This window comes from Gossypium hirsutum, chromosome D04 (assembly GCF_007990345.1).
Source record: "Gossypium hirsutum isolate 1008001.06 chromosome D04, Gossypium_hirsutum_v2.1, whole genome shotgun sequence".
NCBI classification, from domain to species: Eukaryota; Viridiplantae; Streptophyta; class Magnoliopsida; order Malvales; family Malvaceae; genus Gossypium; species Gossypium hirsutum.
In genome coordinates, this window is record NC_053440.1 from 37,460,426 (window position 1) to 37,532,514 (window position 72,089).

Below are 72,089 nucleotides of genomic sequence, written 5' to 3' on the forward strand. Positions count from 1 at the left end.
ATAGGTTAATTTTACTTAATTAGTAATTTTGGGCATGAATTTGAAAAGTATGTGAAATTATTCTTAATTACATGATTTTCATGAATATTTTATATGAATTCATGTTAATTTATTAATATATGTATTTTTCACTATGCAGGAGGTCCATTGGAACATGATTTAAATAAATAAAAGAGGACCATGCACAAATTATCCATGTGGACGACAAGACCATGGAATTTTGGGCATAGGGTTGACTGCTTGACCTAGCAAAGAAGGTGATGAATGATAGACATATCTGCTAAGTTATTGGACTGAAAAAAATGTCCAACAAAGGGAATTAGAAGCCCAATTTCGGCAATAGAAGATGGCTGCCCAAAATATGTTTTGGGATATTTAATAGAAGGTCCTTGCAATTTGAAAATAATTAGAATTTATCCCAACAACTTCCTTATTGAAACTGTCCACTACATAACTACTTTTAGCTTGAAATTCAAATTCAAATTGAGAAGCCTTGGCCATCCCTTTTCCTTGAAACATGGTCGGCCACATGATAGAGGGAAGGAGGGGAATTTAAACCTATTTTTAGTAAATTCAAACCCTTACCTTCACCTATAAATACCTTTTCATCCCTCACTTCTAAATCATCCCTCATCACTCAACATTCCTCTTTCACTCACATTAGTTTTCTCTCAATTTATTTTCCCTTTTTCCCTTGCATTGCTGTCCATCGCCTCTCCCATTTTTAGCCTCAAAAGCTTTGTCAAAAGCACTCTTTAGATGGCTACCTTCTAAACCCTTAGCAAAAAAAGCTTCAATCAGAACGGAGGAGCGCTTTAGTTAGAATATATCCAAAAGGTTGCTGAGTTGAGCAGAGTTGAGCACATCAGTCAGAATAGATCCGAAAGGCTGTTGAACTATGTAAACTCTTTCCTTTTGTCATTTATTTTAAACATGTTTGCTTTGTGTTTTATGTTTTTGACATCAACTATGAAGTTTTAATTCCTATCTGCTAGGATGATTATATTAATTTAATGAGATTTATTTAATTCATGTTAACATGTTTTGTGCCTCAGGCAATTATGTTTTCAATTAATATCATGATGCATTTCATTCATATGTAATTAGGTGCACTCAGATTAGCCAAGCGATCCTAACCATACGACGGCTAGTAGACGCATAATTGAAAAGGGCAATGTTTAATTTAGGTCATTAAAACTGACTAAGTTAAGGTTCATAATATCTTTAGTTAGCTTTATTATCTTGCATGGTTTTTAGATTTATGTAATTAAACTATTACAAACGTAAATATCCATGTGACCTTGCATAAATGCTAAGAAAGTCTTAGTCTAATATGATCAGTAACAAGCATATTTAACTAAGTAAAAGATCCAAGAGGACTTAATTTGGTTTTCAAACCCATAAGAGATCGAGTTGCCATGGAAGTAATTCTGAACATGTTAGCATGATGAAAGTAAGTTGATTTGATTAATATAATTATCCTAGCCCATTTAATGTTGATTGTTTTTGTATCTAAAGCCTTCATTTATACACTTAGGTAAATTTCATTTAGATTAGAAATTGCATTAGGGATCACTCTTGCATTTAATTAATCTAATCATCACTATCTAAACTTATTGAGTTTTTTACATCAAATTATTAATTATAATTTTGCAATTAATTGCTTAAGCTTATACAGTTCCTATGTAGACAATAACTTATTTTTACTTATTTATTACTTGAATGACTACATACACTTGCATAAACACGTTACAATTCATTACAACATGCCACTTATAACTAGGCCAAAATGAACAAATAGCTACCGAAAGAGTTGACGGATAGTGTGATCTCCAGAGACGATCTAATCAGTAGCTTGAATTCAACAATCTACAAGGAAGAAAATGAAATAGGGTAAGTTTACAATAAGCTTAGCAAGTTCGTAGAACATAACATTACATATCTGCCATTTTAAGTATACAATTCATGCATAACACAAAATTAGCATTCCTTGCCATGTTTCATAATTCCTACCATATCAAATGGTTAGATATGGTCATATAATATCAACAAGATCATAAGATATAAAGTTCACATACTAATTCATAACCAACATAAGCATAACTATTCATTTCATATAATTTCAATTCTATTTCTTTTACTAACTAATTTAACTAGTGAACTATAGTAAATTAACTTTGGATACGCGGGAAAATAATGCTCATAGGAGCTGATCGTCCGGATGTTAACCATTACACAATACTGCTCATACAAGCTGACGAGAATCTATAACAAATGTTAGATTCCAGTCATCGGTATGGTTTCCACCACCAGTACATAGTACCTGGAAATATATTGCTGGCATAGAGTGCCTAGAAATTGTAACATCGGTACATAGTACCTGGAAACTGAAAACACTGGCACCTAGTGCCTGGTACACCCTAATGACATGTCATTTTTATCTTAATCATTCACTAAGCTCACATAGGCCTTAACTTGAATTCCATATTATGTACATGTTTATCACATTGTACCATAATCAACTTATTCACATGTATATCATAGTATAACATAATTCAGTTTTGACATGTACTATTGTAACATTCACAATTCAATCCTATTATTTCAACTTTCAAACTTACGTCAATTTACCATGCTCATCACACATATATATACATATAAAAAAATATGAATGAAATTCAAACCATTAATAAGCTTAACAAGTCTAATACGAACTTTCCTAAATGCAGTAGCTACCAACACCTTGATGAGAACTACTCGACAACTTTTCCTTTCCCGCGATTATCAACCAATTGATCCGTTTCATGATCTATATATAATAATTTAGCTTAATTAACCAATTCAAATACCTAAACATATTTAAATTCATATATTTGACCATTTATAAACATTTTACACTTTTACCTTGAACGTTTATCTTTTATTCAATTTAGTTCTTAAACCTGAAACATACACAATTATCACAATGCCACCAAATCTAAGCTAGCTGAATTGTTTATAGCCCTCACACAGCCTGTAATTATTAAAATTTCACAAGAATCTCATGCTAAATTTACTATTTTATCAATTTCATCCTTAAACTTAAAACTAGACAAAATTCCTTTACAAATAGTCATAATTAACAACCAAGCTTCTAAACTTATCATTTAAATTCAAGAACATAAAAATTCATCAACATCCAATTTCAAAACATTTAACAATTTTACAAATTAGTCCTTAGGTTAGCTAGATTAAGCTATAACAATCTCAAAAACATAAAAATTACAAAAAATTGATTAAAGAATTGCTTACATGCAAAGGCCAAATGTCCTTGAAGTTTCAAAGCTCTATTTTCTTTGGAAATGGTGAAAAGTTTGGTAGAAGAAGGAGAGTGAATAGGTAATGTGTTTTACTTTTTTTTATAAATTAATTAAGATTTTCATATAAAATAGTATATAAATTATTTATTATCTATTCACAACCATCCACTATAGGGTAATAAGATTTATGTGCCATTTAAATCCATCAACTTATGTTTTTGTAACCATTTTACACATAAACTAATAGCGATTAACTTTTGTAGCATTTACAATTTTTTCATTTTCCTTTAATTAACTATCTAAATTTTAAGATTAACGGGCCAAATTTTAATACGGCACTCCAACAACTTAACAAATAATAAATAAATAAAATTTATTGAGTCGCTGGTCGAAATTGTGGTCTCGAAACCATTATTTTTAACACCACTGAAAATGGGCAATTATAGAAGATATTTCTCACCTCCGCTAAGACCCTAGAGGGTTCATAGAGGGTCCCGAATGTCCTGCTCCCAGAAGCATGGGAGAGGATAATGGTAAGTAATAAAGTGGTCTTGCTCCAAGACACATGGGAGAGGCTTATGAAATGTAATAAAGTGAGCCTACTGCCAGACGCATAGGGGAAGGCTTATAGAAGGTAGTAAAGTAACCCTTCTCCTAGATGCATTGGGGGAGGCTTACGAAAAAGATGGTGGTGTTACTTCTGCATGTGGTGAAAGGCTTATTATAGATCTTGCTTCTAGACGTATTGGGGGTGACTCACGATAAGTAACCCCTATCTGTCGTCAAAATAGGGTTACGAAGCATTACCATAAAAACATAACTTTAAAACATACATTTCAAACCTCAACAGAAACATATCATATACATGCATAATATCCCTTAATCGAGCCCTCGAGGCCTTAAAAATACCTTAGAAACAATTCAAGACTAAATTGGAATCAATCAAAAAGTTCAGGAAAAAGTTAGAAAATTTGAACTGCAGGGGTCACATGGCCGTGTGACTCACACGGCTGAGACACATGCCTGTGTCTCAGGCCTTGTAACAACCGAAGTAGGGACACACTGTAGCACCCCAAACCCAGCCTAGACGTTATTGCCAAATCTGGTGTGTCACATTGAAATGTTTTTCGAAAACCATATTTTCATTGAAAACCCTTCTTGATATTTCAAACTTCTTGCCATTTAAAACTTGTACAAAACCTCAGTTTGCATTTTCTTATTTTCAATCGAGGTTTTATTAAAAAAACATTGTTACCTTCAAAACCTTATTATTGCGAAAGCTTAATTTAAAACAAATGATTTGCGAAAATGTGTTATTTAAAAATTGAGTTGCGAAAATGTAGCATTTGAAAATAGTTATTGTTTTGGAAAACCGGGTTCTCCTTCTAGCAGATAAGAATCACAATCAATAAAATCCCAAATTTAAAATCCAGAATTTTTGAGGCCTTATTACAACCCGAATCAAAATCAAAGTGCTTTAGTAAATGAGCAAAATAGAATAAAACTTGTGCGATTGTGTGGCCCTCTTCGAGTCCCTCGCAACTCCGAACCATCTATTGTTGGGGATTACCTGAAAGGTTAAAAACGGGGTGAGTTTACAAAAACTCAGTGTGTAATCCCCTAGCATTCAGTCAGTAATTTAAACAGTAACAGTCAGACCCTTTTCAGTAATAGAACAATGTGGGTTTAGCCTAAAACAGTAAAAGTGTAGTGTGGGCCTTAGCCCATTACAGTATCATAATCAAAAACATAATACATGTGGGCCTAAGCCCAATACAGTGACAGAATCAGTAATAGAAATGCAACAATGCAACCATGCAACCGATCCCAGTCCAGCCAATACACCACCCGTACCAACCAACACACCATATGGGGATAAAATCGACTCACCAAGCCAACACACCAATATCAGCACCAGTTGCGGCACTAATAGTATCGCAGCAAAGCTGCCAGTAATCAGAATGACTAAGAGCCATAAACAGGATAGCTATAAGCTATAAACAGAATGGCTACAAGCTATAAGTACAGTACTATGATTGGCACAAAGCCATCAGTAGCAGTGATATGATCGACACACAGCCATCAGTAACGGTAATATGATCGGCACCAAGCTATCAGTAACGGTAATATAATCGGTACAAAGCTATTAGTAACGGTAATATGATCAGCATAAAGCCACCAGTAACGGTAATATGACTGGCACAAAGCCATCAGTAGCATCGCAGCAAAGCAGCCAGCAACAGTATCGCAGGAAAGCTGCCCGCAATAGTATATGTGGCCAAGCCACCAGTAACAGTGATTGTGGCAGAGCCACCAATACAGTACTTCCTTCATAATAATATCCCAACCCTATGCAGTATGTCGTGTATGCAGAATCCCATGCTCAGAATCAGTCATAAAAATCACAAACAAATTAGTCATACCAATCACTGACAAATTAGTTATTTAAATCACAGACAAATCAGTCATTTACATCACAGACAAATCAATCATTTACACTTGAGGGGTAAAATAGTCATTTACCCTCTAAGGGCATTACGATCATTTACCTTACAGGGGTATTTCGATCATTTAACCCTATGAAGGTATTACGGTCATTTTACCCTACAAGGGCATTATGGTTATTTTACCTTACAGGGGCATTACGGTCATTTTACCCTATGAGGGTTTTTCGGTTATTTTACCCTACAAGGGTATTACGACCATGTTACAAATATTGGGGTCTCGAAACTTATTACGACCACTTAAAAGGTCTATCATCGCTTCGAGCGACTCAAATAACCTACACGGCCAGAACAATGTATATGGGCCCAAAACCCACTATTGGGCCCAAGTGGGGCCACACGATTTAGTTTAGATTCACATACATCATCGCGAGCCTTATAACCAACCTATCAATGATCACTTACCGAGGATTTTACCCGTGTGGGCCCACAAGCCCATTGGGCCCACGCGGCCTATTTCGACCCATCTTGGCTCATAATGGCCTCAGCTATACAAATGTCACCGTCCAACAACACTTACCACATCACTTACATTTTATCCGTGTGGCCCATAAGCCCACTGGGCCCACACATCCCATTTTGGCCCAACGAGGCCCAGAACAGCCCAAGACCATGAGAGCACTTATGGTGGCCTCTACAGACTAACACCCATGTTCGTGGGCTCAATTTACCAAATGCACGATCGCACGCTCGTGTGACATCATAGCCATATTTCTGACTTTTCGGCATTTTGCCGATCTACAGTCATAGCAGTGTAACAACACATACTTTCGGCTTTTCAGCTGATCATCTAATACTGCTTACAAATACACACCTGATTGCAACAACGAAGAGTGCGAATAATCTGGAGCATAAAACCTATAACCAACACAACACAAGATTAACGCAAACTCTTAATCCATAAACTTTATTTACTAAACCACAAACAATCAACTTGCCAGATCTAACAGATACTAGCGCCTCACTACTGATCAACGGCAAATCCCCCCTCCTAACATGATTCGACAGATCAAAAGTTGTTAGAAAACAACCATACATTCAGCCCCTAAGAGAAAGAAAAGGGAAAACCGAAGCTTGTTAATAGAGCCAAAAGAAATTTGACTAAGAACGAAATAATAAAGTTGTTGTAACGCCCCCTTACCAATAAAACAAATGTATTTCGCCAATAGTGAGTTAGGAAGATTCGACCCGAAACAAGAAGAACAAAGAGATTTGAAAGGGAAAGAGTATGAGAATTCGGCCTAACAGAGAAAGGAAAAATGGAATTGGAAAAGAAGTATAGATGAAAGCAAAAGAAAAAATGGAATTAGAAAATAAGTACAGATGAAAGTAAAAGAGAGGATCGACTATAGAAGAAAATGATTAAAGAAGAGATGCGTAGGAAGTTTCAAGCAGGGAAGAAGCAGTATTAGGTTTCTTTTAGAGAAAAGAAGCAAAACTAAAGCTGAAAAGGAAAGACCAAATGACAACATACAAAAGAGCCAGCCAAGAAAACCACTTCGGCACTTCGGATATACCTAACAAATGTCCTTAGCCGAATTTCCAAGAGCAACAAACCTATTTCGACACAACTTCTCAAGCCTTCAAACTCCTTGAAAATCTCCACCCCCTCTCCTTGATTTTCTCCCTTCACCCCTCATTGATATCCTCCACAACCAACTCACAAGACCAATTCAAACTCTCCAACAACAGAGTTCAAATCCAACACCAACTCTTGCCTCCTCATGAACAAAATATATAATCCCATTTGCATACAGTGAGACTCGAACTCTAGTCCCCTACCAGAAACATCACGCCACCTTGCCACTAGACCACAAGCTCTTTTTATGTCATAAATCAACCACAAATAATTATAAATCCTGTAAGCTAACATCCAAGTTCCCTTAAGAGCCTAAAAATTAAAATTTTGCCAAAGGCCAGACTTGAGCCCAGGCTTCTTGAGCACTTCCAAATACGCTCAAATCACTTAGCCACTCAACCAAACATGCAATTTGTGTTACTCACTGGCACAACTAAAATATCTGAGAGCAGTCTCCTATCCGCTTCCAAGCTCAAGGCCTAATACTTCTAGGCCCAAAATTTGGGGCGTTACACACATGGTCGTGTCCCAGCCCGTATCTGTGCCTTGTAACTTTTGAAATAGCCTCACACACCCGTGTGTCAGGCTGTGTGCTAGGCCATGTAAAAGCCTAACTTGCATGACTTAAAACCTACAAGGGACACACAGTCATGTTGCATGGCCGTGTGTCACACATGACTGAGCCACATGCCCGTCTCTCAGGCTGTGTAGACATGAAATTGGCCAAAATTAAGCCATTTCCATCACCAACACAAACATGCACCTAAAAACATTTTGTGCACAACTTCAAAGCACCAAAACCTTACCAAAACATGCATAAAATGACTAATTCAAATGACCAAATCCATTCAACCAATATGCCATATAAGGCTCCTCAAAAGCAAGCATACACACTCACCTAAACATATATACTTACCACATCTTCATCATATTCATATAATTCAATACTACTTCTAAAACACACCTTAATTATGATAATTATAACTTCCACACAAACATACCATTTGGTCACTCAAACATGCACCATAACTTAGCCATATTCACAAACATCAACAAGGCACCAAAAGTACCAAGATTACAACAACCAAAATGACATAAACATGCCAAAATCATTAACTAACATTCAATTAAAAATCAACCATAAGTTCACCTATACATGCCATTATAACCTTGGCTAAGACATCAAAAACTACTGATATAATCACTGGATAGTGTGATATATCTCTAACGAGCTTCCATACCAATCGAGCTTTTGATAATCTGTAAAGTAAAGGAAAATAACTACGTAAGCAATGAATGCTTATTAAGCTCATATAAGCTTTAAGCATAATATTCCATTTCAATGATAAAATTTATAAGATAACTATAAACCTATATCAATGTCATAAGATTTATAAAACTACATAACCATCAACTCACAAATGAGTAAATCCTTCAACATTAGGTTTACTTTTCATTTATAACATAATAAGATTTTATAAGTTGTATTACATAATCATCAACCTTTTCTTAAGACGATGAACCATTCCATTTACTTACTTTCCACTTCATTTACTTACTTACTTTCCATTCCATTTACTTAGCATAAGGTTAAATAACATTATCAATTCACGAATTAGTGTGTTTATTCATGACATAGGTAAATTCAACCATAGCATAAGTACATTTTTCACATATAAGTAAGTCCTTGAACTCTTTAATCCTTTTATATCATCATATTACATCTCAATTATGAACTTACCGTTTTTTTACCTTTTCTTACTTGTATCATTTGCATAATACAAGACATAAACATAAACATCAACCAATTATGCAAGCTTGGCACAAGCCTAAATATCATCATCAATACACAAGTTAGTGCAAGCTTGACACAAGACATACTTTCATTGAACATTTCTTTTTCAAACCTTTTCATAGATTCATGACATAAGTCATTTGAATACTTACCATTCCTTTCCTTTTCATACTCGTTGAACCATTTAGAATAACATCGGATACGCGGAAAGCTCACACAAAGTGTGCTAAACATATAGTCGTAACCTTTCCTTTTTCTTTACATCATTGCTCACTCGAGCTATGAAATAGGTCTGCTCACACAAGTTGACGGTCGAAATGTAAGTTACGCGATGCTGCTCACACAAGCTGACGGTCGAAATGGAGGACCTCAGCCACCGATAGGACATTCAAGACCAGCACCCAAAACATATAACCCTTATGACATGTCATTTGTATCCTACGTATTCTTAAGGTTCAATTGGGACTCTACATCCGTCAATTCATCCTACGTATTCCTAAGGTTCAATTACAACAATCTCAAAAACATAAAATTCATGAAAAATGGGTAGAAATTACCTACAATGCATGAAGAAAACACATTGGAGAAGAAAACCATTATGTTTTCTTATATTTTAGCCTTTTATTCTTTATTTTAATAATAAAATAACATATAAAACATATTTAATTAAAAGAAATTAAAGCTTTAATTGTCCACCAACTTAAGAATGGTTAATTTATCCACTAAGGCCATCCAATTATGTTTCTTTAATCAATTAATACCTTTAAACTAATAGCGATTGACTTTTTCAACTATTACGATTTAGTCCTTTTTGCTTAATTAACCATTTAAATGTTAAAATTTCTTAACAAAAATTTAATAAAACCCTAATAACACTTTATAAATATTTATAAAAATATTTATGACTCGTTTTATATAAATAAAGTCCCAATACCTCATTTTCTAAAACCACTTGACTTTAAGGTCATACCACTTGAACCTAATTGTTCTTCCATTTAACCAAAAATAAATAAATAAATTTTTTATCATTACACCATATATTATTTTTAAATATTAAATAATAATATTTACAGACTCATACATCAGATTTGTGGCCCCAAAACTACTGTTTCGACATTAAAAAGAAATGGGTTGTTACAAGATCATTTGTCAATTGCACTATGGTGGCTCTCATAACTTGAAATTATGTGGAGAGTGATGTCCTATTGCATCGAACCATAATTGTTGGCCGAGTTTACTTGGCTTGGATTTACGTGATGAGAATCACATAGAATCATTACCATTAACCAAGTCGTCCTGAGTTCAGGTGATGAAAATTGTCACACCTAAAACGTTAAGTTAAGGTTGGAATGATAATTTTTGGGATTAATTTAAAAAGCTTACAAATTGAGTGGGCTCTAGTGAAAATAAGAGCAATTGGCATATTGGTTGATTAAAGATTAGGTTCAAATGTAGTCTGGTTACTTTTGAATTGGAAATTATATTAGTGGGAGACATGAGGATGATAGTCATCTACACTTGGCTATTTAGATTTTGATCGATGGAGAAAGTACATGGGTAGTATATAAGGGAGAGACGTTATTCTTCGATGGAGTTCTTTCATTTTTCTAATTCTTTCTTCATCTTCATCATTCATCTGGTTGAAGGAAAGAAATATTTAGAGTGGTTTGCATGGATGAAAGAAGTTGAAGTTTGTGCATAAGTAATTGATAATTTATGACGCTGGTAAGCTTCTTAACCTTTATGTGTTACAGATTTAAAAAAAAGGAAAGAAAGTTAAGGATTTTAGCTATCCATCGATTCTGTTCTATTTTGGATAAAGTTGTGGTCAATCATTTAAATGGCCTGTTCATGAAGGAAAAGTAGGATTCTCTTAATGATAAATTATCTTCACTGGAATTTCTGAATTGGTTGTTATGTTTTGTAAGTTGACAGAGGTTCGGGTAGCAAGTTAAAAGCCAAGTCGATGAATGTGGCGTCAACCTCCAAGTGAGTTCCAGAATTCAGATCTTAGATGATTATTCATTTATTCTAGTATTGTGTGTTGGTTATTGTATGCTTATAAATAAGTTATCTTTTATAGTAAAATAACACACCAAAAAAAATACAAAATTATAACGGCAGTGTTCGTAAGTGCACGGGTCAAATTGTAATATTGTTTAGTTACAGCAAAACACTTGGAAGTAGCCCGAGGGTCGTACCCAATGGAGGATGTAATAAATCTATAAAAACCTTTTTACAATAATAAATCTAAGCAGTAGTGATTAAATCATATATTACAATAAATCATAAAATAGATTAATGAGAGAAATTAAATAACTAAAAAAAATCAACACGAAAAAAAATAACAAACGACTAAAATCAATAAACCAAACAAAAAGAGTAACCCACTTCAGGGTTTGTAATTAACTTCGAACTAAGGTTCTAGGGTGAATTAGCTATTGATTAACCACTTATTGCCTCTCGACCTCTAACTAATTAATCGATTGGTTGATACTCACTTATCTCCTAACCTCACTTTCTCAACCAGGATAAACTACGATTTACTCGGTTGCACTTATCTCCCGATCTTGGTTCTCCTAGGGTTGTCAAGCCTAGGGTTTAAGAACACGTATTTATAACAACTAATCCTCTCAGGAAAACCCCAAATCATCCGTTAATCACGCCCTCATCCACTCTTTAATCTCCCCTATGAGATTTAGCCACTCATGTTATTTATAATATCAATCCCAATTGAATAAATCATGTGAAGAACACAAATGAATCAGAAGAGAAATGAAATTAGAATGATCGTGGATTAATATCAAATAGAGAACGGAGTACAAAATCAGTTGATTAAAATAATGAAATATGTCAAATGCAAAGAATAAATAAACTGAAATACTTCAATAAAATAAAATAACTCTCGGATCAAAATCGATCCCAAGAGGAAAAACAAAAGAGTTTGGAAAAGCCAAAAGAAAATTACTCTAATCCTACTCCTAAACTACTAGGGTTTTTGAGTGCCTCTAGGATGACTTGGTTACATCAAACCCCTAATGTCTTTATTTATAGAAGTGTTGGCAGCCCAAATTAGGTCTTCGACATGTCCTAGGTCTTCGTATAAAGTCGGTTGTGCGGACGACAAAAACCTTCATATTCCTAGGCATCACGTCAACCTATGTCGTGCCATAGCCCTTGCATGGCACGACGCGACACCAATTTTCTGCCTTCTTGGTTCCATTTCATGCTTTGATGGCTCGAAAAACTTATGCATCACTCTCCCCTTGCTTTTACGTCAATTGGGCCCACAAATCTTCATCCTACACCCTCAACTAAACATATTAGAAGTACCTAAGGTTCGTGTCAGCCTAATGGGTCACAACACTCATAAAATGTGTTAAAGAAACACTTATTTTACTAATATTTAATTCTAAGTACTAAATACCTAAAACATAATATTAAATACTAAATTGCCTAGAAAACAATATCCTTAAGTGCAGAAATAGACCGAATTAACTACTACATTTGATGATAGGTCAAATACCCCCACACTTAAGTCTTTGCTTATTTTCAATCAAACTAAACAAAAACAATTTAAAAACTATAAATGAACTAAACTGCAAAAAAAGAAATAAACATGCAAAGAAAAGAAAATGTACTCGAGCTAGCTTGATACAAGCAATTGCATAAAAATATATTAACAAGACAGTGTAAATAAATATATAACTCTAGAGTGATATACATTTTACTCACAATTTCTAAAGTTGGACGGGTTAGTGCAATAAATTACAAGATAAACAAATAAAAGAATGTTAACTAGAGGTTTCCATCAAAGCAAATATACAAATATACACGTATGTTCAAATGAATATGTGGTAAAAAAAATCAAAACTCAACATAATTTTATCCACATAAGGCACTAGATAAGTCGCATAGGACTTTTCTACTTGTAATGTTTTGTGGCTTAGGTTGGTTTAGAATTCAAAGAATAGGCTCAGCAAAATGGTTAAGCACGAAAGTAGTTTGAGACATGATATTATGTTTTATCTTTTATGGAGTTATAATTGTTGTAATAAAATCAATTGTTATAATTAATTAGTTTAATGAGTAATCTAATTTAAGTTAATTAATAAGAAATTGTATTCTGTCACTTTGATTGATATCTCTACACACCATTAGTTTGTGTTGACGTGGCACTAATGACCAATGTTATAGTGACAAGTGTTAATCTCTTAGTATGACACGTGGTAGATACAAATTTAAAAATTAAAAATTAAAAATATTTTAAAAATATAAATTAATTTAAAAAAGTATAGTTTTTTCTACAAAATAGATTAGGTAATTTTTGGACAAATTCATGGGAAAACTAAATGTTAATCCTTAAAAAATTAATGTTAATGTGTGTGACGTATTATAAATTCAAATGCCAACTAGAGAAAAATAATTTAGGTATCAACTATGTACTTTTGGAAAAACTCGAAATAAACAATATTATGGTTTTATGAAGATAATTCGGCTTTTTTACTTATTCAATACAATAAAAAAATTAAATACTTAAATGGTATACCAATACCATTATTTACCAATCTGGTATGTTTTAAACAGTACCACAGGGTGGAGGGGGAGAGATGGGCAGTACCTATTTTATTTCTGACAAAATGACGTTTTTTTTTAAATTACTTTTTAAGGGTGGAGGGGGAGAGATGGATGACATCAATATAACAAAATTATTTTTTAAGGATGGAGGAGAGAGATGGGCAGCACTGGTATTTTCTAGTGCGAAAATATGGTCTAAATGGTGAAGGGTGAGAGAGAGGCGGCATTGGGTAAGTGGAGGGTGAGGGAGAGGCGACATTGGTGGCAGTGGAGGGTGAGAGAGAGGCAACAATGGATTTAAAACCTTTTAAATACAGTGTTTTCTTAATATTTTTGAAGGATAGTAGTACAAGGGAAACAAATTTGGTTGTAGAAGAAGAGAAAGCAAAGAAGAATTCAAGGTTAGTATATGTATTAATTTTTTTCAGTATTTTTTCTTGAAAATAAAATATTTAGAAATTTAATTATTTTTCCAGATTTATTATTAAATATGGATAATCAATTTTTCGTATGTGTTTATTTCGATGGAGAAATTTTAACAACAATAGTTGGATGTATATTTGAATGTCGCCAACAAATAGCAATGAGATTTAATAGAAATGTGTAACACCCCTAACCCCTCTCCGTCGTCGGATTAGGGTCACGGGCATAACTAACAAATCAAAAAATTAATTCAATCATAATCAACATATAAACTAACTAATAACATTATAATATGCAGGGGTAAGTCATGACAATCTAATACTTTCAAGCTAGATTCTTATACATTCGAATAATAAATAATGCTATGCATTTCTAGACTTGGTCTTCCATTATCTACACTCTTATCACTATTTATCCCTTCTAGAATGTCAGAATTCGGATACATATAAGACAATTCCAATTATTAGCATCAGAGTATTAGTTAATATTCCGTCTATGATTATCTTTTTAATTTATCTTCGATGATGTTAGTGGAATGCACATAATTTAGGTTTGCTAATCCACCCCATTTCAGAGTAAAAGTTACTCTTACAGCCCCTATTACGAGTCTACGGGACCTTAAAAATAGTTTAAAAATAGGCAGGGACTAATTTGAAACAATTCTGGAAGTTTAGGAAATAATTAAAAAAATTTTAATTGCAGGGGTCACATGGCCAAGTCACACGCCCGTGTGTCTAGCCGGTGGGCATTCAAAGTAGGGACACACGGTCGTGTGCTAGCCTGTGTCTGTGCCCGTGTAACTAACTGACTCAGGTCACACAGCCAATGCACACGCCCGTGTGCCAAGCCGTGTACCCTTCGAAATGGCCTTGGAAACCCGTGTGCTAGCCATGTGTCTCACACGGCCAAGTCACACGCTCGTGTGTCTGGCTGTGTGGACCAAAATTGTGCCTTAAACGACAAGTTTACCATTCCTACATGCTTGGGTATTAAGAAACTCAAAAACCATTTGTTTAACCTATTCAAAACATGATCAAACACACTCAAAATATGCCAAAACAATCATCCTAAGTGCCTAACCAATGTACCCTTATTGGTACCACATCTATATCAGCAAAACATATCGTTAACACATCATTCAAATCCAAATTATAAACATACCAAAATCATTCCATTTAGCCTAGTTCATAACTACCTAAGCATGAACTAAAATTCACAAACACCTAACCTATCTTGGTTCAATTCAATATACCATATTATGGCATCAAACACAAACACATGATTACATATACACCAACCAACATTACACCTATAGCTTTATTTATAATTCATCCACAAAATAACTATCTACTAAACATCCTAGGTACATGCCAACACAAAAGATCAACAACACCACATTTGAGATCGGGATAGTTAATGGATGCTGAATCGGCGATCAAAAGTGAAGTACCTAACCTGCGCATGAAAAAAACCGTATACTAAATAAAACTCAGTGATAATTCTATAATCCGAACAATTAAGAATATAATGATGCAAAAATGCATAATTTGAATTATATGAACATAATATTGTCCATGATTATATTTGCCATATACCATTATTTCAATTTCAAATGCTATCATATTTGTTTTGTTTGACAAATATCTCAATACACATTTCTAGCTATAAAAAAAGCTTTTCACATATCAATGCACATTTCATTTAAACAATAGCATTATCCATTCCATATTCAATTCATGACTATATAACTCATATATTCCATGTATTTACAACATATTTCACATTCTATTTTCAACTCACCATATCAATTCCATTTTTCATACTATGCTATTTCAATATAAATTATATAACTTTATTATTTATTTACCCTTATTAACACGACTCGAACTCGGATGGATACACGGATCCAACCAACACACCAGTTTGGCATCCACTGCCTCATCGGATAAATCCAAAGTAGTAACTGCGCCTAGCGCTATATAAATTGACACCTAATGTCTCATCGATTAAACTGAAGCAAATTGGCACCTAGTGCCTCATCGACTCGAAGTTAAAGAAATCCCTGAACTCTTCCTATCCTATGGCATGCCATCTATATCTGACTCAGCCCGATACAATTAATAGGGTTTCATTTCACATTTCAAATACAACCAATATCCAATTCTCATATTTGTACATATATTCATTCCAATTCAAATAATCAATACATTCATAATGTATGTACCAATTCAATCCATTTCAATCAACTATCAAAATACCGAATACTCACCTCACACACTTACCAAATGCATTAAATCGAATTACAATAATTGACAACTAGGTTTAGATTTATAGAAATACAAACTGTGGATTACGAGCTATTCAACGTCGATTTTATCCTTCCCCTTTTTAGTCGAGGATCCTGGTATGACGTTAGCTGCGGAATTAAAACAATTAAAATACATCAATACAACACAATTCAATTTCACATTGACTATTTTAATTTTTACTCAATATTTGCTTAAATTTCAATTTAGTCCCTAAACCGAGACTAATTTTTATTTTTCATATTTAATCTTATATTTTTATACTAATTTCACTTGAAACGAAATTTAGCTCTATTTGCAATTAAACCCCTAAATTTAAAATTTTTTACAATTTAGTCCCTATTACTTAAAATTTACAATTTGTTTTAGAAGTTAATTTTTTTCCATTTCTAGCTTAAAAATCTATCAATTTAATCCCTAATACTAAAAATATTTAATAATAACAACATTTAATATCTTAGTCAATGCCAAAATTACAACATGGGTCAGGTAGCCCTAGGTACCGGGATTCCAAAAATATAAAGATTATAAGAAAATGGACTAAATTGACTAACCAATTGAAGTTTGGAAACTTAGAAGTCCGTAGCCGTGCGTTCTCTCCTTTCTCCCTTTCTTTCTTTTTTCTTTCTTTTTCTATCTTAGTTTGCATGTCTTTCTAATTCTTTTCTTTATTCTTTCTTTTATTATTATTATTTTTATTATTATTATTATTATAATCTTCATACATATTAATTTCATTTTATAGATCATAATATATAACATATATATATTAACTATTATATTTATAAATACCCCATTAATGCCGTCCACTACCCAATATAAAGGTATAATTACCACTTTAATCCCTCAATTGATTTTTAATCAATAATTCAACTTTCACCCTATACACGATTTAGTCCTTATATTGAATAACTTTTAATTCATGCAAATTCACTTAATTGAAACCGAATTAACTACACAACTAACTTCGTAAATATTTTTAATAAATATTTACGAGTCCGATTTACGGGAACAGAGTTCTAGGAAAGCACTTTACGAGACCCCTAACTATAAAGCCGTTACAATTCTCCCCCTCTAATGAAATTTTGTCCCCAAAATTTACCTGAAAAGAGATGGGGGTATTGAGATCTCATCGTCTCTTCCGGTTCCCAAGTCGCTTCCTCGACACTATGACTACACCATAGCACTTTCACTAACGGAACTCGCTTATTACGCAACTCTTTCACCTCGCGAGTCAAAATCTCAATTGCTTGTTCTTCATACGTCAAATCGGGTTGAATCTCAATGTCTTCCGTCAAAATAATGTGAGACGGATCCGATCGTTATATTCTAAGCATTAAAACGTGAAAAAACGTCAAGCATTTTCTATAATTTCGCAGGTAGAGCTAAACAATATGCAACTGGTCCTACTCTTTCTGTGATCTTATACGGTCTGATAAAACGAGGACTCAGCTTCCCTTTTCGACCGAATCTCAAAATTTTCTTCCAAGGTAAAACTTTAAGAAATACTTTATCACCAACAAAATATTCAAAATCTCAATGTTTCAAATATGCATACAATTTCTATCTATTGAAAGCTGTCTTCAATCTATCTCGAATTTTCTTAACAATATATTTCGTTTCTTAAATTAATTTCAGCCCCATCATTCCCCTTTCACCTAATTCTATCCAGCAAACATGTGTTCGACACCTATGATCATATAAGGCATCATACGGAGCCATCAGAATACTCGATTCAAAGCTATTGTTGTATACAAGTTCGGCCAAAGGTAAGTAACGCTCCCAACCTGATTCAAAATCAATAACACAAGTGCAAAGCTTGTCTTCCAAAATCTGAATAACACGTTCAGATTTTCCGTCTGTCTGTAGGTGAAAAACTACGCTAAAATTAAGTCGCGTACCGAGAGATTCATGCAACTGCTTCCAAAATCTCAAAGTGAATTGTGGGTCTCGATTAGAGATTATCGACATAGGGACATCATGCAGTCTTAAAATTTCTTGAATATAAACTTCAGCAAGTTTTTGAAGTGACCAATCTATCTTGACCGTAATAAAATGAGCCGATTTCGTAAGTCTACCAACAATTACCCAAATAACATTTTTCTTGCTCGGAGATAATGGTAATCCCGTTACAAAATCTATCGTGATGCGTTCCCATTTCCACTCAGAAATAGAAATAGGCTGAAGTAATCTGGTGGGAACCTGATTTTCTGCCTTAACTCGCTGACAAGTTAAACATTTAGCCACATACTCGATCACATCTCTTTTCATTCTTGGCCACCAATAAGATACATTTTTGTTCCTCCAGGATGCAAATTAAAATGACTATCATGAGCTTCGCGAAGTATCAACTCTTTTAATTCAAAAACATCCGGATCGCAGATTCGGTTATAAAATCTCAAGCAACCAGAATTATCAATGCTAAAATTTTCTAATATGCCATTCTGAACCATTTCTCTTTTCTTCGCCAACTTATCATCATCTAACTGCGTTGACTTGATCCGATCAAACATGACTGGTTTGATCTTTAGTCTCAGCTAACAAGCTTCCATCCTCATTGATACTGAACCGAGCAAACATTGTTTGCAATTCAACCACTACTTTTCTACTCAAAGCATAAACGACGACATTAACTTTACCAGGGTGGTAATCAATAACAAAATTAAAATCTTTCAGAAGCTAAACCCAACGATGCTATCTCAAATTTAAATCCTTTTGAGATAGGAGGTATTTGAGACTCTTATGATCGGTATAGATATGACACTTTTCACTGTACAGGTAGTGTCAGCAGATCTTTAGAGCAAAAATCATAGCAGCTAGCTCTGAATCGTGCGTCAGATAATTGTGTTCATATGTCTTTAACAGATGAGATGCATAAACGATCACTTTCCCGTCTTGCATCAAAACACAATCGAGACCGCTCAAAGAAGAATTACTATAGACTACAAAATCCTTTCCTAATTCTGGTGAAGTCAAAACCGATGCTTCAGTCAACATCTGCTTCAATTTCTTAAAACTTTCTTCACATTGATCATCCCAGACAAATTGAACATTCTTCTGCCACAACTTTTTCATCGGCAAAGCTATCTTCGAAAATCCATTTACAAATCTTCGGTAATAACTAGCTAGTCTAAGAAAACTACGAACCTCTGATACATTCCTTGGTGCTTTCCACTGAACAATTTCCTCGATCTTTTTTGAATCAACTCTAATCCTATCTGCCGAGATAACATGACCCAAAAATACAACTTTTGATAACCAGAATTCACACTTACTAAGCTTTTCATATAACCGTTTCTCTCGTAACACTTGTAAAACAATTCTGAGGTGTTGCTCATGCGTGGATTCAGATTTCGAACCATAATATTCTCAATAAAAACTACAACAAATTGATCCAAATATGGTTGAAAAATATGGTTCATTAGATCCATGAATGCTGCCGAGTGTTCGTAAACCCAAAAGGCATCACTAAGAATTCATAATGGACATAATGCGTACAAAATGCTTTCTTCGGTACGTCACTATCTTCCACTTCAACTAATAGTAACCCGATCTCAAATCGATCTTTGAAAAGACAGAAGCTCCTTTTAGTTGATCAAATATGTCATCAATACGAGGTAGTGGGTATCAATTCTTAATCGTCAACTTATTCAATTGCCGATAGTCAATACAAAGCCACATTGAGCTATCTTGCTTTTTGACGAAAAGTACTAGAGCTCTCCAAGGCGATATACTAGGGCGTATAAAGCCGCGATCCAACAAGTCTTGCAATTGTACTTTTAATTCTTTCAACTCTGTGGGTGCCATATGATAGGGGGACGTTGACACAAAGTCTTACCAAGAAACACTTAAATTGCAAACTCAACCTCTTGATCTGGCAGTAATCCCAATAATTCCTCATGAATCACATCAGGGAATTTGCAAACAGTTCAAATTTTTCTGCACTGACTATCACCAACATTCGAATTGATAACATAAGCTAGAAAAGCTTCACAGCCTTGATTGAGAAGTTTAATAGCTCGAGTTGCTGAAATGATACGAGTTGAACCACTCGTTCAAACACCATTCACCTTAATCATACCACCGCCTTCACTCTGAACAAAAAACTTCTTTTTATGACAATCCAGAATCACTCCGTGTTCCGTAAGCCAATCCATGCCCAAAATCATATCGAAATCGCCAAACGGCATTATCAACAAATCAACAGGAAATGTTATATTCTGTATCACTAACGGACATCTCCTACACACCTGATCAACTAACATAGATTATCCCAAAGGACTAGACACCACTATCGATACTCTAGATGTCACAGATTTTAAACTTCTCAACTTAACTAACTCAGTATTAACATATGAATGTAAAGATCCTGAATCTATCAAAGTATAAATAGGTTTTGAATGTAATAAAAAGATACCTATCACAACATCATTAGCATCACCATCCTCACGTGTTCGCACACTATAAGCTTAGGCTAGTGCTCTAAACTCCGACTGATGAGTAACAACATAATTTCCCTTTCTGGCACCACCTTTCAAAAATGAACCACCTCGACTTGACCCGCGACCCCTACGTGTAGGCACAAATATTTGAGAAGTAATAGGTGTAGCATTCTCATTCTTTAGACACTCTCTAGCAAAATATTCTGTGGATCCACAACCTAAACAACCTCGAGTTAACTTCTAGCATTCACCACGGTGCTTTTTCCCGTAGTGCTAACAAATCAAAATATCAGTATCCCTGATTGAACCTCGCACACTACCCGTGGACACAGTCGGTTGTCGATCATGGTTTTTATCAGCTCTATCTGACATAAAGTTTGACCTCCAGCTACCACGAAATTATTTTGATCTTTTCAGTTGTAGATTTGAACTCATAGCTCTAGAACACTTTCCAATAGTACAAGTATTCTCAATCTTTTTATCAAAACCCAGAAGTTATTCTACCATTCTCGCTCATTCAACTAAATCTGCAAACTCAGTAATTTTGTGTGATACTAACTGTACCTGTAACTCATCCCGTAAATCACGCAGAAATCGCTTGCAACTATCAATTTCAGTCGGCACAAACTCAACGACGTACCTACTAAGTTGTGAAAACTCTCGTTCATAATCAACCACAAACATTCTACCTTGTTTCAACATCAAAAACTCTTGTCTTCTATCTTCGATATACAATTCACCCACATATTTCTTTTGGAATTCCTTTTAGAAGAATTCTTAATTAGCTTGATATGTGGATACATGGTGTGTTACTGACTGCCACTAGGTATATACTTCTCCTTCAGTAGAGAAACAACATGTATTACACTTTCATGTGGGTTGCATTCAAGTTGTTGCAAGATGTGCTTAATGAATTCAATCAAAACTTCAGCTGCAGAAAGATTAACTCTTTTCAATCCTAAAAATTCAGTCACACCGTATCTATGCAACTCTTTGATTGGAGCTCAACGAACAGAAGGTGCAGATGCTGTAGCAGATATAGTTCCCACAACACACTGAAGAACATCAACGATAGCACGAAGTAACTGTGAGTTACCTTGTGCCTTAATATTACATCGCTCAATGTTAGGTTGTTGAGTACTAACTGGATTAACACTCGGTGTTACCAATTCAGTTCCATCTAACTCATTGGAAACATCATCTCCGGTATATATCTCTTGATCAACATTGTTATTATAACCATCCGACATTTTCAACTATAAAACAAAAACAAATGTATCAGCATCCAAATCCCGACTCAATTCGACTCAATTATGGCATGTACCTCTAAATTCAATTTAAAGCTCGATTTAGTTCGAGAGTCGGCTAAACTTGCAACCTCTGATACCACTAAATGTAACACCCCTACCCCTCACTATTGTCGAATTAGGGTCACGAGCATTCCTAAAGAATCAAGAAATTAATTCAATCATAATCAACATATAAACTAACTAATAACATTATAATATGCAAGGGTAAGTCACGGCAATATAATACTTTCAAGCTAGATTCTTATGCATTCAAATAATAAATTATGCTATGCATTTCTATACTTGGTCTTCCATTGTCTACACTCTTATCACTATTTATCCCTTCTAGAATGTCAGAATTCAGATACATATAAGACTATTCCAATTATTAGCATCAGAGTATTAGTCCATACTCTATCTACAATTATCTTTTCAATTTATCTTTGATAATGTTACTGGAATGCACTTAATTTAGGTTTGCTAATCTACCCTAATTCAGAGTAAAAGTTACTCTTACAGCCCCTATTACGAGTCTACTAGACCCTAAAAATAGTTTAAAAATAGGCAAAAACTAATATGAAACAATTATGGAAGTTTAGGAAATAATTACAAAAGTTTTAACTGTAGGGGTCACATGGCCGTGCGGCTAGGCCGTGTGAGTCACACAACCAAGTCACAAGCCCGTGTGTCTGGTCGTGTGGGCATTCGAAGTAGGGACACACAACCGTGTCTCAGCCCGTGTAACTTACGAACTTGGGTCACACAGCCAAGCCACCCGCTCATGTGCTAGGCCGTGTAATCTTCGAAATGGCCTTGAATGCCTGTGCAATAGCTGTTTGTCTCACATGGCCAAGTCACACGCCCGTGTGTTTGTCGTTTGGACCTAAATTGCACCTCAAACCACAAGATTATCATTCCTACTTGCTTGGATATTAAGCAACTCAAAAACCATTCGTTTCACCTATTCAAAACACGACCAAACACACTCAAAACATGCTGAAACAATCATCATAACTGCCTAACCAATGTACCCTCATTGGTACCACATTTATATTATCAAAACATATCGTTAATGCATCATTCAAATCCAAATTATAAACATACCAAAACACTCCATTTAGTCTAGTTCATAATCACCTAAGCATCAACTAAAATTCACAAACACCTAACCTATCTTGGTTCAATTCAACATTACATATTATGGCATCAAACACAAACACATGATTACATATATACCAACCAACATTACACCTACAACTTTATTTACAATCCATCTACAAAATAACTACCAATTAAACATCCTAGGTACATGCCAACACAAAAGATCAACATCACCACATTTGAGATCGAGATCATTGTTGGATGCTGAATTGACGATCAAAAGTGAAGTATCTAACCTGCGTACGAAAAACAAAACCGTACGCTGAGTAAAACTCAGTGATATTACTATAATCCGAACAATTAAGAATATAATAATACAAAAATGCATAATTTGAATTATATGAACATAATATTGTCCAAGCTTATATTTGTCATATACCATTATTTCAATTTCACATGCTATCATATTTTTTCGTTTAACAAATATCTCAATACACATTTCTAGCTATATAAAAAGCTTTTCACATATCAATCCACATTTCATTTAAACAATAGCATTATCCATTCCATATTCAATTCATGAGTATATAACTCATATATTCCATGTATTTACAACATATTTCACATTCTATTTTCAATTCACTATATCACTTCCATTTCTCATACTATGTCATTTCAATATCAAATATATAACTTTATTATTTATTTACCCCTTTTAATACGACTTGGACATGGATGGATACACGGATCCAATAAACACACCAGTTTGGCACCCATCATCTCATCGGATAAATTTGAAGAAGTAACTACGCCCAGTGCTATATAAATTGACACCTAGTGTCTCATCTATTAAATCGAAGTAAATTGGCACCCAGTGACTCATTGACTTGAAGTTGAAGAAATCCCTGAACTCTTCCTATCCTATGGCTTGCCATCTATATCCGACTCAGCCCGATACAATTAATAGGGTTTCATTTCACATTTCAAATACAACCAATATCCAATTCTCATATTTGTTCATATATTCATTTCAATTCAAATAATCAATACATTCATAATGTATGTACCAATTCAATCCATTTCAATAAATTATCAAAATGTTAAATACTCACCTCACACACTTACCAAATGCATTAAATCGAATTAAAATAATTGACAACTAGGTTCGGATTTATAGAAACACAAACTGTGGATTCTGAGCTATTCAACGTTGATTTTATTCTTCCCCTTTTTAGTCGAGGATTTCGATACGACGTTAGCTACGGAATTAAAACAATTAAAATACATCAATACAACACAATTTAATTTCACATTGACTATTTCAATTTAGTCCCTAAATCGAGATTAATTTTTATGCTGATTTCACTTTAAGCTAAATTTAGCTCCCTATTTTTAATTAAACCTCAAAATTTTGAATATTTCACAATTTAGTCCCTATTACTCAAAATTTATAATTTATTCTACAATTTAATCCTTTTCTATTTCTAGCCTAAAAAAATATCAATTTAATCTCTAATACTAAAACTATTTAACAATAACAACATCTAAAATCTTAATCAATGCCAAAATTACAACATGGTTCGGGTAGCCCTAGGTACCGAGATTCAAAAAATATAAAGATTACAAGAAAATGGACTAAATTGACTATCCAATTGAAGTTTGGAAACTTAGAAGTCCCTAGTCGTGTGTTCTCTCCTTTCTCCCTTTCTTTCTTTTTCTTTCTCCTTCTATCTTAGTTTGCATGTCTTTCTAATTCTTTTTCTTTATTCTTTCTTTATTCATTCCAATTGATAAAATTGGTCATCATATATGACCATCTTACAGGGGATCCCAGAGTTTCACTCGGAAAGGCTGCTATACCATAGGTGACTTACCAATTGTAGAAGTAGGATCTTTGGCAAGCAATAAGCACTTAAATAATACAATTCGAGTGTACCATCTTCTTTCTCATTTCGAGGAAAAGGTGCGGGAGGAAAAGAAAACAACGGAGGGATCCGAATCGGACCTAAATGGAAATGAAAGACAACATTGTCCTAGAACGGTCAAATAGAATTTGAATCTTCTTCCATTTTATAATTCATAATATATAACATATATATTAACTGTTATATATATAAATACCCCATTAATGTCGTCCACTAGCCAATATAAAGGTATAATTACCACTTTAATCCCTTAATTGATTTTTAATCAATAATTTAACTTTCACCCTATACGCGACTTAATCTTTATACTGAATAACTTTTAATCATGCAAATTCACTTAATTGAAACCTAATTAAGTACACAACTAACCTAATTTAGTCCTTATACGCGATTTAGTTTGATTTACGAGAACAGAGTCTCGAGAATGCACTTTTTAACACCCCTAACTATAGGTTCATTACAAAATGTCTCGGTTGATGATATGAAAGAGAGGATCAGTGCAAAAAATTGTTGAATGTTGTGGGAGGAGGACCTTGAGTCTATTCTACAAATTTCTAGTTTCGATAGAGCCCATAAAATTCACCGAGATGGCATTTTTAGGTGATGATGAAGTGGACACAATGGTCACACTTTATTTTCGAGATCAAAGTCGGTAAATAAATCTGAATAATTTGTTTTCTGAATTAGTTGATGTAGAGACAACTGACGATTCCACTCCATTAAGTGAAAAACATGGAGCTTAAGATCCATGTACGATGAATCCAATAGCGTACGTTGGCAGGCGATCGACTGTACACAGTATCGAAAACTATCTTAATGCTCTACCTACATATGAGGACCTTAAATCAGGTCTCCGTTTACAAATACATATGGTGGTGATTGAGACTGATGCGGATGGTGATGATGTATATGATAATTTTGGTTCTTCTGATCACGAGGTTGAAGGTTATAGTGATCCCGATCAAGGTGAGGTTCCGAATGATATCAATGAAGAACTGAATATGAAAATGTTAAGAAGTCATTAGTTGGGAATCTGAATTGAGTTATTGTGATACGTAATGATCCTGGGGCACACATGTCGATCATAGATCCCGATGTGGTGCATACGTTAGAGTTTCCGGGGTACTCTGATATACTACATGCTCACCAGTTGGCTACAGATTCTGAACGTGAGTTGTTCGTGGGCAAAAAATTCACAACCAAGGAAGATTCTGTATTCTCCATTAACTGGTATATCATGAATATGCCGGTTAACTACAAAGTTGTGTCTAAACTGACATTATATATTGGGAAGTGTTTGAGGTCGACAGAAGGCTGCAATTGGCGGGTACGAGCCACATTTATCCAAAGGTCACAAATGTGGAAGATGAAAATATTTTTTTGGGCCTGACATATGCAGTTTAACACATATAACGCAAGATCACCTCAAACTTGATTCCAAGACTATCTGCACATGCATCATGCCAATGGTGAAGGACATGCTAACCATTCTAATTTCTGTATTGATTGTCAAAATACAAGAATGATTTCAGTACCAAGTGTCATATCAGAAAACATGGATAGCTAAACAAATGGCCATTGAGCAGTTGTATGAAGATTGGGATGTGTCGTACAATAAGCTACAGGGGTGGATAGCCACTATGCATGGATACGTGTAATAGTCTACTTTTATTGAAATTAGAATAGTGGTTTTGAGACCACAAATCTGAAAAATAAATTATTATTTTATTATTATTTGAATGTATATGAGATGTTAGTAAGGTCGTATTAAAATTTCGTTAAGAAATTTTGATGTTTGTATGATTAATTAAGTGAAAATGACTAAATTGTAAAAGTACAAAAGTAGAGTTTTATTAGCAAAATGGATCAAATGTCTATGAAACATTAAAATGAATGGATTTAGAGGTAATTAGACCATTTGAATAGTTAGTGGATATTCATGGCAAGGTTTTATTGTAAATTTGATAGTTTTTAAAAGGAAAAATGGTAATTTTGTAATTAAAGTTAAAATTAAACTAAGAAAAGATATCATCTTCCTTATTTTTTTCTTGTTTCAACTGAAATTTCCATGGGAGAGGAAGCTTTGAATTTGGCTAGGGTTAATTCACTTGCATGGTATGATTTTAAGTCATATTTTTAATGATTTTTATGTTTTTAGAATTTTTGTAGCTTAATCTAGTTAGCCCAGGGATCAATTTGTAAAAATTTTAAAGATTGAGGGTTATTCCATGAATGATTTTGTATGATTCTTGATTTTTAATGATAGATTATGAGTCCTTGTTGATAAATAAACAAGTTTTCTAAAGTGATTTTTGATGGAAATTGTATTTAGGGACTTGATTGTAAAAATAGTAAAATTTCATGTTAAATTTATGAAATGATGGTTTGTATGGATTGGTTTAAGTTCCTAGAGAATTCTACTAGCTTGAGAAGAGGATTAAAATGTTTAAATTTCAATTTATGAACTTAACAACTAAAATGTGAAAAGTTAAAATGTTAGGGGCAGATAGTAATTTTTGCAAAAATATGAAATGTGGACTTAATTGAATGCTAGAGATATTAAATGGATTAAATCTGTCTATTTAGATCAAGATAGATCACGTGCAGATTTAGATCGAGAAAAAGCTAAAGACTTAGATTAGTAATTACGTTCCTATGCCCTAGTCGTCGAGTTAAGTTCGTAGCGTTTTTATATGTAACTGAATTTTTATCTATGTAATTATATTATAATGTTTTAATTATAATTTTTTAGAAGATTACTTCTGAATTGCACATACGTGCCCTTATTTGTACTTCGGTACCCCTGAATTGCACATAAGTGCCTCTGTTTGTACTTCGGTACCCCTAAATTGCACATACGTGCCCCTGTTTGTACTTTGGTACCCTTGAATTGCACATATGTGCCCCTATTTATAATTCGGTACCCTTGAATGTATTTCTGTGCCCTGATTAGACTTTGGTAACTCTGAATCGAATAATATATGAATCATATTCAATTATTGTTAGATTAAATGATATACTATGTTCTTACTAAGCTCTATAAGCTTATTCATTTTTGTGGATTCTTTTATAGATCATCGTTGCTGACATTTTGGACAGATGAAACCTTCGGCTCACGCTATCCATCGATATTGGTAGCTTTTGTATCTCCTAGTTTTGTGGCATGTATAAACTTATGTAGTTGAAATTGTGGTATTGATGATTATGTAAATAATAACAACATGTGTTTATGTTTTGGTGTCATGTATGCATAATAGGTATAATGCTTACTTTAGAAAGTACTTTTGGTCAGTTTTGATCATGGATGAGAATGGTTTATTAGTATCATTTGATGGTTTGTGTTATTGAGCTACCTTATGTTGTATGTTTAGTAAGTTCTTGGAACTAGTAGTTGATGAATGGTAAGTGGTAACATAGGCATATTTAGGTAAGTTTTGGATGTTTGCATTTGAGATGCTTTGTATGGCATATTGGTTTATTGATTTCGAACTATTGAATTGGTCCTTTCATGTAAGTTTTATTCATGTTTTGATGTCTTGATTAGGTGCACAAAAGGCCTATAGGTCTGTGCATGGTTTGGTGTTGAAAATGGCTTGATTTTGGGCAAATTCATGTCCACGCGGCCTGAGACACGAGCGTGTGACTCAGCCGTGTGTGACACACGGCCTGGTGACACGGCCGTGTGTCCCTTGTAGGTTCTATTGCATGCAATTCAGTTAGTTAGACACCCTAGCACACGGCCTGGTACACGGGGGTATGACACGATTATGTGACACTACTCAAAGAGTTACACGGATGAGGACACGGGCTGGGACACGGTCGAATGTCCTTAGTTTGAAGGTTACACGGCTTGAGACACGGTGAGTGTCTCAGCCGTGTGAGGCACACGGCTTAGCCACACCGCATGTGACCCTTGTAGTCAAAATTTTCTAACTTTTTCTTAAACTTTCCAAATGTTTCCAATTAGGTCTCAAATTGTTTTTAAGGTGTTTCTAGGGCCTCGAAGGTTCAATTAAGGGACGATATGTATATGAATCTAGGTATTATCATATGTTTTCAATGATGTATGAAATGCATTTTTGATGTTCCATTTGTATGGTAATGCTCTATAACCTTAATCCGGTGATGGATATGGGTTAGGGGTGTTACAGTATGTGCCAAGGACTGTCATTGAGTTGCAGACATGACCTTGTTATGGCCTGAATGACCAACTACAACTGGGGAAGAAGATTTTTCCAACAGATGTTCGAACCATGCATGTAGGCGTTTCCCCAATGTAGATACTACTTATTGCGGTTGTTCAATACGAGAATTGAAACTTCAATACGAGAATTGAAACTTACTCTCGATAGCGTTTGCCATCATGGACAAGGAGAACCTAGAATCATGGGATTTCTTCTTGATGAACTTGCAGACATATGTTGTTAGGGAGGACAATATTTGTGTTATATCTAATAGAGAGAAGGGAATAATTGCCGTAATTAGGCATATCGGTGTTCCATAGAGATTCGTTTAGTGCATCCTGCAAATCGCGACTAATTTCCACCTAGACGATAAAAATGTAGACTGGCGGAGACAAATTATGAAAATTGGTAAAATTTAGTTTCAACATATGTTTTAAATGGTTTTAATACTTTCAAAAATTAGTTTTGCATACTGTAACTTGTCTTTTCTTAATACATGCACGGTGTACGAGCTAGAGCCACACCTTTCTAGGCAAAGAATGAACATACTTGAGGGTGACATGCAATGTGAAATGAATATTGCTTTAAGAGACTGGTTGGGCACCATAGAGTCGTGGTAATGGGCTCAAAGTTTCGATGATGGAGCTCGATATGGTCAAATAACAACCATCCTGAAAAAGGTAGTTAACTCCATACTGAGGAAAACACGATAATTTCCAATTTCATCTGTGTTCTCGGCTATGTTCTACAGGTTGGCTACCTTGATGCCAAGAATGGGGTTGAAACAAGTAAATCAGATGGAGATGGGACACGTGTTTGTCGAAGGTATCTGACCTAGGTCCTACGGAGTTGATATCTGAAATAGAAGATAGGATTGGAGGAGGTTGCAGTCACTCCATTACCCCTGTGCACACATCGTTGTAGCTTGTGATCATGTCATAGGTTGCGTATGGGAGCTCGCAACAATGGTGCACTTGTGTGATCCATCATGTTTAAAGGAGGTCATTTGGCCCAATCGGATTGACCTGTTGCTTGGATATATTGAAAGCCCATCTATAAAGCTTGGAAAATATGGAACTTGATCTTCAAAGATATTTAATCTTAGATATGATGTGTAATCTTTAGAAGATAAAATTCTATAATCTTAGAGATTTGATTTGTAGATAGCTTTTAATCTTAGTCATTGATGTACTTTGATTTGTACTGTTGATTTTGGGGAGGCTCAACTATAAATAGAGGCTTCTCCCTCTCACTGTAAATCATTCATTGAGTGATAGAATTCTTGAGAGCATTCACTCAAAATTTTCTCTCTAGTGTTCTTGCTTTTCTGTGGCTTTGTTCATCTTTCGAGTTCTTTCAATTTTTGTTCTTCCACATGTTCTCCATGGGTGCCTTAAAGGAATTCTATTGAATCCTCAATAGTTGGTAGTTAGGCTGCCTTAGGCGTTGTTGGAGCGAAGAAATTGCCTAAGGCTGCATAGATTAAGTGGGAAAAATCTAAGTCCGTGACAGTTGGTGTCCGAGATAGAGTTCGAAGGCACCATTGAAAGATGTCGAAAGAAGTTGTCGAACATGGTCAGCCAATGAAGAACCGTGGGAGGGCCAAGAAAGCTAGTTGTTCGAGGGACAATCAGCTTCGGAGGGAAGGGTCGTTATTCTAAAGGAGTCCATGTGTAACGTCAAGGAGAGGAACAATGATGTCGATGATAGGATCATCGATGGTTTGCAATCCATGAAGGAGTATCTTAGAGAGTATGTGTTGGATTCTGTCGAAAAGTTGACCAGTAGGGAATATGCACTCTAGGCTTTGGTGATGGCCTTAAAAGAGGAGATTGTAGAGCTCAAGGGTAAACTTACAATCTACAAGGCTACTTTGGGCAATGGAAGGTTATTGTTGTTGCATCCAAGCCCAGTGTGGATGTTGCCAAGCCCAAGGAGTTCAAAGGAACAAGGTCCACAAGAGATATGGACAATTTTCTATGGGGAATGGACCAATACTTCCGTGCCAAAAGTATCATGGACAATGGCACTAAGGTAATTATTGTTGCTATGTATTTGACTGATGTTGCTTTGTTGTGGTGGTGTCGTAAGTCCATAGATGTGAGACATGGTGGAATCGAAATTGGGACTTGGGAGGAGTTCCAAAGTGAGTTCAAAGCACATTTTTATCCAGAGTATGCCAAGGATAAGGCTCTGGAAAAGTTACGCTGGCTGACACAATAAAGCACTCTGAAAGAGTATGTGTGAGAGTTTAGCAAACTCATGCTTCAGATATCAGATATAGGTGAGAAAGAGGTGTTCTTTTCCTTTATGGATGGTTTGAAGCCATGGGTGAAGTAAGAGTTGCAACGCCGAGGAGTCCAAGAGCTTACCAAGGCCATAACCATAGCAGAATCACTTGTTGAGCTTAGTAGAAAGAAAGATAAGCCTGGGTCTTCCAAGCCAAAATTCAGACCAAAGGGCAATGGTGGTGGAAACAAAGACAAGTCCGCTAAGAATCACAATGATAAAAAGCCTTGGGATAAAAAGAAGAATGGGCCTTTTTGTTGCTTCCATTGTGATGGTCCACATATGATCAAGGATTGTCCGAAGAAGGTCACGCTTCTTGCTATGAAAGAAAAGGAGAAGGCAGGTAAGGCAGACAAAAATCTTGTTTCGATACTAAGGTGTGTCAAAGACAAGACGAGTCATGAGCTGATGTTTGTAGACATCATAGTGACTGGCAGAGAATAGTATGAGCTTGTCGACACAGGTGCGTCAAATTTGTTCATGTTCGAAGAGATTGCTTATAAATTTGGTCTCCAGATCCAAAATGAGTTAGGTTGGATCAAGACGGTGAACTCAAAAAGTGTTCCAACCAAGGAGGTTGCAAAGGGAATATATCTCCAACTTGGCGATTGGACTGGTAAGGTGACCATTAAAGTAATATCACTTGATGACTATGATTTTGTGGTTAGATTAAGTTTTCTTGACTGAGTTAATGCGTCTATTTTTCTTTCGGGTAATTACATGGTGATTGTGGATTCGAACCATCAATTTATGGTGAGAATGAAAAGAAATGGAAGCATGGATAGAAAAACATTGCCAGCAATCCATTTCGCTAAAAGAGTACAGAGAGATGAAGTCTCCCATTTAGCCACTTTGAAGGTCGAGGAAGCCGTTAAGTCCGTTGGTGAGAGCCCAAAAGAAGTGGGTCAGTTATTATAATCTTTTCAAGATCTGATGCCTACCGAGTTTCCACTAAAGAGGGAGGTGGACCACATGATTGAGTTGGTGCCCAACATGGAACCGCTAGCAAGGACCTCATATCATATGTCTCTGCTGGAATTAGACGAGTTGTAGAAATAATTGAAAGAGCTTTTAGATGCGGGATTCAATAGGCCATCTAAATCTCTGTCTCGTGCACCAGTATTGTTCCAAAAGAAACATGATAGGTCGCTGAGGATGTGCATTGATTATCGAGCCTTAAACAAGATGACTGTGAAGAACAGGTACCCTATTCCCCTTATTTGCGAACTTATTTGATCAGCTTAGTAGTGCGAGATGGTTCACCAAGTTGGATTTGAGATCAGGGTACCATAAAGTTCAAATAGCCGAGGGGAACAAGCCAAAGATATCTTGTGTGACGCGATATGGTTCGTATGAGTTTCTTATAATGCACTTCGGACTCACGAATGCCCCAGCTACATTTTGTACCTTAATTAATAATGTACATCAACCTTTCCTAGATTATTTTGTGGTTGTTTACCTTAATGATATTGTTGTGTACAGTAAGTTGCTCAAGGAGCATGTGGAACATTTGAATGAGGTGTTCCAAACTTTCAGGGAAAATGAGTTGTTCATCAAAAAGGAGAAGTGCTCATTTGCCCAACGAGAGGTGCCTTTTCTAGGCCATATTGTCGGAGGTGGTAAGATCCGGATGGATGAGAGCAAAATTTGAGCCATTATTGAGTGGGTGCCACCAACCAAGGTGACGGTGTTGAGATGTTTCTTTGGGTTGGCAAATTACTATTTACGCTTCATCGAAGGCTGCTCCAAAATTACCGCACCCTTGACGAACATGTCCAAAAAAGGTAAGATATGGGATTGAGATCCTCAATGTGAGAAGGCTTTTAACCAATTAAAGCAAGTGATGACGAGGGAGCCTATACTTGCTTTGTCGAATTATTTGAAGCCATATGAGGTACGCACATATGCATCAGATTATACCATTGGGGGAGTACTGATGCAAGATGGGCATCCAATTACTTCTGAGAGTCGACAACTTAATGAGACAGAGTAGAGGTACATGGTCCAAGAAAAAGATATGACCACTGTGGTGCATTGCTTGCGCACATGGAGGCATTATTTATTGGGTTTCAGGTTCGTGGTCTTTACCGATAATATTGCCAACAGTTATTTTCTAACCCAGAAAAAGTTATTTTCCAAACAGGCTCGTTGGCAAGTTTTCCTAACAGAGTTTGATTTCACGATGGAGTATAAGTTGGGGAGTGTCAATACTGTGGTTGATGCACTTAGCCGAAAATGGAGTTTGTGGCAATCAACCAACCTGGTGGTTCCTTATTGGAGCACATTCGAGAGGGATTGTCCTATGATCCCATAGCTAAAAACTTGATTGAGCATGCCATAAGGGGAAAACGAGGAGGGTTTTTATACACTCATGGGCACCGTCTTTATGTGCCTCATTATGGAAAATTATGCAAGGAAGTCATGAAGGAGTGTCATGACTCATGGCCAAAGTTGTTGGATGTAGCCTAATTTTTATACAACTTGTAGCGAAGTGGGGTCACGAATTAAAGTTCATTCGAGATAGTGACGGGCCAGCAACCACTCACACCCAATGCTATTGTGACTCGTTATATAAGACCGAATCAAGAAACTTATCGACTTGCAAAGGATTGGAAAGAGAAAAATGACTTGGCTAGAGCTTGTCTACACAAGGCAAGTAAGCGCAACAAGAAGTGGGCAGATCAGAATCAAAGGGATGTGGAATTTTAGGTTGGTGATTCAATCCTTGCTAAACTAGACTTGATTTTGTGACATAATGGTTTCCGCAAGGGGCTTGTGAGACAGTATGATGGAAATTTTTAAGTTGTGAAGAGAGTAGGCAAGGTGGTCTACAAGCTTGAGTTGCCGGCACAACTGAAAGTCCACCCAGTGTTTCATGTGAGCACGTTTAAGCTATTTCATGAGGATCAAGAGGATCTAGATCAAGGAAAGTTTGAACGAGCATCGATGGGGTAAAGGTTTGTTACGGTCGTGAATTTGAAAGCATCAAGGCAGACCGTGTGATCAGACAAAAGTACTATCGGATGCGGCATGAATACTTAGTTCTATGGAAGGGACTTCCCGATAGTAAAGCGAGTTGGGATACTGCCGAGGCATTATGGCATTTCCAACCAGTTCCATGAGAAGGATGTGACGAGGGAGTCGCTAGAACAGTTGGGAGAGAATGTCATGGGTTGCACATGGGAGCCTGCAACCATAGCACACTTCTGTGATCCATCATGTTCAAAGGAGGTCATTTGGCCCAACCGGACTGGCCCGTTGCTTGGAGAGATTGAAGGCCCATCTACAAAGCTTGACAAATATGGAATGTGATCTTGAAAGAAATGTAGTCTTAGATATGATATGTAGTTTTTAGAAGATACGATTCTGTAATCTTAGAGATTTGATTTGTAAATATCTTTTAATTTTAGCCATTGATGTACTTTGATCTGTACCGTTGATTTTGGGGAGCATCAACTATAAATAGAGGTCCTTCTCCCTCATTGTAAATCATTCATTGAGTAATAGAATTCTTGAGAGCATTCAATCAAAACTTTCTCTCTAGTGTTCTTGCTTTTTTGTGGCTTTGTTCATCTTTCGAGTTCTTTCAATTTTCATTCTTTCGCTTGTTCTTTGTGGATGCCATAGAGGAATTCTACAGAATCCTCAATTGTTGGGAGTTAGGCTGAATTAGGTGTTTTTGGAACGAAGAAACTGCCTAAGGCTACACCAATTGAGTGGGAAAAATCTAAGTTTGTGACACTCGCACCACGATCAATGCTGAACAATATATCGATGAGGTGTACACTCTCAAGCACATATTGCATATTTGGGAAAACTAGTTCCTATCCTACGTGATCTGTCTACATGGGAAGTGCCTCTGCCGACTTCCAAGCTTGTCCCAAACATAGGGTTACGTAGGAAGTCAAAAGGTCGCCTAGAAGTTATTAGAATCCATAATGAAATGGACATGAAGGAGAAATCACGATAAACTTTGTGGCATGTGCAGAGTAGCTGGTCATAATCGGAGTAAATGCCTACATCTATCCTACCATATTGGACAATCGTCACGATCAAGTGGAAATGATGAGACTGTTTTCTCCTTGTTCGGGCTTGTAATAAAAGTTTTATTATTATGATGACATATTCATATGTATATTTTGGCATGTATTTTTTTTCAAAAAAAAAACAATTTGTTAAAAAAATTGAGGGAAAAGTTGTTTTAATTAAGTCAAAAAATTGCTATAGTTTAGTAAATTAATTCAAACAAAATTAAGTCAATTTTGAAAATTTAAATTACAAATTACAAATTACATGCAGTAAATATAATTACAAGTTCTAAAATTGATGATCAGAAGGTACCGTCCTAGGGGTATATTGTTGTGGCGGTCGACGTACACGTTGAGGGTGCTTACGGATGTTATTGTTTAGGGCATCCGTTGAAAAACATTGGGGTGTTCTAAACATACTCAAGAAATTGTATGTCCCGAAGGTTTGCCCGGAGGGGTTGAGTACTGGGGTGGGTTTAGGCTGAAGGTATCAAACATCATCGATGATCTTGGGTACAAATGATTTGAATTGGAACGAGGAATCTTCGTTTAATATGTGTAGCTTGATAAGCTCGAAAAATAATTATCGCCCCCAAGTTCAGATGATAAGAATTACCCTTAGAATTTGAATAAGACCGGTCATGGACGGGGTCCGGTTTGGGCTCTGGTTCGAGTGCAGGCTCCAGCTCTGGTGCAGGAGGATCGTGTGGCACATGGTGGGAGAGGTGCCCTAGTCTTTCCATGTGTTGAGGGACTAGCATCGTTTGCCCACCAAATAAAAAAGGTTTCCAACATGCCATGATCCATATAATGTAATCCTGTGAGGGCCACAAATAAAATGCATAATCCATTTGTGGTCTCTGCCCTATTTGGTTGTTTCAAAATATAATAAATTATTTATGCTCTAGTGCCCAATTTTTATCATGTTTGCCCTTTTTGTTAATTTTGTGTACAACCCCCAAACTCCATAGAGGATCTAGAATATGTTGGACACACCCGAATTGTCGTAGTACTCGATCCCCATTATACCATTTGACCATTTGGAAATTTAGCAATGGTAAATTAATGCACTAGAAGTGTGAGTGGATGTGAGTAGACGAGGGAATAACTTATGCAATGTCCGGTAATGAGTACAGCATCTAGATGAATTGCACAATTAATAACATGGAGGTAGGAACACGATTAATAACATGTATTGAATATTAAAAAAAATTATCCTGGCCCCAGCTTGTGTCTCGATCATCTGTCAGTAAATGGGAAGCGTATATGGCCTCCTGATACCCGGAGAAGTACTCCATCTACGAAAAATTTAAACTTGTTAGAACAAATTTCCATAATGGACAAAGCTAAATTGTTGTTATGATGGTTAAATTTTATCATCTATTGACGAGTGGGAAGACATATGTTTGGCACTTAACTGATGCCAAGTATGACATCCTTTAAATCGCCCAGGACTGCAGCAATGCCAGGCAACCTCCTATGTCCATGGCACAATGCTTTGTCGTCCGACAAAGCTCGCGATATAATGGAGCTAGTACTGCTGAGCCCCAACTATACAAACAGTCAATGTATAAATCCTACAACAGGGGCAAGTACACCAAGTGGACATTGTTGTTATTTGCATCTAGCATGAGTAGACCCCTTATGATATGCATTACACACGCTCGAGCGGGATGCATCAAATCCCGCTTAGTGGCATTATTTGGTAAATACTCAAAATTCGCCATCAGCCATGAAAATCTCAAATTTGTTAATTTATCTTCACCAACATAGGGCAAGCGCCCCAGTAAGTCATAACAAAGGGTCTCTTGATCGAACAATGTACTAAAACCTGTAACTGCAAAACTATTGATGGGGAGCCCCAATTGCAGTGCAACATCTTCTAGAGTGATGGTGCACTGCCCATACAGCAATGAATGGTGTGGGTCTTCGAGCACCACCACTCGACCAACGCAGAGATCAAGTCATACTTCAAATCAAACATGTGGATCAATGCCGCTGATCCGAATCCAAATGCCTGCAAGTATGACATAATATGTTCATCCGAGAAATAACCCGCACCATTGACATGACCCTTCAGTACGTCATAAGGAAGCTCACCTTGACCACATATTCAACCGTAATAGATAATGTATACCAATTACATAAAAAAAATTACGTGCAAGCTTATAAGGTGACCACTGAATAACAAATAACAATTTTATTACTCAATAAATCAATCATATTTTATGTGTAATCCATTTCTGTGATCAAAGAAGCTATTCCGATATTTGCTGTTTCACGCAAAAAATTTAATCATCGCTTTAACAAATAGTGAAAATGAATTTTGTAACATTTTTTAATTTTTGAAGAATTACTAATACTTTTACACATTTTTTCAAAATAATCTCAGTTTTTTTCATTTTTTATCCCAATAATAAATTTTTTATTGCATGACATATATCAACATTTTTAAAATGCAGTTCTTTTATCACAATAATCCAAAAAAAATACATACCAAAATGGATCACCGTAAAAATTTCAAGCAAATAACCCATTTTGATGTTTATTTTTGTAGCAAACGACGCATTTCAGTATTTTATTTGTACCAAACATACCATTTTAATAAATAATCTATTGAACTTATCATTTGAGTTTTTTTTTCTTGTATTTTTGGGATAACAAAGCCAACAAACAAATACATATTAATTACAAATAAATATTTGAAAAGATCACATTCCTGCACATAATAATCATCTTTATATTAGTTAAGTAAATAACAAAATAAAACTTTCAAAAATTTCAACACAGACCATTATTAAGTACAAAAAAACAAAAAACTAATGCTAAAAAAAGTATTAACAAAACAAATTATTGTTATTTACATTTAAAAAGAACTATACACAAAATTAATATCTTTATACCTGCTCTCTTTCTTGAAAACACCTTCTCTACACAATAAACCATTAACAAAAATTAAACTAATACTCTTGTTGTTGTTAGTTTCATTTAAATTTAAAAATAAAAAAAGTAAGAAAAAAATTAGAAATATACCTGTCTTTCTTTCAAACACACCCTTTTACAAAATAAAAAAAAAACCGAAAAACTTAACACAACCATTTATAAAATAAACAAATGAAAAACAAAAAATAAAATAAAATTCACATGCAAACCTTCTTCTTCCTTCTTCTTCACGGTTCTACCAAGCAAAACTAAACTTTTTTTCTTCTTCTTTCAATACAACCACAAACGGTGGTCCATACAAGTCATATATATGCATGCATAAAAAAAAATTGATTTTGGCTTAGGCTCGTGACCATGCGGTCACCTCAGCAGATTGAGGGTAAGTTTGGATGGGCAGTGCATTTACCTGCGATTAGTGTAAAAACAGCGGTGGCGATGAGATTAGATACTGTAGCGATACTGTAACCTGAGACAAAAAGTAAGCTAAACGTACCGCACTGCACTCAATTGCCCATCTAAACCCACCCTGATGACGCCTGCTGTCAAACCTCCACCAGACCGATGCTGCCTATGGGTACCCCTCTATAGCCCTCCAAGTATCGATGCCATATACGAATTCCTATAATACAATGTTAATTTTTGTTATCCTTCCCTCTCCACCTTTAAAATATAATTTAAAAAAAATCAAATAAAATGGGTATAGCTCATCTCTCCCCCTTTGCCCTTGGTACTGTTTTAAAAATACTATGTTAATAAATAATAATATTCACATATAATTTCAGTATTTAATTTTTTTATTTGTATTATACACTTAAAAGAGCCAGATAATTCATTTAATATTGCCCTAAGCCTAACCCAAAACCAAAGGCAAGGTCATGTAAGCCGATCTCGTCTTCTCTTATATCCCTCCCCACAACCAGAGATTGATATTGGAATCATCATCACCAGATTCTTCTCATAACTCTAGAGAAATTGGACACAACTTTAAAATAACAAGGATGAGAAGTGCAGCAGCAGAAGGAGAAGGCAATCGTATCATACATATTATGGAAGGAAACGAGAACCACTTAGCTTCCATGCACCGGAAAATCTCCGAGCCGCCGCGTTTGCTGACCATCAGTGCCGGAAGGCCCTCATGCTGCATCTTCAGAGTCCCAGAGAGCCTGGTTGAGGTCAACGGCCAGGCCTATCAACCTCGTATTGTCTCGATAGGGCCATATCACCATGGGAAGCCCCAGCTTAGGATGATTGAGGAGCACAAGTGGCGCTATTTGGGCTTCTTGCTCAAAAGGATAGAAGAAAAAGGCTTAGTATTGGATGACCTTTTGAAGGTTTTACAGCCCCTGGAGGCGAAAGCAAGATATTGTTATTCAGAAACTATTCAACTTGGCAGCGATGAATTTCTGGAGATAATGGTTCTTGATGGTTGCTTCATTGTTGAATTGCTTCGTAAAGTTGGAAACATAGTCTCATTTGAGCCTGACGATCCTATAATCTCCATGTTATGGATCTTACCCTTTTTTTACAGGGATTTCCTTCGTTTGGAAAATCAGATTCCCTTCTTTATTCTTCAATGTCTATTCGAGTTAACAAAGATGCCTGACGAGAAATCTGGCCGGTCCTTATCCATGCTCGCTTTGGAATTCTTCAACAATGCAATGTTAAGGCCAGACGAAGTTATTGCAAAGTTTCACGATCTGAAAGGCCAGCATTTGCTCGATTTGGTCCGTGCAAGCTTCATTCCTTCCGAACAAGATCACGAACCGTCCCAGGTTTCTGCCCCGACACGGTTAATCCATCCAATTTCCAAGCTCCGCCGCGCAGGAATCAAGTTCCTTCCTGGGAAATCCGATAGCTTCTTGGTAATGAAATTCCGGCACGGCGTGATCGAAATGCCTCCAATAACCATAGACGATTTCATGAGCTCTTTTTTGCTCAACTGTGTCGCGTTCGAGCAATGCCATCAGAGCCGCATCAAGCACTTCACGGATTACGCTACGATGCTGGACTGCCTGGTGAATACCTACAAGGATGTCGAATACCTATGCGAGTGCAACATCGTGGAAAACTATTTCGGAACTGAAGGCGAAATCGCACGGTTCATCAACAATATAGGTAAAGATACTGCATTTGATATTAACAACTGTTACTTATCTGAGCTCTTTAGAGATGTTCATCAGCATTACAGGAATAGTTGGCATGTTCAGTGGGCGAGCTTCAAACATACTTACTTTGAAACACCATGGTCGTTTATATCGGCATTAGCTGCCTTGATCCTCCTTTTACTTACCATCGCACAGACCTTCTTCACAATTTACGCTGTTTATAAACCTGAAAAATAAGATGCTTTGCTCCACGTAGAAACTAGCTTTTTATAGGGAAATTACATTATATGTATTACGAAAACATATGAAATTATCTAGCAGCTTGAATGCATGAATTTCTGATTATAGACATTAATGTCAGCTCTCAATGCAAGGTTTCTCTTGATTTGGTTAATACAACTCTACGACCAGCCTTATGTGGAATTACTCTTATGATTATATATCGATGGAGATGGATATAAATATTTATCTACCACCAAATAGTTTGAAGCAATGAAACCAAATTTTTTGTTCGATAAAATTTTATAGTTAATATTATTAAAATGATTTTACTTAATTATTATGGTGACTCGAAAAAGGATCACACTCAAATAATAAAATAGACAAAAATAATTGTGATTATATAAAAAATTTTAATTATGCATCTATTATTTAATATTTTAAAAAATAAAAACTGTTTCACACTTTTAATTTTTGCTCTTTGATAGCTATCAGCAATTCTAACGAGGTTATGGTGCGCACCTCAACGAACATTCAAAAGAGAAATGTTTTATTATTTAAAAAAAAACCAAACATTCAACAAGAAAAATAAATAAATAAAATAAAAGTTCCTAACAAAAAAATTGTTCAACGAATATGATGAACACATGCTTAACTAATATTCAACGGTTAAAAGTTTTAGCTTAAAACCACAATTTTAATGGCAATAGCCGTTTATTAATTTAATATATAATATCTTATTGTTATATAAAATATGTATTTTATTCTTTTTACAATTAAAAGTTTATAGTTCTTTATTATTTTAATTTTTTTGAAGGATATTATTTTAAATGTTAATATAAAGGTTTTCAATTTTTTATTTCATTTAATATAATAAATAAATTTACAAAACAATATATTAAGTAATCAAAATATTTAGATAAATATATAAAATAATGTACCCATATATTAGTAATTTAAATATTTTAAATTTTTTATTAAAATTTCAAATATGTTATAAATTGTATTACATACAAACATTAATATAATGTTCTTAATGATTATCTTCTCATCATTGTAATTCATTTCATCGTAATCTTTGTGATTGAGTCCAACTATATATCTCACCATTGCTATGATATCCAATTTCACTATTACAATACATAATCTCACTACTAAAATAACATGTTATACCATCACCACTATTTTTAATTTCGTTGAAATTAATTTCACCGCTCATTTAAATGGACCCTTAGACTAAACATAGATAACATTTTTCGAAGTGAAAAAGTAAAACTTAACTGTTATTGTATCTTTTAAAGAAACATATCAACTTTTCTAGACTGTAATTTCTTTGGGCATTTCATGGAGCAGTCCTAAATCCAGAAAGCATTCACCAACCAGTCACAATGGCACCAAAAAATTTTGTCATTGACCAGCGTTAATCAGAAATTCCGTAACCTAAAAGGCAGTCACTTTGTGTGCCATCCAAATTCAATTCGCAACGATACAATTGGATAAGACTCGCTGCACTTCACTTCAATTAAGCTTGTCATAATGATGAAATGATGCCACTTGCTTGAAACTTGAAAGTATAGCATTATTAGATTTCCAAAGATCGTCACACACACACACACACACACAAAAGGGAAAATGGTTAATTCCATATGTATCAGACCAAATATTTCTTGAATCACAGCCGTATTTTAGTCTTAAACAGATTTTTAGTTTAGTCTTAAACATGAAGTTAGATCTCCATCAATAATTCACTTTCACTGTAAATGTGTGTAAGATAATCACGGCCGTATTTTAGTCTTAAACAAATTTAAGTTTTACTTATTGGGAAGTTCGAGAAGGTGCGAAATTTTAGCTCAGCTGAAGGTTACTTGTGTCTTTAGTGTAGTAATTTCGTCAATGTGCATATAATATTTTAAATAAATTGACTTAATAATATTTCATCATTCTCGTTAATATATTCTGTAAAATGTTCTCAATGATTTTTGCAAAACAAAATGGAAATAAATATTAGTTCAATAATTATTTAATCTTTAACTAATATTAAGTTACATTAAGTAGTTGAATCATAATGTGAGAAGACAACTTATATTAATAGATAATCTAAACGATTCATAGTCTCATCGAAATTGAGCAAGTCAATTAAAAAACTATTATGTCATCTATCAAATCCAATTAGGGAGATATCTTGTTTTTGGTATCGAAGCGAAAAACTCCTAGATGATAGATGTAACACACCATATCTGAACCGATCACTAGATTCGAGCTACGGGATGTCACATCGATTTTTGGAGCAATTACAATGCAATTTACCCTTTTTTATATATTATTAAAAATATTAATTAATTTCAATATTATTTTCTATCCTTCCCGAGTCTTGTACGAGTTTACCCAAGATTTTTTGCTAACTCGAGGTCAAATTAGGACTAAATTGTAAAGTTTTCAAAATCTACGAGTTGAAGTCGCGACATCATGATTTTTGCATTGCAATTTCACCAGTCAGTAAGTTACGTTGCGACTTCAAAAATCTCGACATTGCGACGCCACTCACTATTGATCTATGTTGCGACGTTAAGGATTTGTGGTCGCGAAGTCACCTGTGTTTTGGCAAAAACCACGTCGGTACATATTCAATGCTTCAAACCAAACATATTTCATTTCACCTATGCATATACCAATTTCATCATTACTAGATCATGTTAATCCTTTACAAACTCAAGCTTGTAACATCTTTGAGAACAACATTCAAATGCCATACAACTCTTATTCAAAACATATTATATTCAAGTAATTTACTAACTTAACTTACCAATTTATTTCACTATACCAGCCTTAACATGTATAACTTATGCACGTTGGAAATCATCAAACCAAATGCCATTAAACTTGACCAAAACTATACCTCATATAGGTCACTGATAAATCTATCATGCAAATTCAACCATCTCAGGTGACATTTATAATACCATTTGACCATATCAAATTAACCATTTCTACTTAATTATGAACCTATCCTTTATGGAGTACAAAATTGATTCAAACCTAGGTACATGCCATATATTAAATAAAAAGGACTATACAAGCATTGCCGAGTCAGGACCATGGGTTGGATGCTGAAATCACCTCTTGAAAGTTCGAGTTCCACCTATACTTACGCACAGAATAAACAAATCGTACGGTGAGTGATAACGCTCAGTGGTACTTCCACGATTAAAGATAATACAACATTAATACTAGCAAATCATTACAATGTGATCAAGCATGCTATTATACCAAGTAATTCCATTATAACACATTGTTATATATATACATATATACATGGCAATTGCATATCAATACATCTATCATTAGCAATAGCTTTCACCAATACAGACCATTCATTAATTATCAACTTAGGTACCATTTAAAACATTCAATACCATACAAGTTTCTAACATTTATACCTTTCATAATAGGCGATTCAAATTCCGTAATCAACAAATACCATTTAACCATTCTAATTATTATTCAATTCACTTTCTAGAGTCTATTGACTCATTTGGATTCAAATCAACCCTGGGGTTGTTTTCAATTATTTTGCATAATGTCTTTTGTTTACTCTCTTTATCACAAACCACATATATGAACACATATAAATCTATATCATCAATTCATTCCATATATTATTATGAATTAAAAAATTCATACCAATTTCACATAATTCACTTCAGTACTATATTCTAGTATCAATCCATTTCCTTACATTTTCAACTTTCCAATTTCAATTATAATGTTACACACAGTGGAACCCCAGTAAAACAAAACCAGATACACGGGTAAACTACTCTACACCAGGTAGCTTGTAAGAGTTTAAACTCACCACACCATGGCACCAAAGTGCAAATTGTTGGAAAAATATTCGGTTTAAAAATGGTTTTCTTACACAGGGGAAAATTAAAATTTTGAAAACTAAATTGGTTTGTGATATTTAGAGCAATAAACGTTATCCGAATAAGTACCTGTGTTTTCGGATAAGCGGATCCTTGATTTTTTTTACTTTTAATCAAACAATCTTCTCTTTTATTCTCGTACCATGAACTGCTTCGAATGTGGGCTCAAATAAATTGAACCAAAATAAAGAACTAGAAAAAATTTTCCTTTTAGGGTGAAAACAAAAATTCTCTCTTCTTTAATAAAAACCAGTAAAAAAATTATTCTAAAAAATATGTTTATAAGTTGAGAATGAATTCTCTCTATTTTTCGGCAGAATAACAATCTTAGAAGGTTGTGTCAATAACTCTATCAGTGCCATCTATTTATAGGTATAACCCTTGTTGAGTTGTAGTGGTTTATTTTAAATAGAAAAATATCTTCCTATTTAGAGTAAAAGAGGGGTAGGCACACCTTAGTATTCCTACTAGGGTTGCCGCCCCTTCACATTACATGAGGGATTTTGGGCCTCTCTCATATTTATGAGATCCAATTACGAGTACTTTCTAGGCCTTTTTGACCCGGCACTCTGTAATATGATCCAACCTGATTCAATTTTTTTATTTCCTAAAATAAAATTTAATATCTACATATTAAAAGATTTTCGCATCCCAAATTTCCCTAGTAAAATTTAAGAAAATTCATTCAATATGTCATGAATCAACATGTTCACTATGATCGAATGATTTATTTTCATTTTCAGGCTTCAAAATAGTCCAAAAACATAAACTCATTCTTCCATCATTTTTAAATAGTCCTATATAGGATTACAAGTTTCCATTTTTATTTTCATTTTTGGAAACCTACATTAATTTACAAATGATTCCATTTCTTCATTTTGAAGAAAACTATAATTATTCCCGAATGTTTCCAATTTCTCTTTTTCTACTTATTCTATTCATTTCTAGTCAAACACACAATTCATTTTTGGTTTCAATGAGCTAGCGGAGGGATCGATTTGACATTTGTGGTTGAGGCTCAAATGATTTATAATTAAGTTCTAGTTTTTCACCTATTAATTATAAACTCATTTAGTAACGAAGTCATTCCACTATAATATTGTGACTGAGCTCTCCTCAACGACATACCATTGTGAAAGCAACTACTCAGTGCTCGTCTAATGACATTTTCATAAGTCTGCTACCCTCATAGGATATCCTTGATCTATTTGGGATTGTAACAACCCGTTTTCAATGATGTCAGAAATAGTGGTTTTGGGACCACAACTTCGACAGGTAAGTTATTATTTTATTATTTATTTAAGGTCTATGGGATTATGGTAATGTTGTATTAGAATTTTGTGAAGAAATTTTGAAGTTTACTTAGTTAATTAAGCAAAAAGGACTAAATTGTAAACGGTGAAAAAGTTGAGCTCTATTAGTTAAAAGGGTCAAATGGCTATGAAACCTTAAACTAAAGGACTTGAATGGTAAATAAACCATTTAATGAATTACTGGATAGTTATGGATAAGGTTTTATTGAAATTTTAATTATTTTTAAAGGGTAAAATGGTAAATTAAGTTAAAAACAAACAGGCTAAAATCATCTTCTTCACATTTGTTTCTTCTTAACCAATTCATCTATGTAAGAATAGCTAGAGCATTCGACCAAGCTTGATTTCTTTCATGTAAGTGATTTTGAGCCCCTTTTTTAATGATTTTTATGTTTTTGAGATGGTTTTAGCTTAATCTAGCTAGCCCAGGGATTAATTTGCAAAATTTTTAAAGGTTGAGGGACTTACCATGAATGATTTTGAATTATTTTTGATGTTAAATGATAGATTATGAATCTTTGTTGAAAAATAAACAAGTTTTGTTAAGTGATTTTTGATGAATTTTAGAAATAAGGATTAATTTGTTAAAGATATAAATTCTAGGGTTTTATTGTGAAATGATGGTAAATATGGGTTGTATCAAAGTCCCTTTCACATTTGATTAACATGTATTTAGATTAAAATGGTTAGATTTTAAGTTATAAGCTTAAGGACTAAATTGTGAAAAGCGAAAACGTTAGGGGAAATTGGTAATTTTTCATAAATAAGAAATGTGTATTAAATTGAATACTATAAGTGTTTAATTGATTAAAATAATCCATCTAGATCAAGATAAAGCACGTTTGGGTTTAGATCGAGGAAAAGCTAAAGCTTTAGATTAGTCAATTTAACTTCTACACCCCTAGTAATCGAGGTAAGTTCATATCAACAATTATCGTGTTAATTTTTTTAAAATTTAATGTTTACTATGTTGTTTTCAATGTAAATAATCAATATATAAACGTATCAGTGTTATGACGAATTGGCGGATATTGAATCCCGATTGAACTTTTGGAATTCTTAAGATATAATTGACATGTCATTAGGGATTTCATATTTCGAGTGCTGGTCTTGAATGTTCTACTAACGGTTGAGGTCTTGCATTTGTTGCGGATTCTTCACAAATCGTGTGAGCAGTATCGTTTAGCTTACATTTCGACCCACAGCTCGTATGAGCAGGCCTATTTCACAACTCATGTGTGCAATGATGTAAAGGAAATATTACAATTATATGTAAAGGCACACTTCGTGTGAGCTTTCCCATGTATCTGATGTAATTCTAGATGGTTCAATAGGTAAGAAATGGGAATAAAATGGTAAGGATTCAAATGGAATTAAACATGATCTTATGGAAAGGATTTATGATTTCAATGATGTATTTCATATGGAAATATACTTATCGTCTGGTTAAATTCATTTGACTCATGTACAAATGTCCTAACTTATGAATTTGATAATGTTGTATAGGCTTATGCCAAGCTTATAGTTTTGGTTGATATTATACTTATTCTTTATATTATGCAAATGAAATGGTAAGTTATGCTCTTGTTTATACGAGCTTACTTAGCATTCATTGCTACGTAGTTATTTTCCTTGTTTTATAGGTTATCAGAAGCTCGATTTTGTTGGAAGCTAATCGGAGACCTATTACGCTATCTAGTCAATTCAGTAGTTTTTGAACATTTTGGCCAAGGTTTATAATGGCATGTATAGGGTGCTTTGTAATGGTATTTTAGTAAATGTGTTAATGGTGTTTTGGCATGTATAAGTTTTGAAAGTTATGTTGGTTTGGTACCATTTGATACTTTGTCAAACTATGTTATTTTGGTTACCTTATTATGCATGTTTTTAAAGCTCATTATGGCATGTTTGGAATGGTTTGATAATGGTCAAATTGTGGTATGTTTTGGTAAGTAATTGAACTAGGTTTTGATGCTTGAAATAAGATAATGTTGATTTGTTTGGGCATGCTATGTTTTGGTATAATTGTCGTGCCTTTGAATGGTATATTGGTTAGTTGAAATAGGGTCTTCAAATGACATTTTGATGTGTGTTTAGGTGATGTTCAGCTCCTAATGTTGATTTGTTTGGGCATGCTATGTTTTGGTATAATTGTTGTGCCTTTGAATGATATATTGGTTAGTTGAAATAGGGTCTTCAAATGACATTTTGATATGTGTTTAGGTGATGTTTAGGTCCCTTTAAAGTGTGCATAAATGGGTTGAAAACTTATGCATGGAATGGTTTTGAGATGGCTTGATTTTAAGTAAATTTTGGGTTCACACGGCTTGAAACACGGGCGTGTGACTCAGCCAGGTGAGGCATACGGCCTGACGACACGGTCGTGTGTCATTTGATTATTTTCTTAAGGTACAAGTAAGTGAGTTACACAGCCTATCACATGGTCTGTTACACGGGCGTGTGGGGCAACTCAGAGAGTTACATAGTCTGGCACACGTGCATGTGACATAACCATGTGACCCTACATAAAGAGTTACATGGGTGAGGACACGAGTTGGGACATAGTCGTGTGTCCCTTGTTTGAAACTTACACTACCTGAGGTGATTCCACACGGTCGTGTGTCCCATGTTTTGAAATTTTTTGTATCTTTTTCCTAAACATTCCAATTTGTTTCAAAATAGTCCCTAATTGCTTCTAAACTATTTTTAGGGCCTCGAGGGCTCGATTTAAGGACAATATGCATGTGAGTGAATGGTTGAGGAGGTGAGGCTAAAGAAGCCTTCTTCCAGATGATGTCTAAATGGTTCACAGAATTCGTGAGATCGAACCCGTTGGCTCAATGACCTTCACCCCCTCTCGTACCCCAACCTGTCCCCTTGTTCCATAGGGTCTGGAACCAATGCATGCAAGCAAACCTCTAGTTGATAAAATTTGAAAATATGGGGCTAAAGAGTTCTATGGTACAGCCGAAGACGATCCATAAAAGGCCAAGTTCTTGTTAGAAAACACTGTAAGGGTCTTTGATGAGTTATCTTGTACATCGGTTGAATGCTTAAAATGTGTTGTATCGTTGCTGAAAGACTCAGCATATTAGTGGTGGAACACCTTGATTGTGGTAGTACCTAAAGACCATGTAAATTGGGAATTCTTTCAAACAAAGTTTAGAAAGAAATTTGTTAGCTAGCGGTTCATCGACAAGAAACGCAAAGAATTTCTAAAATTGAAACAGGGTCATATGTCAATAGCTGAGTACAAGAGAGAATTTCTGTGACTCAGTAAGTATGCTCGAAAGTGTATACGACAGAGGTTGTTATGTATACCCGGTTTGACACTATGAATGTCACAAGTGAATAAATCCATAAACAAAATTAGGATCTATTCTGCTTGGGTCCTATTCGATGTACTGTTAGTCCAATCAGTCACATCTATGTCTCTATCTTCTAGGAGTCATTCATTTTGATGGACAAGACAAGACATCTCCCCAATTGGACTTGATAAACAACATATTAGTTTTTCAATCGGTTTGCTCATTTTCAATTAAACTGAGGACATGTTTCAGTTTGTTTACTAATACAAATTTTCTTTCCGTATTACGATCTGACCACGTAATACCGCTTAGTATTAGTTAAATATTAGACAACCAATGAGCAACATTTGCTTCCATTGTTCTTTGTGTGCAAAAACCATATGAATACAATTATACACAGTATACTAATGTAATCAATGAATTTGTTTTATAAAACCAATCTGTTCAAAAAAATTACAGGTGTATATTGAAGATAATACTACACTTAGGGCACCAGATCCAGGAGTCTCCCACTTGCCTTAATGAAGTAGATCAGTCATATTTTGTATTTCTATGTCTCTTCATATGTGTCCTAAGAGCTCTCTAGCTAGAAGAGTCTTGGCAAAACAAATCCCTCGGGTTTGTCCTCAAATACGATATTTGACTACATCCACTATTTCGTCAAACACTACCATCTTCCTTAATGGTTTTATCCTTATATAGTTTCTTTTAGGTTTAGCTATGTCTGCACTGTTATAGTGTCATAGCTTTTCCATACCTCATATTCGACCTTTCATAGTGAAGTTAACAATGTAAGCTTGGTTAACACTTATTCACACAATCGACCCGTCGTTTAGGACAAAACCATAGTCCAATGTTGATTTCCTTGAATGCTGACACGTTTAGAAGTTAGAATCAATATGTTTTTTAAAAGTGAGATCTCCTTCAGAATAAACAAGCGTATAATCCCTCATTCTTCATAAATACTTGAGTATATGCTTAACTTCTTGCCAGTGCCTTGGTCCTGGATTCGCTTGATATTGACTTACCAATGCCACCGCGAAACAGATATCTGTACGTGTGCATAGCAAAGCATACATGAGACTTTGTACTACCGAAGCATAAAGAACCTTTCTCATGTTCCCTCTTTCTTTCGCTATCTTAGGATAGTCCTCTAAGAGAGATGAAATCTTGATACAGAAGGTTGATTTCCCTTCTTTTAATCGATTATTGAATAATTTCCCAATATCTTGTCTATTTATGAAGCCTAAGATAGTGCTATCACTTTGTTTTTTTGATCCCTTGGGATTCAAATACCTAAAACAAAATTAGATTCTCTCAAGTCCTTCATGCTAAACTATTGGGTTAACCATATTTTAATCGATGATAATGTCCCTACATTTATAGTATGCCCAAAGACCAATCATGAGATGAATGTAATTGCATACTTGTTTTACCTTGTTTATTAATACAAGCATTGCCATTATTTTTTCAGTTTCTTGTTCTATGTATATAAATAAACAGAATTGTAATAAGTCCTACAAAAAATATGATTATTTTTAAAAGGTCCTCAGTCAATTATTATTGTGGGCTTGGACAACAATAATGCATCAAGACTAATGTGTAGTTGATTGATGACAAAGTGTTGTCATTGACATAGGGATATCAAAATCAATACATAAGTATGTGTTAGAAAATAACAAATTGGACTAACCCGCTATGAGTATGTTTCTTTGATTATTATGTAATAGTCACAACATTACTCATAGTGATAACTATGTATACGATTCTCAGACTTCAGATATCATTATCCACACATCGTGAGTCATATATTTTGATATAGTCAAACGTCTTTCGTAACAAGTTGTACTAAAAAGTCTGAGGTTTGACGTCACAATCTATATAGTGGGATATGGTTGATAAATATGGGATTTGTTCCTAGTACATAATGGGAGCAATATCTTAGGCCACTTTATTGAGTTTATATGAGATATCATACTTATTTGTTTATTGTAACCTACTTGAGATATCAAGAAACATGAGATTGGATTATGCAAGTGTGACTGTTCCATGACTTGTGCCCATTCTAGATATAATGGACAAAAAGATGTAATACATGAAAGGTTTATAACAGAAAAGTTATGTTTAATTATGACATCTTGTAACTTGCGTAGTAATGATGCATGGCTAGATGCCACTCATTGCTTATATTATTAGAAATGTTCTAGTATTACTACTAATATTACGATAACTTACAGGGTCACACACTATGATTAAAATAAACAAAATCCAAACACAGTTGATATTATGGTTAGCCGTCACATGAATTAAATTAATTATTAAATTAAATTAAATTGATAGTTAAATATTAAACGAATTGAATGCACAAGCTTGTTGTACACAAATAGAAAACATAGTTGAAATTAATATATGAATTTGATTCATATAAATTTTAACATAATATAGTTTATTGAAATTATTATAATTATGATTTCGGTCAAACATTAAAACATGGTCGTTATAATTTTTTTGGAAAGAATATAACGTTTTTAATGCTTTCCATATGTTCTTTATAGGATTATTCCATTTTCAATATATGGATACAAAAAATCCCAAATTAGGGTAAGAGTGTTTTAAAAGAAAATAAGAAAAAAGGTCTAGCAGACGTCTTGGGAGATTTTCTCTAAAAAAGTTTCAGGAGATTTTTTATTGTTCAGTTTAATATCGGGTGGACTATGTCGAGGCCGAGACATTTTTGTTGTGGCATGAAATAACATTGAATCAGCAACATCCTTTCATTGTTTTTCCGTTAAGAAGGTATATCTTCAACTTTATTTCAACTCGTTTCATTCCTCGTACATAGATCCATGGCTGAGGATCGTCAAAATATTTTTTCACTGCGCCACGAGGCATACCGGCAGTTCCAACACCTACATCATTTCCAATGAGTAGAATGTCATCCACATATAGAACAAGATAGACCACCTTTCCATCATCGAAACATTTCTAAACGCAAGGTTCATCTACGTTTTGCTCAAATCCAAACATTTTGGTCTCTTGATCAAATCTTTGATTCCACGAGCGGGATTCTTGCTTGAGTCTATATATGGTTCTAGGAAATTTGCAAACTTTATGCTCATTTTCTTTAGCTATATATCTGATGGCTTGCATAATGTTGATGCTCTCTTCAAGATAGCCATTCAAGAATGTTGTCTTGCATCCATTTTCCAAATCTCGCAATTGAGAGTCGCCGCAATGGATAGTAATTTGCAGATTGAATTGAGCATGACAACCAGGGAGAAGGTTTCTTTATAATCAACACATTCTTTCTAAGTATAACCTTTTGTTACAAGTCTAGCCTTATAAGTTTCCACTTTTCCATCCACATTTCTTTTCCTCTTGTAGATCCACTTACACCATATGGGTTTTATCCCTTCTGCTAAGTCTACAAGTTCTTACACTGAGTTGGAATATATAGAGTTGATCTCAGCTTTTATAGCTATTTCCTAGAACTTGGATTCAACAGTCTACATCACTTTGTCATATGTGAATGGAGCATCATCTTCCTGTTCGAAAGACTTAGTGTTAAGAACACTTTCGCTAGATTGGAATAAATAAGGCCTACAGGAGACCCTCTCACTACGATGAAGCATCCCATTTTGATGATCATTTGCATTTCTACTATTAGGAGTTGGTTCTTGAACCATTTTCGTAGGGTTTTGTATATTTTCTAGAAGCTCCTTGAGTACCTTTTTACTCTGAGGTTTGAAGTCATTCATGTAACTTTCTTCAAGGAAAGTAACATGAGTTGAAACTATAACAATTTGCTATTTCGAGTTATAAAACAAACCACTATTTGTTCCCTTAGGATATCCTACAAACATGCACAATTTTTTTCCGTGAGTCCAACTTCCTCACATCTTTATCCAATACGTAGGCTGGGTATCCCCAAATCTTTAAATATTTTAGTCTTGGCTTCCTACCATGCCATAATATGTATGGAGTTTTCGATGCTGCTTTAGTTTGCACATTATTCAAAATATAGCAAGCTGTGTGTACCACATATCTTGGAAAGAGATTGACAACTTCAAATAACTTAACATCAAACGTACCATGTCTATCAATATTTGATTCCTTCTCTCTTCCATACCATTCTGTTGTAGAGTGTCCGGAACGGTTAACTAGTATAGAATCCCATACGCTATGAGGTACCTTAAGAACTCATCAAATAAATATTCCCTACCTCGATTAGGCCGAAGTGACTTTATGGGTAAACCTAGTTGTTTCTCCGCTTTTGCACAAAACTCTTTAAATTTATCAAAGGTCCACTCTTGTGGTGCATCATGTATACATACCCATATCTGGAATAGCTATCAAAAAAGGTTACGTAATACTCGTAACCACCTATTGCACTAACACTCATGGGGCCACAAACGTTAGTGTGAATAAGTTTTTTGAGTTGTTCGGCCATCGTTCCTTTTACATTAAAAGATCGCTTAGTCATCTTACCTTCCAAGCAAGATTCACATTGTGGAAAATCAACTTCTTTAAGCAAACTTAAGACGTCGGCTTTCACAAGTCTAGGGATTCTTTATTGGTTAATCTGACCAAGTCTCAAATGTCAAAGGTAAGCCTCATTAGAGTGAGAAATTTTAAGTCTTTTATTTGATATTTCAGTCTTAAGCAGTATGTAAATCTTTGGTTTGATAAAATGAATATTATTTGACATCCATCCATTATAGATAAGGCTGCGATTTCTAAATATTGCAATTCCATTATTAAAAGTTACGGTCAAGCTGTTTTTTATAAACATGCAATAGAAATTAAGTTTCTTTTGAATCTTGGTACGTAGAAAACGTAATTCAAAATAATCTTCATAAAATTATAAAAATAAATATGTACATCTCCCACTGCTTCAACTGCAACACTTTTTTTGTTCCCAGTCCGCAACTATAATGTAACAACTCGTTTTTTACTGGTGACAGAACAGTGGTTTCAAGACCACAAATTTCTGTTGTATCGACTTGTAACTATTATTTATAGAATATTTACAGAGTCATTATAGTTGTATTAAAATTTGGTTAAGAAATTTTATCATTTAGATAGTTAATTAAAGAAAAAAACTAAATTGAAAAATGTGCAAAATTTAGTACTTATTGTGTTTAGGTAATCAAATAGTTTAATCAATTAAATGAGGAAGGACTTATATGGTAATTATAGCGTGTTATATCTTAATGGACGGTTATAGGTTTGTGTTTTGGTTTAATTCAATGATTTACTAAAGGGCAAAAATGTAGTTTAGTAATTAAATTGAAGTAAAATAAAAATAAAACATCATCTTGCTAAAAAGACTTGGCTGCAGAAGTTGAAAGGGAAAGAACACCATTTTTAAGGTTTGAAGTTCGAAAATCAATAATGTCTTGCATGTAAGTTCATTTTAAACATGTTTCTTGTAATTTTTATGTTTTTGAGGTCGTTGCAACTAGGTCCAGCTAGCCCGTACCTTCGTTTTTGAATCTGTTAAAATTTTTAGAAGTTGCCATTAATGAATCTTGAATTTTTTTGATGATATCTATGTGTTTGAAGCTTTGATTGTGGGATTTGGTTGTTTTGTGAAGTGATTTTTGTTACATTTTGATTTAAGGATTGAATTGTTAAAATGTCAAAATTTCAAGGTTTGATAGTGAATTTGATGTATAACATGGACTGTTAAAGGGCCTAGTATATTTGACTATAATTTGATCCTTAGAAAATGGTTAATTTGTTTATTTTTAGGTTAGAGGACTAAATTGCAAAAGCTATAAAAGTTTAGGGAAAATGTGTAATTAATAAAAAATAAAGGGCATATGCATTGAATGGAATGTGAAATGTGTATAAGCTTAATGTATTGTGTTTAATTATTAGATAGATTAAGATTTGAATCAAAGAGACAATAACCAAGGAAAAGAAAAAATAGCAGAATAGTCATTGTGTATTGATCGGAATTAAATTGTAGGTAAGTCCATAGTATCTTAATACGTAAATACCATTTGACTTGTAATCTTATATTATTATTCTTTAGTTAATATGTTGATAGATAATTATTATATAAAGTACATACGTGCCCCTAGTCGTACTTCGATACCCCTAAATGTATACACATGCCTTTGTTTGTACTTCGGTACCCCTGAACGCACATACATGCCCCTATTTGTACTTTGGTACCCCTGAATGCACATACATGCCCCTGTTTGTGCTTCGGTACCCTTAAATGCACATAGGTGCCCCTGTTTGTACTTCGGTACCCCTGAATGGACATACTTGCCCCTGTTTATACTTCGGTACCCCTGAATGCACATACATGCCCCTATTTATACTTTAGTACCCCTGAATGCACATACGTGCTCTATTTATACTTTGGTAGCCCTGAATCAAATAGTATATGAACTATGTCTAATTGTATTTAGATTAGATGTTATATTATGTCCTTACTAATTTATGTAAGCTTATCGATTCTTGTGGATTGTTTTGTGGATAATCGTTGCTGACATTTTGGAAGGATCAATCAACCGACTCACACTATCCATCTAAGTTGGTATTTTTGTATCTCCTAAGGTAGTGGCATGTATATATAGATAAATCTATGGTTTTAAAATGTATAGGATGTTTTGTAATGGTGTCTTGGTAGGTTTATGCTTTGATGGTTATGTTTGGTTTGGTGTGCTTTAATGCTACACCAAGTATTGTCATTTTGGGAACTTTCAAAAGCTTGTATATAAGGTTCCTTTTTGGTATTTTATGATGACTTGAAAATGGTTATTTATTATAAGTTTTGGTAAGTGTTTGAACAAGATTTTATGCATGAACTAAGGTATTGTTGGCTTGTTTTGGTATGTAATGTTTTGATGTATTTGTGGTGCCTTTGAATTGCACATTGGTTAGATGAATTATGTCGTTTGAAATGGCATGATTATGTGTATTTGAATGATGCTTAGGTCCCTTGAAAATGTGCATAAATAGATAGGTTAGTTATGCATGAATTGGTTATGAAATGGCTTGATTTTAGGTTCACACGGCCTGGGACACAGGCTATCACATGGTCGTGTGAGACACATGTGTTAGATCGCCAGCACCCCTATGGCGCAGCAAAAAAAAAATCTGGTGATCCTAACCAAGGATCCATGTGTGAGGAACGAATCAGGGTGATAAATGTTACGAAATTACCAAATGTTTACTCTGAGTAGACAGCAACGTTTCAACAACGTGTAGTCAGATCTACAGTCAAACCAAGCGCAATCTATCGAGACCCCGACCTCTACGTAATCCACCCAGTTGACTACGAATGGAAGAAATCAAAAATCTCCAAAATAGTTTTGAAAGTGATTTTTCTTTGACGGCTGCTAGACCCAAAACAAAGAAAAATGGGATTCTTATATATATATATATTATTTTAAGGTTTTTAGGAATTAAATAAATATAATAATATTTTAAACCAAAAATTATAATTACATTAATTATAATATAATTTCGGTAGACCATATATTTATTTGAATTCATATGCTAACCAAATTCATGTCCTCATTATGCGTACAACAACCTTGTACATAATGTGTTGGAAATTTGATTACCGAATTAAATTAATTCTATAATTAATTTAATTCAAGTGACCCCCAAAAACAATACCAACTATGGTTTATTCCGTTCATTTCAACTATAGGGTGTGACCCTGTAGGTTCCTGTAACGTTAGCAGTAATACTAGAACGATTCCAATGTTACAAACAATGAGTGGCATCTAGCAATGCATCATTGCTACCTAAGTCACAAGAGATCATGATTCGACATAACCTTTTTATGATTAACCTTTTATGCAATAATTCTTATGTCATTTATCTCTGGATTGGACACAAGTCATAGAATAGTCACACTTGCATAGTCCATTCCATGTTCATTGATATCTTAAGCAGACTACGATATACAAATAAGTTTGACATCTCATATCAACTTATTTGAGCATGGCCATGCATTTCTAGTCTCACTTAATCAAGTGACCTACAATATTACTCCCATTATGTAGGAGGGACTTATTCTATATCGACCAACCATATCCCTTTACATCGATTGTGGTATATCCAACATCAGCCTTTATAGAACAACCAGTTACGATGTACGTTTGACTGTATCAAAATATACTACTCATGATGTTGGGCCTATGATGATCTCAAGTCTGAGGATCATATACATATTAATCACTATGAGTAATGTCGTGACAATTACATAATAATCCAAGAAACATACTCATAATGGGTCAATCCAATATGTTGTTCTCTAACACACATGTTCATGCATCGATTCTGACATTCCATATCAATGACAACTCTTTATCATCAATCAACTATATGTTAGTCTTAATGCATTATCGTTGTCCTATCCAACAATAATACTTGACTAAAGATCTTTTAAGAATAATCATATTATTCTTAGGACATTATTATAAAACAGTTTATTTATACACATAGAAATGAAACTGAAATAATAATGGTAACGTCTTATATTAATAAACATGATAAATCAAGTATGTTATTACAACCATCTCATGATTGATCTTTGGGCGTACTCTAACAACATGGCCTAGCGACACGACAGTGTGTAATTTGAGAATTTCTTAGTGTTCAAGTTAGTGAGTTACACGACTTAGCACACAGATTGGCAAACGGGGGTGTGTGGCAACTCAGAGAGTTACACGGCCTAGCACACAGACATGTGGGGCTACTCAGTGAGTTACACGGGTAAGGATACGAGCTAGGACACGGTCGTGTGTCCTTTGCTCAAAAATTACACGGCCATGTGACCCCTATTTTCTAATTTTTATAACCTTTTCTTAAAACTTCTGATTTGTTTCAAATTAGTCTCGAATTGCCTCAAAGCTATTTTTAGGGCCTCAAAAGCTCGATTTAGGGATGAAATGCCTATGATTGATAGGTTTTGAATGTCATGTATCTATTTTAATGTTATATATATAAATGATTCCTGATTGTATGTATAACACCCCTAACCCGCATCATCATCGGAATAGGGGTACGGAGCATTACCGTACAAACGGAACATTAAAACATCCATTTCATACATCATTGCAAACATAATCTAAATACATTCAATCACATAGAAAACATCCCTTAATCGAGCCCTCGAGGCCCTAGAAATACCTTAGAAACAATTTGGGACCAAATTGGAAATAATCAGAAATAATAAGAAAAAGTTAGAATAATTGGACTGCGGGGTCACACGGCCGTGTGCCTCATACAACAATGTGGCCAGGCCGTGTGCCTCACACGACTGTGTGGCCAGGCTGTGTGCCTCACACGACTAAGAAACACGCCTGTGCCTCAGGTCGCGTAACAATCGAAATAGGGACACACAGCCGTGTCCCAGCTCGTGTTTTCACTCGTGTAACTTTCTAAGTAGGTCACACGATCGTGTTACACAACCGTGTGCTGGGCAGTGTAACTCTCGAAATACCCCCACATGCCCGTGTGCGAGGTCGTTTGCGAGGCCATGTAAGAGCCTGACTTGTGTGTAATAAAGTTGGTATATAGTGAATTCTCTCTAAAAATTTTAAAAGAGTTCTTGTTGTTAGTTGTCACACTAGGTGGATTATGTAGAGGCTGAAACTTTTCGTAATGGCTTGGAATTGACATACAATTGCATAATCAATTTCACAATAGTTATCTTTGGTTTTCCAAACGATTAAAGGTAATACCCTTCTCACCCTGATTTGTTCCTCGCACATGTATCCCTGGATGTCATCACCGAATTTAATTTTTTCGATGTGTCATGGGGTGTACCGATGTTCTTAAATTTTAATTTTTCGACCCACTTCCTCTACATCCATCACAGATGCCCTTTTTTTCTCAATTTATTTCTTCCACCAAGCGGGTCATACCGCTAGCTTTTTGGGACAGATGAAAATTAGGACCTCGAGTGTAGGTTACAAAATTAGAAGGAACTTTTAATGATTCACTTTAAAAAAATGTTGGATAAAACATGTTGTCTTTTGTCTGCTATGTTTGACATGCACAGTGTTTTGAAATGCCATGTAACAACCTGACTTGTGTGTAATAAAGTTGTAACAACCTCGAGTGTAGGCCATTTGAAAAGGTTGTAAATTTTATAAATATGACTTGCGTGTCGTGCCTTACTACATTTCTCTTGTATTTCTCTTCTCATCTTACTCTCTCATATGTAAAACGGGTTTCTACAATTTTTAAATTGCATGAGTTGTTATGCGCTAGACGAAAAGAAAGATGGGCCAACTAAAATAGAGAAGAACCTTGTGAAGCGGCTTACACCTTTAGGTTTCCTTTTGGTTCTCCCATTGGCTTGGGAGGAAACATATTAGTTTATGGGCTATAACTATTGCATTTATTTACTGCATTACTTATATATTATGAGATGCTATGGGTGTCTAAAACATGCCAAATTTTGAGTGTATCTGCTTCAGTGGTTAAGCTTTCTGGGTGTGTGAGAGGTCCCAAGTTCAGGCCAGGACTTGGGTAAATTTTGGTATTTTTATGAATAAGCCCTATCTTTGGTCAGTAGGCTTTTAAGTAAAAGTTGGCAAATAATTAACAGAATGTGTCTACTGGTCTAGTGGATAAGTGGAGTGTTGGTGTGAAAGAGGTCCTATGTTTAATTCTCTGTGATGGCGTGGAGACAGTATTTTTGCTCCAATTTCGGCGCAGAGTTGTGTTGGGAAAAATTCTGAGCAGTTGTATTTTAGTGAGTTAATAGGGAGTGATTTTAGGAGATAATGGGGGAGAGGTTATTAGAAAATAATTTGATTATCTTTTTGTTGCATAAAAGAAGTAGAGTTTTGGTTTTCTCTTCAATTACCCAAACTTTTTTTGACGTTTTCTTCTTCTTTTTTCCCTCTTCTGTCGATTCTTTCCCTAGTTGCTGCCAAAATTTCGATTATTTTTGCCCTTTCCATTTCTTTCTTTATTTTCCAATTGATTTGGTTGTTCATCGTTGGTTGCGTGTGTTCAGTAAGTAACGATTTTGTCTATTGTTAATCATTCTTTGGTTAATCTTTGAAAGGGGGATTCCTTTTTGGTGTTTAAGAGTTAATCAAGGGGCTGGTGATTTTGAATCGACGCTGTGATTATGAGAAGTCGTGTTTACACAAGCGTGATAAGAGTTTTTTTATGTTTTTAGTTGAGTTCCTTCAAAAATTGGATGATTAAAAACGAATTAAGTGATTAATCTAGAGATTTGTTGATCGATTTTTTTTGGGTTGTAGAGGCTTAGGAGTGCTTACACATCAGAAACGATACCAGATGTGTACCCAAAACGTAAAAAATGGGATTTGGCAAAAAGCCAAAATTGCTTACTGTCATGAAATAAGAGAAATAAGAGAAAATGATGCGAAAAACTGTAGAGAAAGGAAATAAGGCTATTATAAACTTGGAAATCAACATTCTGCACTAAAATAGTTTTGGATAGCAGCAATAGTCTAACTTTGAAAATCATAAAAAATAGTGGAAATTGAGTTAGAGGTTGAATAAAATACAAAATTAAAGTTTATTGAGTCTAGTTTTTCATGGAAGAAACAGTGTAAGCAATGAAATTGTAAGTTATGATATATAATGAACTTTGTGAGACAAGGTCAGAATGGGTTTAGGTTCCCCTATTCTGACTTTGGAAAAATCATCGAAAATCGTAAAAAAATAATTAGAGGCTTAAATTTATATTTTTAAATCCTTAACGAGTCTATTTTCAAGAGAAACAAACGGAAATATCATCTGAATTTTGTAGTAAGAGATGAATAATTTTTAGTAAGGAAAGGTTGAAGCTGTCAAATAGCAGAATCAGGATAGAATTGAAGATTTTACTGTACTTATTTGATAAACTATAAACTCTAAAAATTTTATGGTAGAAAATCATTTGAGTCTAGTTTTAAAAACATCAAGCAGATCTTAATTTGGAATTCTGTAGCTCAAGATATAAATAATTTAGGGTCAATTACTCTAGTAGACAACTTTGAATGAACATATAAGTAAATAGTGAAAACATATATGAATATTTAGCTAACATGGGTTAGATTAAAAAAAGATCACAAGGTCAAGGCCAATTTGGGTAGAGAGGGCCATATGGGCACATACGAGCGCGTGGGCCCATTTTTACCAGAATGTTTCTAAGGTTGCATGGGTCGCCTAAGTCGACTATAAACCTACTGTAAGGTCGGTAAGCGCTACTTAAACCCCTAAATGTGTGAAATTGACTGAATGATATTTGTATTGAGGATATTAATATCTGAACCAAATATATGTACTGAACTTGCATAATAGCATATCATCCAATGTATGTTGCATTGCTTGGGTTGGGGGTAGTTATTCGGAGGAAGTGTACTGAAAGGCTTTAAGCCTAATTTACTGGCAGCTCAGCTGCAAACTACTGTTTTGTGCCACATTAGGTACTACTTGGAGTGTAGGGATGAGTGGGTTGATTATATCCCCACATGGTGTGTAGGGTTGGACGGAGATGGTGTGTAGAGGCTGGATGGGTAGGATTTTGCTGCTGCATAACTGTTGCTGCTACTGATACTATGATGGGCTAAGGCCCTACTGCATTTTTGACACTGTACTGAGATGGGCTAAGGCCCAAACTGTCACTAATATTGAAAATGGCTTAGGCTCACGCCTGTTTAACTGTGCACTGTGAGTACTGATTGTTGTTTGTTTCTATGGGATTACACACTGAGTTTATGTAAACTCACCCATTTTGTTTAATGTGCATAGGTAATCCCCTAACTTAGATGGATCAGTGCGACGGAGGATTCAGCGGTGACCACAAAAATTTTTGGACTTCATGGTTTTCAATTTATGTTTTATGATTTAATTATTATTTATTATTTAGGTTGTAATTTAAGGACCCTCTAGGACTTTGGTTTTAAATTTTGGGTTTTTATTTATTTATTTTACTTTATGGATTTATACCTGCTGGTCATAGGAAATTCGATTTTCAAGAAGTTAAAGTAGTTTTTAAATGCATAATCACTTAGACTGTTTTATTAAAGCTTTCGCAACGAGGGATGTTTCAAAGAAAATGATTTAAATGAATAAAGACGACTTCTTATGTTCTAACAAAAGTTTACTAAAGCTAATAACATGAAATGTTTTTAACGTAATAATGAGGTTTCAAAAACACTATCATGCGACATTGTCGGATACGACCATAACGTTTAGGCTAGGTTTGGGGGGTTACATTTAATTGTTTCAGAGGCAGGTTGCAAAACTCAGCTATGGATTATGGGTTTTAAATTTGGCCTTTGAAAAACTGGTATGTGGTGCACCAAGTAACCGGTGTTGATCCTGTAAGTGTTCTGAAACTGATACATGCTATAATATTCTGAAACTGATATATGTTATGATATTCTGAAACTACTATAGGTAGTATAAAGTGAAAACACTCTAGATGGTGTTTATTGAGACTGTAGCAAAAATGATAGAGACTAAAATTTATGAAAATCACTCTAAATTATTGAAACTGTTAATATACAACATCTGCTAGTAAATACTAAAACTGAAACTGAAACTGAAACTGAAACTGATGCATAAAAATTTGTAATACAGATAAATCTGAATAGACATGAGCGCACGAGGTATTCGTGGACGTAGTACTCAAGGCCGAGGTAGAGGTCGTAGGGGGATCGATCTGAGTCCTCTTCCCTGGGTAATATATTGAATTTGGACACGAGTGAGACGCCAGTGTCGCCTGCTACTGAGACTGAGTCTCATGATTGCATGGTTGGGGATGTCGCATTGTCCTAGGCTATGTTGAGGATATTGGAGAGGGTCGCTAGACCTATTACTGGATCTAGAGGCCGTGGGTTGGTTACGGAATGACTCCAGTTCAATAGAGCTAAGCTCCTTAGGGGTGTCACTGGGGTCGCCCCTAATGTGGCCGAGTACTAGATTGAGGCCATGGAGAGGATCATGGATGACCTGGATTGCACCTCCGAGTAGAAATTAAAGGGTGCAGTCTCACTGTTGCATGATGAGGCTTATCAGTGGTTGCTTACTATTAAGGAGGGCACGCGGCCCGAACATCTGACCGGGGAGTTATTTAAGACCGCCTACTAGGGGAAGTATGTGGAATCTAGTTATGTGGATACCCGTAGGAGAGAGTTCCTGAATCTAACACAGGGAGATCGATCAGTGGCCGAGTATGAGGCCAAATTCCTGCGACTGAGCCGCAATGCGCGAGGTATGATGGCGACTGAGTATGAGCATTGTGTCCGCTTTGAGGATGGCCTCAGAGATAATTTGAGTGTCTTGATAGCTCTGTAAAGGGAGCGTGATTTTTCTTCACTGGTTGAGAAGGCAAAGATCGCCGAGAAAGTTAAGCGCGCTAAGCGCCAAAACCGCGATAGGGAGAGAGGTAGGAACAAGAGGGATTCTGAGCCCTCGAGTTCTGTGCAGAGGCCTAAGAAAAGGGCCAGAGCTGATAGGCCAGTTAGGGTTGGGCCCCTTGTTACTGCTACTGGACTGCAGCCATGTGTCGACTCTAGTAGACGCCATTAGGGCGAGTGTTGAAGAAAGACTGGGGCGTGTCTGAGGTGTGTCATTGGATAATCGCATTAGGGAGTGTTCGTTGAGGCCCGATCAGATGCAAGCTCAGGGTATTGGTACTGTACAGCCACAGAGGGTAGCACAGCAGCCACCTAGAGGCCGTGATCAAGCTAGGGGTGGTAATGGCATGGGTCGTGGACAGAGAGCACCAGGCAGAGGCGCTGGACAGACTATGGAGAGGCAGCCTGCTTTAGTTTATGCTACACGTCGTCGAGAGGACAGAGATGCTCCGGATGTCATCACGGGTACGTTTCTTATTTATCATGTGCCTTACATTGCATTGATAGATATAGGATCTATGCATTCCTATGTTGCCGATTGGGAGTACTTCTAGTGAGGTGACTGTGCTGAGCTCGCTAGGGCAGTCTGTTATAGTTATCAAACTGTACAGGGATGTTCCTTTAGAATTTCAAGGGACGGTATTTTTGGTTGATTTGATGAAGCTTCCCTTTGAGGAGTTCAATATGATATTGGGGATGAATTGGTTGGTCAAACATCGTGTCAGTTTGGACTATACGACTAAGAGGGTCATATTGAGAACTGAGGAGGGTAATGAAGTAGTTGTGATTGGGGAATGTCAGAATTACTTGGCTAACATGATCTCTGCACTAGCAGCTGAGAAATGGGTTCGGAAAGGATGTGAGGCATATTTGGCCTAGTAAGTTTTTTCACTTTTGAGGACTCTACTGTAAAGGACATCAGAACTGTGAGGGATTTTTCGGACGTCTTTCCTGAGGAGCTACCGGGTTTACCTCTGAATCTAGAAGTGGACTTTGGGATTGACCTGTTCCCTGGTATAGCTCCGGTGCCTATCGCTCCCTATTGAATGGCACCAAAGGAGCTAATGGAGCTTAAGGCTCAAATTCAGGAGTTATTGGATCGTGGGTTTATCCGCCATAGTGTGTCCCCATGGGGAGCACCAGTACTGTTTCTGAAGAAGAAGGATGGATCCATGAGGATGTGTATCGACTACTAACAACTAAATAAGTTAACTATTAAGAAAAAGTATCCACTTTCGAGGATTGATGATTTGTTTGACCAGTTCTGAGGGGCGTCTGTGTTTCAGCCCTACCAGTTCGAGTGTTTCAGCCCTACCTGGATTGGTTTGTAGTGGTGATCATCGATGACATATTAGTTTATTCGAGGACTGAGGATGAGCATGATGAGCACCTTAGGATTGTTCTTCAGATTTTGAGGGAAAAACAGCTCTATGCTAAGTTCAACGAGTGCGAGTTCTGGTTATGTGAAGTAACATTTCTGGGTCATGTGGTGTTTGCTGAGGCTGTATTGGATTGGAAGCAGCCAAAGAATGTGTCAGATATCCATAGCTTTTTGGGGCTTGCAGGTTATTACCGACGGTTTGTAGAAGGATTTTACTGATCGCAGCACCCTTGACTAAGCTGCTACGTAAAGGTGTACCGTTTGACTGGACTAATACACAGTAAGAGAGCTTTAAGAAGCTTAAGACTGTACTGACTGAGGCTTCTGTTTTGGTACAGCCTGAATTTGGAAAGGAGTTCACGGTTTATAGTGATGCATCACATGTCAGTTTGGGATGTGTGTTGATGCAGGATGGTAAGGTGGTTGTATATGTGTCTCGTCAGCTTAAGACACATGAGGTGAACTATTCGACGCATGATTTGGAGTTGGCTGCTGTAGTCTTTGGTTTGAAAATCTTGAGGCATTATCTGTATTGTGAGAAGTGTATCATCTACACTGATCACAAAAGCCTCAAGTATCTCCTTACTCAAAAGGAGTTGATTCTAAGGCAGCGAAGATGGGTTGAGCTGCTTAAGGATTACGACTGTACCATTGAGTACCATCTTGGCAAGGCCAATGTGGTGGCCGATGCATTGAGCTGTAGGGCTATGACTGATTTGAGAGCGATGTTCACTTGACATAGCTTGTTCGATGATGGGAGTTTGTTGGCTGAGCTTCAAGTCAAGCCAGCGTAGTCGAGTAGATTAAGGGTAGATAGCTGGAGGATGAGTCTTTGGATCTTCGGTTCTGACAAATTGAGAGTGGTAGCACTATGGACTTCGTGTTGAACTCTGAGGGTGTGTTGTGTTTTCTAGGCCAGATATGTGTGCCGAATGATTAGGACTTGAGGCAGTCTATTTTGAAAGAGGCAAATAATAGCCCTTATGCTATACACCTTGGCAGAAATAAGATGTATTGAGATCTTCGAGAGTTGTATTGGTGGCCAAGGTTAAAGCGAGAGGTTATGGATTTTGTGACTAGATGCATGACTTGCCAGCAAGTTAAGGCTGAGCATTAGTTACCTTCGGGATTGCTGTAACCGATTAAGATTTTGCTATGGAAGTGGGAGTGAGTAACAATGGATTTCATTAGTGGGTTGCTTTTAACACCCACTAAAAATGATTCAGTGTGGGTCATCGTGGATCGATTGACTAAGTCTGCACACTTCATCTCAGTTAGGACAAATTATTCTTTGTAGAAGCTGGCGAAACTCTATATTTCTAAGATAGTGAGACTGTATGGGGTACCGGTTTCGATCATATCTAATAGGGATCCTTATTCCACGTCTCAGTTTTGGAAAAAGGTGCATCAGACTCTTGGTCCTGATTTGGTCTCTAAGACAGAGGATAAGGTTAGATTGATTCGGGATCGTTTGAAAGTGGCTTCCGATAGGCAGAAATCTTATGCGGATTTGAAGAGGCGTGAGATCGAGTATTTTGTGGGGGACTTCATTTTTCTCAAGGTCTTACCATGGAAGAAGGTATTGAGGTTTGGTCGTAAGTGCAAGTTGAGCCCTACATTTATTGGACCTTATCGTATTCTGAAGCGAGTAGGACCAGTTGCTTATCAGTTGGAGCTACCTCTGTCATTGGATCGTATCCATGATGTGTTCCATGTCTCTATGTTGAGGCGTTACCGATCTGATCCTAGTCATATTGTCCCTGTTGAGGAGATTGAGGTTGGGCCAGACTTGACCTTTGAGGAGGAGCCTGTCCAGATTCTGGATCGCGACGTAAATGTTCTGAGAAGGAAGTCTATTCCTTTGGTGAAGGTTCTATAGCGTAATCGTAGCACTGAGAAGGCCATGTGGGAGCCTGAGGATGCGATGCATCAACACTATCCTTATTTGTTCTGATCAGGTAAATTTTGAGGCTGAAATTTTCTTTTAGGGGTAGAGTTGTAACGCCCCAGAATTTTTATTTTTGTTCTTGCGAAGGTGTGACACAACTATGTATCTGCTTTAGTGGTTAAGTGTTCTAGGTGTGTGTGAGAGGTCCCAAGTTCAAGCCAGGACTTGGGAAAATTTTGGTATTTTTATGAATAAGCTCTATCTTTGGTCAGTAGGCTTTTAAGTAAAAGTTCGAAAATAATTAATAGAATTGGCCTGTTGGTCTGGTGGATAAGTGGAGTGTTGGTGTGAAGGAAGTCCTCTGTTCAATTCTCTGTGATGGCGTAGAGACAATATTTTTGCTCCAATTTCGACTAAGAATTGTGTTGGGGAAAAATTCTGAGTAGTTGTGTTTTAGTGGTTTAATAGGGAGTCATTTTAGGAGATAATGGGGGAGAGGTTACCAGAAAATAATTTGATTATCTTTTTGTTGTAGAAAAAAAGTAGAGTTTCAGTTTTCTCTCTAATTACCCAACTTTTTCTGACGTTTTCTTTTTCTTTTTCCCTCCTCTGTCGATTCTTTCACTTAACTACTACCGAAATTTCCATTATTTTTTCCCATTTTGTTTCTTTTTTTATTTTCTAATTGATTTGGTTGTTTATCGTTGGTTGCATGTGTTCGGTAAGTAACGGTTTTATCTATTGTTAATCGTTCTTGGTTAATCTCTGAAAGGGGGATTCCTTTTTGGTGTTTAGGAGTTAATCAAGAGGCTGGTGGTTTTGAATCGACGTTGTGATTGTGCGAAATCGTGGTTACTTAAGCAAAGTAAGGTTTTGTTAGGTTTTTAGTTGAGTTCCTTCCAAAACAGGTCGCCCAAGTCGACTGTGAACCTACTGTAAGGTCGGTAAGTGCTACTTAAACGCCTAAATATGTTAAATTGATTGAATGATATTTGTACTGAGCTTCTTAATATCTGAACCGAATATATGTACTAAAATTGCATAATAGCATATCATCCATTTTATGTTGCATTGCATTGGGTTGGGGGTTGTTATTCAGAGGAAGTGTATTGAAAGGCTTTAAGCCTAATTTACTGGCAGCTCAGCTGCAAACTACTATTTTGTACCGCATTCAGTACTACTTGGAGTGTAAGGATGGGTGGGTTGATTATATCCCTACATGGAGTGTAAGGTTAGATGGAGATGGTGTGTAGAGGCTGGATGGGTAGGATTTCGGTACTACATAATTGTTACTGCTACTAATATTGTGATGGGCTAAGGCCCTATTGCATTTTTGACATTGTACTGAGATGAACTAAGGCCCAAACAGTCACTGATACTGAAAAGGGTTGTAACAATTAGGTTTGTGCAAGTTTACACAGTCGTTATCAAGTAATAAGTAAGTATCAAGCTATCGTATCCACAGGGATTGTACTTGTGCTAAATCACTTAATTTGTAAAAGTATATTAATAATTTGGCAAATAAAAACACAATATAGTTGAGAAGTGGGGATTAAAATATATTAAACTAAATGCAATGATCCCTAATTTCAATTATCCTTAGTATGCAAACTATATGTTTGAAATAGATTTTAGTAAAATTAAACACAATTTGCAACAATTATAACGTAAATAAACTAGGACAATCACTTTAATTAATCTCAATTTATTATCAACATGCTTAATAACATTCGAAGAAACATTCCATGGCAACTCGATCTTTCATGAGTTTGGAAACCACATTAGGTCCTTTCAGAATCCTTTACTTAGTAAATATGTATTTCACTGATCCTTATTTACTAAGGGTTTCTTAGCATTCGTGCGATGTAACAGGGACGTGTTAGGTTTGAAACAATTTATTCACACAAATCTAAAAACTATGCAGATAACAGAGCTTGGTTAGAGTTGTTATGCAACCTACAATTTAATCTTGTTAGGATCTAAATTGACCATGCACATTTCAATTATGCATTCATTAGCCGTCGTTTGGTTAGGATCGCTTAGCTAATTTAGGTGCATTTCAATCATGTATGAACGAAATACAGACTTGATTTTAATTGAAAACATGATCGATTGAGGCACAGACCTTATAAACATGAATCAAATGAATATTATTTAATCAAAGCAATCATCCTAGCTTAAAGAAAATTAAGCTAATATTGTTGTAAACAAGAACAAAGAACACATAGCAAACATCTTTATATTAAATTAAAGAAAAGGAAGATTAGACCCAATTCAGAGTGGCTGTCACCCAAGACTCTAACTGACGAGACTCCTTCGTTCCTTTGCTTTTCTCCTTTGCTGATGGTTCTCCAAGGTGATCGACCAAGGGTTCTTTAAAAGGCTTAATTGATAAAATCTCTCTGAAGAGATGATACAGGCGTGGGAATGGAAAAGGCTAAGAGAAAAAGAGAGAATGATGCTTGATGGATGCTTGAGGGATGATGAATGAAGGAATGAGAGGGTCTTATTTATAGGTGAGTTGAGAGAGATAGTTTGCTAAAAATAGGAGTTTCCATCTTTTGAAGCATCTTCCACGGGTGGCGTGCCATAATTTTAGTAAGTTGAGCTGATTTTTCCTTGATTTTTGGTCAATTTGAGTGCCCCAACAACTCAAGACTGAGACTCGGTTAAGTGCAAGTCTTCAGGTAAATCTCTAATTTCTTCAACTCTTCAAGGACCTTGTGCAATTAAACCAAAGAGTGGTTTATGGACAGCCATGTGCAGCCGAATTTTGGGGTTGACTTGGTCTCTAATTTGGACAGTTTTGTAATCCAACAAAGCTATCAGACCTGTCCAGAATAAATCAATAAGTTAGAGGACCAAATCCAATTTAATTAATTAATTAAAATCCCAAATTATTAATGACATATTTTAAAATGAATTATTAAATATAATTTTATATTTTATTATTTAATTTCATCATGCATGACCCACTTTATGTCTTAAAAAATATAATATATTCAAATTAATATAAAATAAGCCATTTATTGCATGAAAACTATATAATAAAGCGTAAAATCATATTTTAATAATTTCTATGTCTTAATTTCATATTTTCACATATTTCATTAATCTATTAAACAATTACTTAGTTTTAACAACGGATTTAAGTAAAAAGATGATAAATTACATAGGAAAAATCCTATATATTTTTCCATTTACAAGGGCTTAGGCCCAAGATTGTTCAACTGTACATTGTGAATACTTATTGTTTGTTTGTTTCTGTGGGATTACACATTGAGTTTATGTAAACTCACCCTTTTTGTTTAATGTGCATAGGTAATCCCCAGACTTAGACTGATCGGTGCGAAGGAGGACTCAGCGGTGACCATAGAAATTTTTGGACTTCATGGTTTTCAATTTACGTTTTATGATTTAATTATTATTGATTATTTGGGTTGTAAATTAAGGACCCTTTGGGACTTTGGTTTTAAAATTTGGGTTTTTATTTATTTATTTTACTTTATAGATTTATACCTGCTGGTCGTAGGAAATTCGGTTTTTAAAAAGTTAAAGTAGTTTCTAAACGCATGATCACTTAGACTGTTTTATTAAACCTTCCACAACGAGGGATGTTTCAAAAAAATTGTTTTAAATGAATAAAGATGACTTCCTAAGTTCTAACAAAGGTTTACTAAAGATAATAACGTGGAATGTTTTCAATGTAACAACGAGGTTTCAAAAACACTATCGTGTGACATTGCCAGATACGGCCATAACGTCTAGGCTGGGTTTGGGGGGTTACATAATATTTGATAACATTAAACAACATTAATTGACGAGATCAATTAAAGTACTAAATGGACTAAAGTAGACCATAATTGGTGAGATGCAACCATAATAAATTTTCCTCAATCAAAATATTAAGTAGACGTTGCCTTCCAATCATTTCCCTCATTAAGGCCTCGATCGATACTATGCAGGTTCTGCTAAAGTGAAGTACTAGTATCTATCTTGGTTAAACGCAAAGAATAATCAAGTGATATTCACTGGTTAAAACATTGGTTAGTCACTTAACTTTGTTACTCTAATAGGATTAGAAACCTATAGGCAAGTAATTTGGATAAATCATTAGATGATTTGAATAAGAGTTTTTCACCAAATATTTAACAGTTACATGTGATGTAATTAGCAAGTGTTGCTTACCAAAATAACAATAATCTTGAGAGTAAAGCCAAAGCTGACTTAAGAGGAGATGAAATATGGATCCTTACCTACTAGAAAAACTTTCGAGAAAGTCTTTCAAAATTAAAATATGAGGGTTATTAGTTTTGAAAAAAATAATAGGAGCATCATTTAGTAAAGTCCTTTTAAAGATTAATATAAACTTGGTAAATTTAATCACTCGCATATTTCATTGTTAAAGATCTATTATGGTTGAAACATAAATTCACTTTCATTGTGATCGGTCCTTAAGAAGGACAAATTGAATGGTTTGAATTTCTTTTACTGGTTCCATAACTTGAGGATTGTCCTCAAATAAGAACGCAAATTATATGTCACTGAACAACCCCGACCCAATGAACCGCCTGGTAATGCCTCGAGGGTTGATAGAGATGTTTATAGGAAGCATCTCGATGACATGGTAGACGTTGGATGTCTTGTGCTTGCCACTATGAATCTTGAGTTTCAAAAGCAAAATGAGGACATGGCTGCTTATGATATGATCGAGCATCTAAAAGAACTTTATCAGGGGCAAGCACGAAAAGAGAGATTTGATACCTCTAAGGCCCTTCTCCAATGTAAGCTGGCAGAAGGAAGCCTAGTAAGACTTCATGTTCTTAAAACGATAGGCTATATTAAAAGCCTGTCTAAACTTGGATTTCCACTGAGTGAAGAGTTGGACACTGATGTTATTC

At 35.3% G+C, this 72,089-nt stretch overlaps 1 protein-coding gene across 1 annotated transcript; it reads left to right on the top strand.

Moving 5' to 3' along the window:
- Window positions 1-39,314: 39,314 nt before the first annotated feature.
- LOC121216169 (UPF0481 protein At3g47200) lies at window positions 39,315-41,213 on the top strand. The gene has a single exon (XM_041091512.1). It carries the CDS (start codon window positions 39,684-39,686, stop codon window positions 41,025-41,027), a length of 1,344 nt encoding a protein of 447 aa, XP_040947446.1. The 5' UTR covers window positions 39,315-39,683; the 3' UTR covers window positions 41,028-41,213.
- Window positions 41,214-72,089: the final 30,876 nt, after the last annotated feature.

Bases quoted from the DNA above. Each gene is read 5' to 3' on its own strand.
- LOC121216169 (XM_041091512.1), top strand. From the start codon at position 39,684: ATGAGAAGTGCAGCAGCAGAAGGAGAAGGCAATCGTATCATACATATT.